A 72,089-nucleotide genomic window follows, 5' to 3' on the forward strand; every position below is an offset into this window, starting at 1 on the left:
TTTTTAATATTTTTCCTAACATTCAATTCCATTTGTTGTTACTAATCATTCTTTATAGTTAATCCTTAACTGAATATCCTTCCACTCTTCAATCAATTTTTTTAATAATTTTCCCTAACGATCAATTTTTTGAATCGTTACCAATCTTTTTATTTAACCTAGTTCCGCACTCTTACTCTCATAAACATATTGTGTCCCTGATGATGGGTGGAGCAGGCACGTGAAACGTTGGTCGTTTCAATCAAGATACACTGTTTCTCCAAAAGAAAAAACGAATTGACGGAAGATAGAACTATTGTAAACTATTTTATGTAATAATGAGCACATCAAACATATTATATGTTGAGAGATCCAAGATTATTGAACAAAGAAATTTCACATTAATATGTCAATAAATTCAAGCTTAGTAAGCAAAGAAATTACTATATCATTAGATGCAAAATACATATTTTCTTTATTTTTTTGGATTTTAATTGAAATTGCTCAAATTTATTCTAAATGATGAGAAAAATTCCCTTCATGTGTCTATGTCATGTGCAATAGTGTTGTTATTTCATATTTAAATATAAAAAATGCAACATTGAAGAAAATTGAAAATAAAATAAAAATGTCAAAAATTGGTTGATGGGAAGGGCAGTGTCCATGCAGTAATTAAAAGTATATCATGTCCTCATTGTCTACACCAATGTGAATGATGAGAATGTTAAGCCACAAAGTCCAACTCAAATGATGATCCAACCCAAACTAGGGTGGAAGAGCTAGGAACATTTAAGAGTTTATGTGTGGGCCTTGATGAGTAACTATTTAACATTATTAATGGACTAATTAGCACAAGGTTGCAATCCTACTAAATCAATCAATTTAAAACTTGTCTTGGGGGATTAAGGTGATGAAGGTTCTTTTTAAGAGTTAGGTTGATTGGTTATGGTATTTTTTAATATCTTCAACTTATTATTTGAGTGGGAAATAGCGGAGTGTTTTGTTTGGGCTTCCTCATATATTTGAAATCATTATAAGTAGACATGAGAATTATTATCATGGATTAAAATTTGGTGTAGTTTGTAATATTTGTTAGGATCAAGGGGAGAAAGGTTCTTCTTACTAAAGAAATTGGATGACTTATTGTTTCTCTTTTTTTGTTTTTCCAAATTTGTATCCTCAGTTTCATATACTTTTTGGGTTTCAAGCTTATATTCGGAACTTGTTTGCAATCCTATATCCAACTAGATTATTGAATTGTTGAGTGATAAAAGAGAGGTTTATGTATCCTAATATAATAACTTCCTTAAGAATACATGCTTATTTAACAAGGTACCTCTCTATGGCATCTTCATATGATATAGGTTTCTAGGTAAGAAGAACAAGGTTTAATCATGACCTAAAGGAGCTCATAAACAATAAAAAAAAATTATATGGATTCCACAAGGGTTCTATATGATTGAATGACTTGGCATTATTTATTATTGTAATCAATTAGGGTTTTTTATTCTCCTTGATAAATGTTAAACAAACTTTGCATGTCATTGTTGATGCCAACATGTTGTACAAATACATCCACAAGTTATTAGAATTCATGAATTGAGAATTATAGTGGGTGGTAAAACCACCTAAAGGTTTCATCTATTGAATTATAAGGAAATTGATTGATTATCGCATGGTTATAAGGCATTGGCTTAGTATAAAATTTGGAAAAGGCATCTACATGTGTTTTAGCATCCTAGCAAGAAACTCTAGTTATTGAGATAAGTTCCATAGAAAAAGGGCCATAAAAAAGCAGAGAGCTACTTAGTTTTAAGGTAATTGAGATATGAAGTGATGTAGGTTTGGTTAGATGATAAGATTAAGCCCTATCCTTATGCCAAGGACCTTAAATTTTGAAAATATATTTATACATTTACACCATAACCAAGCCACATGTGAGGCTCTACTTGTCGATAATGAAATGAATGTTTAGATTGGAGAATAGAAGCATGAAGGCAAAGTGAAAATTATGGTTCCAAGGATATTTCCAAATCATCATCCCTAAATAGTTTTGGAATGGCATAGAGGCCCACCAAAATGGACATGATGGTCTTTTGTATAGCAATAAGGTTGATACATTTTCCCATAGGTTGACACGTAGGGTTTTCAAAACACCCATGATAAGTCATTAAATGAAAACTAGTGGGTGCATAGCTAGGGAGTGAATGTTAGGCTGGATAGGAACTCCAAATGAAACCTAATGTATGGGAGCATAAGACATGCAGGTAAGAATGCCCATGGTCACTTTAGGCATACACAAGATAATTTTAATGGTCATATGAGGCACTAAATTGTAGGATGTGGTTAGGGTTATTCCATGGTTATATGGAGATAAGATATGGTCAACACAATGGAGTCTTAAGACATGGAAATCAAGTCCCCTACTTTGAATTTAGAAATCTCAAATCTAAAAGAAGTGTTAGTTTGAAAATGTTTCTAGTATTTGCATAGGAGAAAGGAACTAATACTTTGGAAGAGTCTATAAGGATGAATTATGTTGGTATAGTAGCTTATAACCAAATATAAGATGTGATGAGAGCAAGGGAATGTCTTGTGTGCAATGATTGTTGAGAGGTATTTCCATTTTTTCATGTGCAAAGCATTGCCACCAAAACTTTTGGGCAAATGCCAAACCTTACATGAGAGAACCTATGGTTATTAGGTAATAGGAAAAGAAAGGGAAATAAGGAATATATAAAGAAATAGATCAAATATCAAAATGATTCCATGGTAATTGGTGGAAATAAGAGAAACTTGAAACATATACAATAGTTCCATCGTCATTTCTTTGGGTGTAATGAGGATATCACTTAGGGTTTGGTACACTAAAGGGTCCAATCTTAGATACTCAAGGGAGGAGGATCTTGAAGGAACTTCTTTACAAGTGTCACTTGACCGTTGAGTATCAAAACTACTATAGTTTTGATCATTAAAAAGTTGCAAGGATTGAAGGAGGAAGGGAAGGAAAAGACGTAAGAGCAAGTAAAAGAATATAAAATTGATATAAAATCTACTACTAATAAAATACAAAACAAAGGAAAAACTAATCTAGAGAAAGAACAAGGAAAGAAGGAATTTGGATGTAGATGGAATGTTGCAATCCGCTAATCCTTTATTTAATGATTAATTCCAAATCAATAGTGATGATTGAGGAGTTCTACTAAACTAAAGGGAAAGGAGATTAATAGATAGCTATGGTGCAACTCCATGGGGTGTCATGCAACAAATCTACCAGTATTTTCCTCTATGGAACTAGTTTTAGCATCAAAACTCCACCAATCAAATGCGTTTTGCTCCAAAATATCTCCAAATCATGGTGATAAGGAGAAACTCCAAATGATTAAGCCAAAAACCCACAAATTTATGTTTATATGCTTTGGATGCAAATTCAAGGTCCCTATGTTACATTTCCAAAACATTTGTGTAACCTCTATGCAATCCTTATGACCACTTGAATAAGCAAGGAAGTCATGAGGAGGAGAGTTCTCAACCTTACAAAGGCACATGCACGCTTATATGTAATTTTTATAGCAAAATCTAGCACCTTAGTGCAAGGCCTCACTAGACAACCTAAATCAAGTACAACAATGGGACTGTCACCACTGTCACCTCACCAATGAGTCCCCTCATTTTAGTGATAAAATAACCCTAGTATATATTAGGGATAAAATAACCTAATTACCTTAATTTAAGTGCTCCAAGGGTTCTATAATGATTTCCACCTAAGGATAAGAAGAGGAAATTAAGGTTTAGAGTGAATTAGAGAGAAATTTCCATATTTTAGTTCAAAGGTTCCTATGGCTCAATATAAAGGATTAGGTCAACCAATAGAGGTTCAAATATATTCTCAAGCACACAATCAAGAAATAGTTTATAAAATCTTTCTTGTCGTAAACAAGCTCTTTAAACCAGAATTTGTAGCAATATGGTAGTTTATAACAACAGTAAATTTAGCCCCTAAAACTATGATAATAAAATGTAAAACAAGGATTAAAATTATGTGTAAAGAAGAGAATAAATTAGAACAACTTTATATGCTTAAAAATCTATACAGAAACACTTAAACCCTAAATGTCAACCCTAATTAATGGTTGGAAGTTGTACATAAAATGTAATTTTTACTTATTCAATGCATCCAAAATAATCCTTAACCCTAGGACAACAATTTCTAAGCCAATAAATGTTGAAAATGTGTGATTTTGTTGTAAATAAACCCTAATATACCCTAGAACACACTTTTTAAAATTTTGATTTAGGGTTTTAGGGACTGTCACAAGAGAGAGAGGACTAATGCTTTCTCAATCTAGGACTAATGGAATCTAGGAACATACTAACTTGGGGAAATTTTAGACTTGAAACAAAATTCAAAAGAACTAGGGAAAGCTAACCTACTTACCCTAGGGTTTGAATCATCATCAAATATATATTAATGGAAGGAACTAGCATGCTACTTTCTCAAAGCCTTAGAAGAATGATTAGTCAAGTATCATGAAACAAATACCATGTTAATATGCTTAACACATGCATCATCCATCTAATAAAACACGAAACCAAGGTTTATTTATTTATTATTTTTTTCTTTTTAAATTTGACCTACTTATTTTACGATGCATTCATCCAAGTTTCACCATAAGCATTAAAGAAAAGAGATCAAATTCACATCCATGAAGTCCCCAACTAAGTTGCTCAACTAGTGCTCCATAGTGAACTAGAGAAAAGAGGTATAATCCAAGAGGTGCATTAGAGGAAATTTCATCTTAAAAGTGGCCTCCTAAAGAAAAATAATAAAATAATAGTTAAAATAATAAAATAAGAGTTATGAATTTTGGAGGGAAAAGGAGAAAACTACTTTTTTTAATTGTATTTTTGGCTTATTTCTTTATAGGTTTACTCAAATTTCAAGTGTAGGCACTCGTTGGATGCGGAATTAAATTCCACATCCAACGAGTACCCATTATGCATACTTTTGAGAAGACCCACATTGATTAAAAAAATTGTAGATACATTAAAAATGCGTGTTAAACACACTTTTTTAATGTATCTGCAATTTTTATCAATGTGGGTCTTCTGAAAATAAATAAATAAACTAAGGTTTATTTATTTTTTTTTTCTTTTTCTTTTTAAATTTAACCTACTTTTTTTATGATGCATTCATATAAGCTTCACCATAAGCATTAAAGAAAAGAGATCAAATTCACATTCATGAAGTCCCCAACTAAGTCGCCCAACTAGTGCTCCATAGTGAACTAGAGAAAAGAGGTGTCTTTCAAGTTGTGCAATGATCAAATGAACCAAGTGCTCTCATATTTATATGAGGGAAATCAAGCTCTTTAGTCCACTTAGGTTAAAATCCCATAAAATATGGAAACTCATTATACAAGGTGGATTGGTCATCAACCTCACTGTCAATAATGGTGAAATAACATGAAAAATACCATCAAAATGTCCACTTGTGTGAGTGTAAAGTCCTAAAAATGGTGAGATCATGCTCAAAAGATAGGTCCCTCACATCAAGAGGTGTAAATAATGGTCCAAGGATGTCATGTCTCATCATTAAAAAATGCTCTCTCAAGCCCAACATCATCCTCCTCAAGCCTGCATCATGTAAGGAGATGTTATGTCATCAACAATCATCAATGACCCAGTTCTAATGGGAAGTGTCCTAAGATGCCAAGGATGGAAGAAAGTCTTTAAATATGTTTCAAGTCATCATAAATCTAATGTTCATCACCTAGTGTGTGACGCCAAAGGATAGTGGAAGGCCCTCCAAAGGGTGTGTCATCAATGTCCAAGAGGTATGACTAAAGCATCATCAATGTCCTCCAAAGGACTATGTTAATGAAAGCTCCAAAGAATCAACTAAGGCCTTGTAACATGGACACGAGAGCCATTGAATGTTAAGAAACCAACTCACAAAAAGATATAAAAGATAGACCAACGACTTCAGAATCGGCCTCTTCGAGGGGGAAACCTCCTTTACATTACACAAATGAACAATTCTTGGATGATACAAATGACAAAACCTCCTTTCTATATATAGGATTCTAAGGGGTCACAATATAATCAAATCTGACATAACAATAATAATATAAGGGCACAACAATAACAATAGTGGGCTTCTATGGGGCACATTGACAATAACAATATCGGGACAATAGGGGCACAACAATAACAATAATAGCTACAATGAAAATAGTAATGGAGGAATCACTAGTATTATAGGGACTTAACATGCCCCTCTCCTTCGAAAAAGTGTTGTCCTAAGCGCTTCAGTAGTTTTGGATGCTTCTGTATAAAATTCTCATCCTCCCATGTGGAATCTTCAGCAGGTAAGTTCTTCCACTTGACGAGATACTCCGAAATTGATCGATTTCGTAGCTGTCGAGTTCTTGTTTATGTGACTGCTTAAGGTTCCAATATGATTTTTCCTTCCTCGTCAAGTTCTGGAAATATTGTTACAACTTTGAGCTTGTCACCAATAACCTTCTTTAAGCATGAAACATGGAAAATTGGGTGCACTCGGGAAGCTGCAGGAAGCTCCAATTTGTATGCCATAGTACCAATATTTTGCAACACCTTGTATGGGCCATAATACTTTAGTGATAATTTATTATCCTTCTTATCTTGCTTGAGGGACATTTTTTTATATGGTTGTAGTCGTAGAAATACCCAGTCACCTACATCAAAACTTGTTTCGTTGCGATGTTGATATGCCTGTTGTTTCATTCTATTATGTGCCTAAGTTAGGTTATCCTTTAAGAGTTGGAGAACTTGTCGTTGATGCTCGATCTAATCTTCCACTGCTTGAACCTTAGAATTTTCTCTTAAATATGATGTGATGGATGGTGGGTGATATTCATAAAGTGTCATAAATGGGGTCTTTTTTGCTGCAGTATGGAAGGAAGTGTTATACCACCATTTAGCCAGAGGCAACCATTTAACCCATTGTGTTTGTTTATCAGATACAAAGCAACGAAGATATCCTTCGAAACATTTGTTTACTATCTCATTTTTCCCATCAAATTGAGGATGATAAGATGAGCTATGAGCTAACTGAGTATCAAGACAAGAAAATAATTTTGTCCAGAAATTTCCAGTGAAAATGGGATCTCTGTCGCTTACAATAATCTTTGGGTTTCCATTTAGCTTTTGAATTGTTTCCATAAATGCAGTAAAAATTGTACTGGATTTAAATGGATGAGATAGTGCATAAAAGTGTGCAAACTTGGTAAGTCTTTCAACTACGACCATGATGACACTCTTTCCTTCGGACATGGCTAGACTTGTGATAAAATCCATTGAAACCTCCTCCCAACGTTGATTTGGAATGGATAAAGGTTGTAATAGACCTAGGATCTTAATTGTTTCAACTTTATTTTGTTGGCAAACCAAACATTCCGCCACAAACTTTTGAATATCAAATTTAAGGCCATCCCCAAAAAAATCCTTCTTAACCCTGTGGTAATTTTTTAAAAATCCCGAGTGCCCTCCTAAGGGAAAGGCGTGTAATTCCATAAGAATATTTTGTTTGAGATTGGAATTCTAACATAGGTATAAGCGATATTTGTACCATAACGAATCATGTTTCCAGCTAAATGTATCAGATGTACTGGGATCTTGTTGTATCTTTTGAATGAGTGCCCACAGTTCTTCGTCATTCTTCCATTCATCCCTTGCTTTGTTTATCCAATCTGGTTGGATAATAGAAATGGCACAAAGCAATGCTTCCACATCCTTATCTTTTCTTGAGAGTGCATCTGCCACAACATTTTTCTTCCCTTTTTTGTAAATGATTTCAAAGTCATAGCCCAACATCTTTTTGACCCATTTTTGCTTCTGTTTTGAAGATAATCTTTGTTCTAAAAAGTATTTAAGACTATCATGATCCGTTTTTACCTTGAAGTGTCTTCCCATTAGGTAGAGTCACCATTTCTTAAGTGCATGTAGTATTGCCAACATTTCCTTCTTATAAATAGCTTTGTGTAAATAATGTCCTTTGATTGGACGAATTTCGAAAGCAATGGGTCTTTCTTCTTGCATTAAAACAACACCAATTCCATTTTCTGAGGCATCACATTCCACCATAAAGGTTTTTGTGAAGTCTGACGTAGCTAAGACCGGTGCTTGGCACATTGCCTCTTTAAGATGCTCAAAGGCTTTCGTTGCTTCTGGAGTCCATAAAAATGCATCTTTCTTCAATAATGTTGTTAGAGGTGCTGCTATTCTCCCATAATTCTTAACAAACTTGCGATAATACCCTGTCAACCTGAGAAATCCTCGCAGATGCTTTATGGATGTGTGGATTTTCCATTCCTTAATGGCTTTAATTTTGCTAGGGTCTACCTTAACACCTTCATGACATACAATATGACCCAAATATTCCACCTCTTTTACTCCAAAGAAACATTTGGAGCTTTTTGCATATAATTGTTTCTCCTCCAATAGTTTGAGCACCCTGTCAACATGTTGAACATGATCCTTCCAAGACTTGCTATAGATTAGTATATCATCAAAAAATACTAACACAAATTTTCTAAGGAAAGGTTTGAAAATGGAATTCATCAAACCTTGAAATGTAGAAGGTGCATTGGTAAGGCCAAAAGGCATGACCAAAAATTCATAATGACCCTCATGAGTTCTAAATGTTTTTTTCAAAATGTCTTCAGTCTCCATTCTGATTTGATGATATCCTAAACAAAGACCCAACTTGGTGAAGTAAATTGATCCACGCAATTCATCCAATAGTTCATCAATGACAAGAAAGGGAAATTTATCTTTAATAGTGAGCTTGTTGAGCTCCCTATAATTTGGACACATGCGCCATGATCCATCCTTCTTGTGCACCAACACTACTGGAGCAGGGAAAGAACTTTCACTAGGTTGAATTATACTAGCCTCTAGCATTTCTGCAACCATACGTTCAATTTCACTCTTTTGGGCATAGGGATATATGTAAGGCCTGATGTTTGGAGGAACACTTCCTGGAATCAACTGAATAGCATGATCATGATCACGAATAGGTGTGATACCTTTGGGAGTCTCAAATACATTGGAATGATTGTCCAAGACTTTTTGGAGATCTGGAGAAATAGATGATTTCGATGTGGGAACCTCTAGCGAACATAATTGTGCAATTACACCTCGTTGTTCTCTCTTTAGAAGCTTTGTCATTCCATTAGAGTTGATTATCTTTCCTGGTTTCCCTGCAATACCTCTTAATTCAAATTCCTTTCCTTCCAAAGAAAATTTCATGAAAAGTTCTTGAAAATTAAAAGCTATTGTACCCAAGGATTGTAGCCATTGGACTCCTAGTACAACATCAGCACCACCCATTGGAATGGAAAGCATTGGGCTATTCAATACATATTCTCCCATGGACAGCTTGATATTATGGCACTTTCCAGAGCAATTTATGGCTCCTCCACTTGAAACCATCACTTGACGCTCTGGTGCTAGATATAGGAAGCAATTCAATTCCTTGGCTATCTTACAATGAATAAAATTATGGGTATTGCCTGAATCAATCAACATTATTACCTTTTTCTTTTTGATATGTCCTTCTATATTGATAGTTTAAGGAGTGGTAATTATGTCCAATGCATTACAAGATATGGTCGGATTCATTTCTTCTTTCTCTAGGGTTTTTTCCTGGTGTATATCCTCTTCTTTTGACATTTCTTGTTCCTTTTCTTCCTCCTCTTCACAATCTATGTAAAATAATTTCTTCTCGGCACACTTACGACCTTCATTGTATTTGTTATCACAACTGTAACAAAGCCCTTTTGCTCTTTTTTCTTAGAATTGTTGGGATGTAAACCTTGCACGTTGTGGAAGGCTAGGGGAAACAACACTTCCATCCTTATAGTTGTGAGTGGTAGGCTTCCTTGTTGCCATAATTTTGCTTTCCATTTTTCTTTCCAACTTGAATGCCTTCTCCAATGATTCAGGTTCCTAAAGGTGAACCCCTGTTGGATGTTATCCTTTAAAGTCCCTATGAACACATCAATCCTATGCTCCTCTGGATATGTTTTACCCTTATATTCTATTTTTGGAAGTCTTCAATGTGCTCCATCATTGAACCCTTTTGTTTGAGGTTTATCAATTGGCTAAAGAAGTGTTTCTTTTTGTATCCTCATAATGTGCTATCATTTCTTCCATAAAAATTGTCCAAGTGATAATTTGTTTACGAGAGAAAAGCCATTGATACCATATAAACTGATTTGGTTCCAAATATAAAGTTGCAATGCGTACCTTTTGTGTGTTTTGCACATTATGGAGATCGAAATATTGCTTCATCTGTAGTATCCATGTTATGGGATCCTTTCCATCAAACTTCCTCATATCTATCTTTGGAACATGGTGGGTGTTCAATCCAACATTAGAGTCTATGAAATCATGATTAACATTTCTTTTGTTCTCATCATGAGTTTCCTTTACTACCCTTTCGCCATTGGTAAGCATTTCTTGTAGCAACTTAGTCAAATCTATCTTCAAATCTTCCATGTTGCCTTTCAGTTTTTCTTCTATACCATCCATCTTAGCTTCCACGCCATCCATCTTAACTTCCACGCCATTCATATTAGCTTCCACGCCTTTATTTAAACCATCAATCTTAGCTTCTGTTTCCTTTTCTGAGAGTGAGATTTGTTGCACTTGGTCTCGTAATTTTGATATATCATGTTGCATTTCTTCCTCTTCTTCAGGAGTCATGCTAGAGCTTTCTGGTTGCTTACTAGGTGTTTCCATTTTCTTTCTTTGGGGCATCAATTAATGATAATTATGCTTCACTATGCCCTTTGAAATTCAAACTAATTATTCAACCCAAACTTATGCAAAATTTTAAAAAGACTACACACTTTTTTTCTCTTTGTAGAAGCTTGATATTGAATCTGTTGTATCTTTGTAATTGCGAATCTCCAAGGTTTTAAATTGATTCCTGCGGTAGCCCTCTGAGTCCTCTTTCCAATGCCACCAGTCTTATCAAAATTGGATTCTCCAAGAAAGAGTTATGTCCAATCTCCCAAGATGACCTGATTATATAATTTTTCAGTAGAGCGAACTTGTACGACGTGCCACGTGTCACTGTTTTGACCTTCGGATCTAAAAAAGATACACAGAAAACTACAGTCCGTCCTCTTTCTGTAACTTCTTATGAAATTTCAATCTGATTCTCAGAGAGAAATTTATGATGATTTTCCCAAGGTCACCTGTTTGGAATGTAATTTGGGAGTCTGCAAAAACCCTAACTTTCTCAGATCATATCTCCACAAATATAGCAAGACAAGATCTGAAATTTGGAGCCGAGGTTCAGAATGATTTCAGCTCAAATGGGTTTTTTTTAGCTTCTGAAACTTCGTAGAGAAAAATTTATAGCGAAAATTCCACAATGACCTGTTTGGAGCAGCAAAACCCTAGAATCCAAAGCTCTGATACCAAATGTTAAGAAACCAGCTCACAAAAAGATAGAAAAGATAGATCAACAACTTCAGAATCAACCTCTTCAAGGGGGAAACCTCATTTACATTACACAAATGAACAATTCTTGGATGATACAAATGACAAACCTCCTTTTTATATATAGGAGTCTAAGGGGTCACAATATAATCAAAGCTGACATAACAATAATAATATAAGGGCACAATATTAACAATATGGAGACACTAGGGGCACAACAATAACAATAAGAGCTACAATGACAATAGTAATGGGGGAATCACTAGTATTATAGGGACCTAACATTGAAGCATAAAAAGTGGACCATATATAATGTTAGAGCCATGTGTCAAACAGAGTATATGTTAGATCTATACAAGTTTCCAAATTTAGGTATGGGAGGATCATCACATGCCCCTATCATGTTCTCCCAACCCTAGGGGGAGGAACGATTCCTAGGTTGGCCCTTCAATCAATAGGTGTGAGCGATGAGTGATAGGGTCTAGGGTGTAGTTCATGAGAGGTGGCATAGTCTTATGCATGGGCTATGCAATACCATCACCCATGATCGCCTTCGTGGAAAGAGTGCTTACATTACTTGAGTTACCCTTTCCTCAACACTAATTTTTCCACCCTTAACTTAGCCTTTTTTTATTTGCCTTGATTAGCAAGAATTCATTTCATTTCAATCCCCTTTTAATATGGGAAATTTATTGCTCATAGGGATTGAGATGTTTCTTTAAGTCCCTTTTACTTTGATAGGCTTGATAGCATGGGACTAGGGTGATGGCTTCACATGAGGGGGTATGGCTCAAGTTAACTTGCCTTTTAGTTATTATTCATCCCTTGCCCTTTTTTTTGCATTTAACAATTGGTGCATGTTTTTAGCTTTCTTTCCTTTTACAATTGCATCAACCCATGGAAATTTTCCAAGCCCCTCTTCTCATTGGATGAGGAAATTAGGGAACTAGTACAAGAGACTATTGACAACAAAAAGAACAAAGGGTCACAATGGATCATGTGTAAGTGGAAAGTGTAAATTATGGAAGGATGTGGACACGTTACATCAATAAAGGCATCTTATTTGTGCCCCTCCTCGACAGTGAGAAAATCCTCAAGGATTTTGCACTTTACTAGAAGGAAGAGATGACCACCAATGTGAAATGAGGCGAGAAGCATAACTTCTAAGAATCATGATCCATTATCTAATTTCAACCCATCATCCTTTGTTAAATTTCAAAAGCATTGAATGTAAGCACTTCAAATAACACAATGGCTTATGTACCTCATGGTCATTGGCCTACCTTCATCTAATGAACAATCTAATCAAGTGGATGAGTTGACCAATGAGTGGGTGCTAGGCATTTGAAAAGTTGTTATCAGAGGATCATATGACACTATTGGCTAGAAATTTGCATCTTAGGAGAAAACAATTTCCTAAGGTTACCCATATATATACAAAGGTAACAAGTAACTAACCCTTTGTACTACATAATAGTGGAAAGATTCTACACATAATCCAAGGAGCCAAATGAAAAAATCCAAGGTTGACCATTATCAAAGTTGAGTATGGTTTGACCATGCTCAGAGTCCCTAAAAATAAGGAAAATTTGTCAATTGAGCAAGTGTGAGGATGTAGGAGAGGCATTCAAAGAGTTCAAAAAGGATACATATTGGGTCACATGCTAAAAATTCAGAAATTAAAGGTCAAAATATGGTTAATTGCATCATGTACCTAGTAGTAATTCCTCGAGACACGTGCATGTAGCAAGCATGTCTATGTACACATGTTTGTGCAAACTAAAATGTGCATTGTGTTAGGAATAGATGTTATACTTTATGCACCAACCTTAGTGTAGCATGAATGTGTCATGATAGCTTCAACAAGTGTAAGGGATGGAGTCATAAGTTCACATATGAAAATTAGAATTTGAGAAGTGTTTAATTGATATGGGTTTTAATGTTTCCATATGTTGAGGGTGATTTAAATTGTTATAACAACTAGGTTACAATCACTTTATCTGCCTTCTAGGCTCTTAAATTTTCCTATATATTAAACATGCATACGACAATAACAAAGTTATCAAAAAGGAGTATCCATTATCCCTTTACAATGAGCGCATGTATAAAATATGTATGTTCAACTTCGGCCTATAGGTGAGATGGTTTGTGCAACACCCCCTCCCCCCCCCCCCAGGGGGCTTTCAAGGCTAAAACATGTCAAGCTAGTTATTAGTAAGCCTGCCACTTCATTATTCCCAAGTAGGTCAAAATGGATTCATCCCTACCCCTAGTGGCATGGTGGATACCTTGCTTTTGACGGAAGAAAAAGAAATTTCTAGGTGATGTACCCTTAGGTGACAACGCAATTGAGACCAAGTGCAAGCCCTAGATAATTTTAGCATAAAATATACCCATTGTCTACAATTTCCAATGCAAACCCATTATTTCACATTTTTTTATACGATATAAATAGCAATATATAACATCTTCTGTTATTAGGTCGTTGTGTATGTGCCCCCTTAAGGTCATAGATCAAGTTTTCTTTGGGATAAGCCCCTCTCATTATTAATAAACAAGTGGAGATGTTAATCCTTCCAAGAACACACATTTTCCAACCCTTTGTTAAACCATACATAGGTAACAAGTAATCGGCCCTTCGTACTACATAATAGTGGCAAGATTCTACACATAATCCAAGAGACCAAATGAAAAAAAAAATCCAAGGTTGACCAATGGTCAAAGTTAAGTATGGTTTGACCATGCTCAATGTCCCTAAAAATAAGGAAAATTTGTGAACTGAGAAAGTGTGTGGAGATGTAATAGAGGCATTCAAAGAGTTCAAAAAGGATATAGATTGGCTAACATGCTAAAAATTTAGATTGGGTGAGATAGTTTGCGCAACACCCCCACAACCCCCCCGCCGCCCCCCGCCCCGCTTGTGCCCTAGGGGCTTTCAAGACTAAAACATGTGAAGCTAGTTATTAGTAAGCTTGCCACTTCATTATTCCCAAGTAGATCAAATGGATTCATCCCTGCCCCTAGTGGCATGGTGGATACCTTGCTTTTGACGGAAGAAAAAGAAATTTCTAGGTGATGTACCCTTAGGTGACAACACAACTAAGACCAAGTGCAAGCCCTAGATGATTTTAGCATAAAATATATCCATTGTCTACAATTTCCAATGCAAACCCATTATTTCACATTTTTTTATACGATATAAGCAATATATAACATCTTTTGTTATTAGGTCACTGTGTATGTGCCCTCTTAAGGTCATAGATCAAGTTTTCTTTAGGATAAGCCCCTCTTCCATTAGTAATAAACAAGTTGAGATGTTAATCCTTCCAAGAACACACATATTCTTATTCCCCAAACGAACAGTTAAGCCAGTGTTGAATAATGTAATATAGTTAACAAAGTATCTAATTTGTGTCATATATTTAAATTTATGTATCTTAGACTAATCTTTCATTTCATTTGCTTATAATGATTATGCGACATAGGTTATTTAGCTCGTGTAAGCTTGCAAACACATATCATGTAGACCCACAAAGATTGTGTTATATTGAGATCCTTTATAAAGAATGACTGTGGTAGGTCAAAAGGAATAAGTCAAAATCTCAATTCCTTAATAAATCCCCAACCATTGATGGAAATGAAATGTCTACATAGTGTAACCTTTGGAAACAACATAGTAGATACAATGCAAGCTTTAGATAATTTAAACATAAAAGACATTGTCACCTACAACTAGCAAGGCAAACTTGTTATTCAAGTCTCCTCCACTACAATATGATAAACTTTTTTCCTTTTTCTCCTAACAAAAGGGTGAATGTTTTAGTGTTAATTTGGGTTATGTAATTAACAAAAGAATGCATTATATATCAAGTCATTTTAAGTTTATATGTCCCTACATTTATCTTTGAGTCTTGTTAACCTAAAGTGATTGTACAGTGTGGTTATTTAGGCTTAGCAAACACATAAACACATTATATAGGCTCACATAATCATTATTTTGAGATCATTTATAAATAACGATTATGATAAGATGGAAATTTTATGTTATTGGGCTAATCACATAGTCATTATTACGATAGATGAAAAATTTGTGTCATTAGACTAATCTTTGAGCCTAGTAATGGTTATTCAATGTAAACTCCAAGCTCACTAGAGAATGTGAACTTGTAAATATATAAAGTCATATTAACTTTTAAATATATGAAGCCATGAAGCTTACACCATGCAAACCCACTATCTTAATAAATGTAAATGGTTATGTTCTTTCAAGCTTTCTAAGCATTGTAAACACATATGTAAACCCACAGAAATCATTGTTCCTGAGATTATTAATTGTTTCCATCTTTATAGAGGATGCTTGTCGTAACAAATCATTGTTCTTGAGATTCTTAATCATTTATACTTTTTATATTGTGATAAGAAATCATTTTTCTTGAAATTTTTAATTATTTATACCTTTTATATTGTGGTAAGAAATTATTGTTCTTTGTACCTGAGCGTTATCCTGCATCGCTGGGACAGCGCGCTATTTGCCTCTCCACCCGGGTTCGACCCACGGATACATGATGCACTGTCGTCATAGCTAGTGTAACCAATGTAAATTGTGTTCTAGGGTTAATATAATGCTTCTAAAGAGGGACTTACCCCCTCATTTTGAAAAAAAAAAGGAATTATTGTTCTTGATATTATTTACTTATCCTTTATAAAAAGTCATTATAATAAGATGAAAAAATTATAATAAAATGAAAAAATTGACTTTTTATAAAAAGTAAAGATGAAAAAATTATAATAAAATCATTATAATAAGATGAAAAGATTGTGTATCATTAGTAATTATTTATATCTTTATAACTCTTTATATCTTTATAAAAGATGATTGTGGAAAGAAATCACTGTTTTTATATTATTGACAACAAATTGTGTATCATTAAGCTAATTTTTTGGCCCTGCTCTTGGGAGCCTGAAAGCTTTAAATACCCTTCGGCCAAGAGCCTGAAAGCTTTAAATACCCTTGGCCCAGTGATGTAAGCTCTTTGGAGCGTGCAAGATTTAAAAACCCATAACATGAGGACCCAGGAAGCTCACAACAAGCAAAGCCACCATCTTAATAAATGTAACTGGTCGGGTGGTAAGATTAAGTTAAGCTCACACCATGCAAAACCACTATCATAATAAATGTAACCGGTTCGGGTGGTGAGACCAAGTTTAGTGTGCCTTCGTAATTACCCCATCCGACCGAAAAGTGAAAGAGACAAAATGGACCGTCATCAAAAACCAATGGAGTTTTATATAAGAAAATAATATAAAATTCAGCCAACAAAACTTTGAAATAAAATTTTAGTAACTGAGTTTATTTTTTTCAACAGATTCTCTGCCATGGTTAGGCAGGCGTGCTGATATTCTCCCCACCATGATTTAAACATAATTTAACCTTTGATCCATGATTAAACAAGCAATATTTAATGCTCAGTTTATATTACAAGTCTTTTATATTATTGTTAGAATATGTGAAACTTCATCAAAAAGCTATGCAATATCCAATAATCACTTGTGTCCGTCTCTTATTAACATTGCTCAAATTCAGTATTATAAAATACATATTCAGAAACCCATCATTAAGAAAGGTAAATATGAATCAGCAAATTTTGATTGCGTCTGGGAAGGAAAATGCTAGAAACCAGACATGAAATCCATGATGCTCTATTTCATTGAAAAGAATTGAGGCCGTGGTGGATAATTCCAAAACCAATCATCGCGAGAAAGAGAAATATGAATCAGCGATTCTCTATTGCATGTTCAGGAAAAAGATTCTTATAAAAATGCCAGAAACCAGAAACGAAGGTCAAGGTGCTCTACCTTATTGTAATTTTATTGAATTTTTACTATGTCTCATAAAGTGAACATTGATACAGCTATAATGTATTTACATCTGTATCCGGGTACAACATACAGGAGGAAAATGGAAAACAAAGTGGCATTTTACGCTCTCTAGCTGTCAAGAACATATGAACCTGTTCCTTTGCCTCGGGACCCAACATATATCTGCTGCGAAAGCCACACAATAATTCAGCAATGTATTTTTTTCCAAAAAAATGGCCTTGCTTATAGTTTATGATTTATACAGTTACAAAATTTACACACAGCACAGTTGCTCAGCTTGAATTCTCAGGTCTGAAAATTATTTTCACCCCTGAAATACACTGCTAGCTTTTTATCTATGGAACTTTGAACTGCATGGCATTGCTCTAATAAGGTAGACAAATTATCCATGCCATCGTTGGTCACCCAAGTTGGTTCGCAGATGGTCATCCTGCAGTCAATGTCATTTGATAGTAAACTGTTAGAAACTCTTTCATGTGATCTTTTCATCTCTCCTGGAATTAAAACTCTTCTTTCAGCGTAATGTGTACTGTCTATAACAAACTTTCTTTCAGCGTATGGTGTACTGTCTATAACAAACTTTCTAGCTGTTGGATCCAATACAGCTGGACAACCCATTGTAGTTGCCCCTTCTACTGCCAATGCAGTCTTCCTGATCTGTTCATTTACCTTTTCACAGAATTCAGTGGCTACCTTATCAAGCTGAAGCTCTCCCTCTGTCTGACCAAAATCTATAGTGTGCTGCACCTCATCATGATCTGGAATTTGGAAGTTTACTTCTTCCATGCCACCTTTTTCTACCAAAAAATTGCTCATCAGAGGTGATTGCACAGGCGCATCCTTGAATTCTCTGGTTATTTTATCCAATACCACTGATTCTTGATTGCCTTCCCTTGCATGCTGCAAGAATTGATTTTTCAGAGTCTGTCCATTAGGTGCCAACCTTAAACCCCTTGATATAGCCCTGGAACTTGCTTCAAGCATTTCATTTAATGAAGGTTCCACTTTGGTAGCACTTGCAGAGGATATAAAGACTTGACGAGCAGATGAAAGAAGGTTCTTTACATCATTTCCTGCCGAAACAATGGTGCGTGGTCGTGAAACATATGCAACAGGAGCAGGTTCACTAGCTAATAGCATTAACCGCCAATTGTAAATTTTTCGAAATATAGGAGCCCATTTTGGAATAATAAGACATCTAGAACCAATGCATTCATAAGAAGTGTTGTTTTGTACCATTAAATCAGCCTCCTTCAACATCATCAAATCACCTTTTCTTGCCAAGCTTATCTCACTCAAATATTGACATAAGGATTTCTCAAGATATGTTTTCTGTTCTTGGACGTCATCCAATGCACTAATTTGAGGATGTAAATTCAATGATGAATATTCTTGCAATTTGACCCCACAAGAAACAGGACCCCAGTTTAATGAAGGAAAGTAGGGAAGCTTGCACACTCTGAGTGCATGAACAATTGAATCAATGTTAGAAGCCACGTTCCATCCAGACTTGGGCAAATATGAGTTTAGAAATCCACCTTCCACAATATCATCAAGCACATTAATTTCAGGTGGCGGCCAACCAGGAACACTGTTCTGAGCTGCAGAAACAATGTCACTTTCAGTTCTTTCCAATGCCTGATTGAAAACAGTAATACAATCCCTCGGTGTCACTTCTGATGGCTTCACATTTAAGAGGGCATTCAAATGAGGGTCCAGAGACTCCAAAACCAGATCTCGAACGTCTGAAGGATAAACATTTGGTTGTAAAGGAGCATGATGGGCAAGCCACAATAACCCCTCTCTTAAGCAATCATCACTAAAAAACCCTTTGACATCATTTTCATTCTCTCTAACAAGAATAACAGACCAGCTACTAATCCTCATCCTATCCAATTTATGAAGCTCTAACAGGTTCTCTATTGTGATTCCTTCAACATTTCCAGAGCTCAAGATAAGGAGAGGTAAGTGGGAACCCGGTTGAACACTCCTTACAAGAGACTGCAGTCTTGTTCGTTCAAGATCCCACCGAACATTGTCAGCCAATAGAAACAGAAGGCCGCTTGCTCCTACTAAGCTAGCCTCGTTGCTTTCAAGACTGTCAGCATCAAAAGCCACATCTCTCAAAATGGACAAACTTAACAAATCATGAGTGCCACTACCTTCAGTATCCATGGCAATCCATTTCTTCAAAATAGTCATATCTGACTTGCACTCTTTGCTGTCTATTTCACCATTGCTCATTAATTTAGCACGCAACCATCGCCCCACCATGGTGCTGTGAAAGTTACATGATTCCATAGAATGGCCTAATTTATCCCGCATTCGAGAACATGTCACTAACTTCCAACATAGACACTTGGCATGAGGATTTTTTTCTTTTAGAATAGGCATGATTATCTCAGGCACATCCAGTCTTGACCACATTCTTTCATGTCTCTTACGTCTTTCTCTTATAATCTGATCAATCTTGATCTCTAACGCCGGTGGAGGACACGTGGGTATGCCTGCCACGAATTCTTCAGAGCATGCATTCTGTTACAGACAATGGGCAGTAATTTCCTGAAATGGAAGACAAACACTATACACATAAGAGACTATTGGAACAGAATTTGTTAAATACCACTTTGTTGGATCTAACAGGAGGGCCCAAAAAGAGAGAATTCAGAGCTTTAGCAGCCTTCATTCGACGCATATTGTGTGCCTTTTTTGCTGCCTGACGCTTCCATTTCCTAGTTAAAGATGTCAAAAATTGTCAGGAACAAGCAAATAGAATCCTTACTACCTATAATAAAATCAAGTTGCGGATAAGAAACTACCTCAGGAAAATCTTCAATTTAGCACGATTAGCTTCTGCCATCCACATAGCCAGTCTTGCTTTCTCTTCTTCAAGTTCAGATTCAATTACGACACTCTCATCTTCTTCGACTCTCTCAGTACCATGTGTTTCAGCTTTATCACATAACGGTTTTGATACATCCTTTCTTTCAACTGGATTCACTAAGCATTCTTCCACCAGAATAAGACTCCTGTTAACTTCCAACTCTAGTTCAGAAGCAAACACATTTCTACGTTTTTTCTTTGGCTGATGCTCTTGCAGTGAATTCGACAAAGGTAGTTTAGACTTTCCTGCTACAGATCTGGGTGTCACATGTTCTATGCCCAAATTTGGCATGGGCAATGAGACTGGCAACTTGTCTGCTTCCTCTACCTCTTCCATTTGATGACTTCCAGACTCTTGAAGAATCTGCCAGTGTTGGACCTGATCTTCATCATTGAGTTGCCCATCCTCTTCATAATCAGGCATTTCCTCTTCTGGGGGGACAATGGAAGCAACTGTAGATTCTTTGGACTGAGTATCCCTATTAGACTTATCAACTGGAACATCCAAAGCCTTCATAGCTTGCCAAGTGCCATCCATAATTGGCACCTGACCAGAAGAAAACACATCGAAGACTACTTTTGCAGACCTTTTCTGATGTACAAGTTGGGAACACTTGGTGGGAAAATCCGTATCACTACTCAAGAATGGACCTTCTTTCACCATGTAAGCATCTTCATATTGCTTGAGAGAAAACCCGTGGTATTCTAGAAGACCTTCAATATCTTCTCCCTGTAATATGTTACAACTTCAACTCAGTTACACAACAGATATGAGAAGAAAATATAGTGCATAAAATGAACCAATTGCATCACATAACTAAGAAAAAAGAAATAAGACTTCAAGAAGAAACGTACCTCCATGCCTAACCACTTTACAACCTGAGCAACTGGAATACCCTGATTCTTCTGCAACCCACTGTGCAATGAAGCTAATGCTTGAGTCCGCAACTGACAAGAGAGGTGATGCATAAGTTTTTTGCTTCATAGCAGACACATTAGGCTAAATCTGGTCTGTTTCATGTGTGGTGGCTCTATACTAGACTCTAGTATACTGTTTACTTGAATACAAAAATTCTCCCATATTATTGCATATTAGATTGGTTTAGGTAAAAGTTTATTTAAAAAGGACATGTCATTAACCATTGAAAAGGTGATCAACTGGTTAGCACTCACATCAATATAATTCCTGAATAATATGAAAAACTTCATATTTCAAAAAATAACATGTTTAAGATCAACCATCATATTTAGTATTTACTATTGATGGGAGGAAGAAAATGTTTTTCATGACTCTTGTTCACTTCCAAAATGTTGTTTATGGTCTCATTCACCTTCTTAGAGAGTGAAAATTTCAAAACTAAAACAGTATTAATTTCTCATCACTAGCACTTATTCTCCAGATTTTGTTCCCACTTAAAACGTAGGCAGTTCATCTTCCCTCCCATTCATTGAACCTAATAAGATTGATCAACTGGTCAACTATCACATCATACTAAGAAAGAGAACCCTCCAAACTTTATGCAGAAAAATTAGCAAGTTAAAGATTAGCCATCACACTTTGTGAAAACAAAAGCTTTCTTATCAACCTTCACTTCCGATTTCACCACGTCTTTTATTATTAATATTTTCTCTTACACATTGCACAGTGCTTCTTCACTACCCCTTTCATTAAATTTTCAGGTCGTACATGTTTTTAGTGCACTGCCGTTTGATATGACTTATATCTGGCATACAATGCATTCTGAAACTCCATTTTCAGCTTAGTTCCACTGAATTTTCAAATGATGTGTTTTCGAATAATTTTTAAGTTCCAAGTTCTAATCTGGCATACAATGCATACTGAAACTCCATTTTCAGCCTAGTTCCATATTTAGAAATTGTCCGTGTTCTCCAGAATTGAATTTTCAAATGATGTATTTTCAATTGACTTCCAAGTTCTTGATCCAGCAATAATCCAATTATGATTTTATTGCACTTATTTTGGGTTTTTTCCAGAAGATTTTTGTGTGACAATCAAGCCTCCTTAGATTCTACTAGCATAACATCCAAAAGGCCATTAAAATTCTATAATATGTGCATGTTCAATCACCAAGATCCAGTTCATATTCAAATTCAGCAAATAAAAACTAAAAGTCAGCAACAAACTGTCCTTGTCCAATAAATCGCAAAACAAATCATCCTCAAATTTCTCGTTATGAATATTTGAAACCCCTTTTAAGTTTTTTATTATAGATGAAGTTATCCAGGTACTGATGTGGGTACAGGTATGACACTTTCCAAAACAGGGGGGCAGGGAAACATGACGGATGGTAGGATACATATATCAAATTTTATAGATACAATATATAGAAAAAATAGAACTGAAATTAATTAGATCAACAATGACTCAAACATTTTTAGATTCAAATCATTCTAGTGCACCATTCATCAACTGACATTCATCATTACACATTCTTTCCCTTTCAAGATATGGTGTGGAAATAACAAACAAAATAATCTGAAAGTTGAAACTTGACGAAATCTAAATTTCAGAATTTCAGGAGAGAAGAATGTCAATAATGATTAAGAATTCTTAATGGTGAATCACCAGCCTTGACAACAAATTCCTGCAACAAAAACAGTGAACGATGCCCTATTTCCTCTATCTATGCTGGTGTCTTTCAATTTTACATCACCAAACTGAAAATGCAAAAGCTAGCATGAATTTGGGGTTTAACGATACAAAAGGGGGTCAGCACTTAGTTGTTTTAGGGTTTCATGCTGGGCCCACACTCTAAACAGTACAAAAGGGGTCAGCATTTTGTTGTTTTAGGGTTTCCTTCTGGGTTCACCCTAAAAAACCTTACTGGAGCTTTTTAATTACTAAAAAACTTTGTTTTCATGATAGAATCAGCTTTGCAATTCCCAAAATCAGGGTATATCTCCAAATCCGCCCAAGTACAATGGGGTACATGAAGGCATTGCAGGGTACAAGTCAGGTGCAACAGGGTATGAGTACATTTCAGGTACGTGGTAGATGTAAAAAGAATCCAACCTTCATGTGCACAAACCCATGCCACTTATAGGTATTAGGTATCTTTTTTTTTAATTATTTACTTTAGAGGAATGAAAAACAAGATTAAAATTGTTGTTCTGGTGTACTAAACAACTCCTCACGAGAGCTTCTTTAGAAGAGGTGCAGAAGCATGCAGAAGTTGCTCAAGGCCCAACGCTCATCTCTGGAGGGGCAACGTTGGGGCCACAAATTCATGCCTGTTCTTAGAACGAGGCAAAGCACCCCCTGGGAGGTGCTGAGGAAAGTCAAGCCATCCCTCAAGGGATCTATGTTGCATGTGTGATACCACCAAAACAAAACCTCTCAGGATTAAGTGAGATCACCTTCATTAGGGACACAAAACAATTAAAGCATCATAATGATGCAACCATATTTAATGTTAGGGGCACAGAAATACTTTGCACAAAACTCACCTTCAAATGTCTAATAGGATCAAGACCTGTAAACATGCTACCTCACTTATGTTAGAGATGATTAGGTAGGCAACTTTATTAGGTGTTTCCAACCCCCAAAGGGAGTTACATGTTCCGAGTTGACCCATCAATCCATAGGTGTCTGTGATATGGTGGTCATGGAGTAGGAGAGACTTCCAGGCAGATGCCACACACATGAGACCAGCCAATGGGGTCCAACATCCAATATCCAGAGTGTAATGACATGAGGGGGGAGCAATCGTGGTGGCATGAGCTACCCCTTTCCTCGACCTACTTTTTCCACCCCTCTAGTGCACCTTTTACTTGAATGATTCATCTTTGTTTGGTGCATTGCTTAGGAGCTCAAGCTTGTTTTATGTTTTTCCAACACCCCTATAAGATGTATCAATTTCTTGTTCATCGAGGTTGGGACACTCAAGAGTTCCTTTATTTTAGATGAAGCATTGAATGCTTGAGGAACTAAGTAATGGTTAATGAGGGGGGTAGAGCTCATGCTAGGCTTTTCCCCAGCCATTTTTTTCATTTTACATTTTCTTTCCATTGTGGCTTCATATGCTTTTATCATTCTTTCATTTGCCTCAACCTTTGGGGCCAAGTTTCCATGCCCTACTTCAAGGATGTGGATATAGCATGCCAATCCCAATGACAAATGACTATCAACCCAAAGAATGGAGATGGACAATTGAGAGAGATGGAAAGTGGTAAGTATGGATTATTCTAGACACGCTATATCAATTAGTGCCTCCTCAGTATTGCGCTTCCTAAACCATTATGCCTCAGAGGAGGTCCCACTAGATAGAGTCAAAGACAAACCTCCCAGGTTAAGTGTGGGAACATGGATACAATCCAAATTGATCAAACATCCAATTTTCCCCATGATCCATATTAATATGCCCGTAACATTAAATGAAAGCACATGATTGCTAGAATAGCTAAGAGTATCTGTCAATAGATGACCCACCTTCTTTCAAGAAGAATGTCAGATGGGTGAGAGTAGTGACCAATGTAATAGGCAAAGAACTCTGGCATAATGCTATTTGTTGACCATCATAGGGTTGTTGGCTAGTTGGCTATCAAATAAGGACTAAATTTTTCTCCTATGGGTTACCCACTTTTGGTGAGTAACAAGTCCCGCATTCCATTCAAATTCAACCCTTCATGATTGGAAATAACAATTTTAACAAGCTTGTCTCCATTTCATCGTTTTCTTCTTTGCACCTTCACAATTATCCCTAATAGATTTGGGAATGGAAATTAAAGAGTTTTATTTTAGACATCAAATCTTGGGTAAAGCACAACATCCATGACTCAACTTCCCACAAGAAGTTTCGAGAATCAAGTCTTGATGAAATGCATAGAAGAATAGAAGATTTGTTTTCACAAGAACTTCCAAAAAATGAAGGGTATGTCAATGTCCAATTATGTAGAGCCCAAAAGGAAAAATCATCATTCTAGAGATTATAATCAAATCTATGGTTAACAACAACGGGTAAAAATATTAAGCGCTTCCACATGTAAGCAAATGTTAGAAAGTTGAGAAAACAATGTTTACGAAATACCTTTGTCAGATTGCATCAAAACCAAGGACATTTGAGACATAACTATGTTGCTTATGATCATTTAAGGTTCACTTCACAAGCGACAAAACCTTCAATTGAGAAAATATAAAGCAAGTTGAAATTCAAGATTATATACCCTCCTAATTCGAGAAGAAGACAATGCTATCCTACTTAATCTTGTTACTGAAGATCAACATTATGTGTGACTCTTTCTAAGGTCCTTGATGCAAAGTCTCAATTGCACTCCAAAAATAAAACGTTGAAGGTACCACAAAATGACAAGTAATGTTGATTTCATGACATATAACACATCACCAACCATGCAATCATCTACCTACTCTTCAATCAAATAAAATTCAACATTGGCTAAATAATTCAACCCATCTATTGTCGATGCAAAACCTGATTTTTCCTCCAAATACATCTCGACAATACAACATATGGATGCCAACAAGAAGTTTTTGACCCAACCATAACCTACAAACAGCCTGTTACCCACCATTTTGTGGGTAATATCCCTAGGAGAAAAAATTTCTCCAAGATAGTCCTCAGTCGGCAACCAGCAGCCCCTTGTAGCCATCAGCTAGCTCACTGTGCCATTTCTCCACCACCTGAGTCGGCCATGTCGTCCCTCGCCTATCTGCCATGATCGTATGTTTGAAGGTGGGCCTCCCGAAGCTAAAGGTATGCCTTGTCATTTTGAAATTGAGTCTTGTAGGTTGCTTATCATCGACACTTCTAGGTATGGATTAATGGGGGGATTCGGCGGAAAGAGTGGGCTAGGTCTGTGCTTATGTCCCCTAGACCCCTTTTAGGACTTCACCTTGGATTCTAGTCTTGTGGGATCTCTTTTATTGACCATTTGGTTTCAGGGATGGTATTTCATGGGAAATCTCGATTTTGGTTGCATGGTCCCGCTCCCTTATCCGCTTATATTACCCCCTTTCCATTCATTATTACCCCATCCATCACTTCTCCCACCTGGGTCCACATTCCTCCATCGGGTCCACATAGGGTCAGCTCACCCCTTCCCCTTGCCCACAACTTGGGGCATGGGCTGGAATGAAGCCCAGAGGTTGATGCATCTAAAAAAGAAGTTAAAAGCATATATGGCCACATTCAACAGGAAAAGTACCACAAAATGCAAAAGATGGTCGGGACAAAAACATTTAGCATGTGGTCAAAAGCCATTACATGAAGCTCTACCCCATCATCATGGCCATCACCCTGGTTCCAAAAGGTTCTATGAACCTTCCTCATCATATAGGAACCCATGATTGTCCCAACCCCTGGAGGGCGATGAACCGCCCTACCTTAAAGGGGGGAATTCACTATTATATCTTATACATCGTACTCTAACCCCTTGAGCCCCGAGTAGTTAATCAAAGAAAATCATAAAAAGGCAAAAGGCATATAAGGAAAGGTGGAAAAATCAAGGTCGGGGCAACTCATGTACCACGATTGCTCCCTCCTTCGCCTTATAAACCCAAGTGTGGGCTTCCCTCTTATTGGCTACCCCTATGCTCTAGCATGTGACCCAGGGTTGCCCCCTCTCATTCCCTACCTCATTCACCTATCTGCCACATGCCACCACCTTTTGATGGATGTACCTTGACTATATTATCCCCTTTAGAAGCAGAAACCACCTAATAGGATTCTTGGTTAACCCCATTAGGAGATTAGGAGACATTAGCACATCCCGAATGCCATTATGGAAGGGTGTGCCATTATGAAGTCCCCACCTATGGTCCATGATTAGGTAAGCTCGTTTGCTTGATTTCTCTAATGACTTCTTGTACTGGCAGCCTAGGGGATGCATTAGATCTTATGCAGGATTGCAGATGGTTTCCATTTGGGGTTTGGTCTCCCTATACGGGCTCCTAATCCTCTATAGGGCTACATTGGCACATATAGGGTGAGCGTTGAGAGCCATGGGCCTCCACAGTAGCAGATAGACATTTAGAGATTGTTCGTGGTTCAAGCATTGGACAAGGAGTATGCACCTGATCCATCATGCCCAGCTGGCCCCAAATCTACACCATACACTTAGCAGATGATCCAGGACTTCTACAATGATGTGGCATCTCCTACATTATCATTTTGGCCCTTGAGGGCGACCTACAGACATCTTCAATTTGTTTGGAGACCCTTGAGGACACTTGTGTGCCCCCACAGCCATTTGGAGTACCACAAGTTATTACAAGGGGCCAACCCCTTGTCCACTGCTTTTGAGGGTCCTATTCATTGTGGCACCCATGGACGTCATTAGGCCTCTTAGAGGGTGCTACGACATGCATAGATTATTATTTGTCCTCTTGAGAGGCTTATCTTTTCATTTGTGAGCTAGTTTAGTGGGCTTGTCACCAAAGTTAGGTCATTTGCACATTATTTTATTTTTAGGGGCTAATGTAGGCTCATTAGCTAAATTGAACTCATAATTATTGTATAAATAGGAGTTAGTTGGATTCATTTGTATCATCACTTGACTGGGGATCTCTCTATTTTTAGAGAATTTCGCACTTTTTCCTTGGAGGATTATTTTGGATGATGGATGAATTTTGATGTATGGATCTGGGCTATTTCTATCTTGGAGCTTCTTATTTGCAAATGTGATGCTGGTTGGATATACTCTCTAACATTGTAAGTGCAAATTTAATGTTGTTTTTCTTGTTGCTGCATACATTTGAATTTCGTTATAATTAGGTCTAATTGTTGCATGTATGAAATGTGGAATTGTGTCTATTTAGCTTATTCTTTGTATGGGCCATTGTTAGATGAATGAAATGTCTTAGAGATCATGTTATCTTGATAAGCTTGCACCACTTGTATGAAGTATAAATGCTTGAAAGTCACTTTTCTTCTCTTTCCTCTAAGATCGGACGAAGTTGATTTTTGGAGCCTCCTTGAACAAGAAACTAAATCCTTCTTCATTATTATCCCTGGCTCCATATCCCCAAGTGAATTAGGGACTAGGCCCTCAAAAAGGGTGATCATTTTAACCCTCTTTTTACCCTTTTCCCGTTTTTTTCCAGGTCTAGACCCATTAGGTCACCTAGAGCATCAATTTCCCGGGAGACTAGCCACAAGAAAACTTCGATCTCCTAGATACAGTTGCATTGTTGGGTCCCCTTGCTCTCCTCCAAATTTGAAGCAATTCTGACGATGGAATCTCTGAATACCCTAAGCCCAAGATCTATGATCAAGTTTTCCCTAGGTGTTCCCAAGGCTAGAACCTAGTAGGATCAATTTGACATCTTTGGGAGAAAATTCTTGTTTGATCCTTTCCCCTCACCTTGGCTAGGTTAAGAACATCATTGGTTGCCAAAATCCATCCCCTAACCTGGGTTGGGTCCACTTGGCCTCGTGTGGTCCCATTCTTCACCAAAGCCTATTTAGCAAGGACTACTAGAGAATCCAAGTTCTCAAAAGGATTTTAGGGATTGAGAACATCTTTTATAAGCTTTATACTTCTACCTCAACCCTCCAATCCTCATCCCCTTTCCCTAGAAGACCAAGTCCCTTGCTTAAAGAGCAAGCAAGCACTATCCTTCAAACTCTTCTGGAAAGGGAATCATTTGGGTCACTCTGCCCCTTCATTGATCTATACTTTATAAGTGACCTCCCAACTACCGGGTCTCCTCCCATCAGTGAAAGTCCATAAAGGGTAGGGAGTCTTAGCTGTGGTGACAGTGGGCTAAGTCTCCATCGTTTCCCTTGACCTAGCAGTGGTCCTCATAGGAACCCCTTTTAGGTCCCCTGCTAGTTTGAGCGGTAACACAACCCAACCTACCCACTAGACCTCCGACTGAATTTCACCACTCTTTACATTCATTTTGCATGTCACACTGAAATCGCAAGGTTGGCAATATTCTACCTTGCTTTGTTGTATAAGAATTTTCTCCCTCACCCTCCCTAGGTTCTTCTCCACTCATCTTTTTTAGCATCAAACTATTATGGTGAATTTACTACAACTGCACATAAACAAAAATATACCTGCTTCCACTACTTACCATCCTGTTTTGCTTTGCCATGTAGCCATGTCTCTCCTAGTTGAGGAAACTCCAACAACAATGCATCTTTGAATGGTTTTCATTTTTCAATTCTATCCTCTCCAAATGAGCATCACATACAATCTCATTTGGTGTCACTTCAGTCTCTAAATCAAAATGTGCATCTTGCACAACATATACCCTGAATGGCTCCACTTCTCCCTACAACTGAATACATTCCATCATAGTTGACTTTTCAGAATCAAAGCAACAAAAATAGTCAATTTTTAGGTTGGATTAGACTTTAAAAACCTTAAATTTCAACTAAAAAGAACTTTGTTGAATACTACCTTGTAGCAATGTACAACAATCAATATGCCTTGCATTGTTCATTGTAACCAACAAGTATCAAATTTCTACATTTGGCATTTTCTCAATTGGAATCAACACAGGTTAGTTAGGGATAGCTAATTACATGGTGTATAAAGAAAGTCCCATGCTGATAAATAATACTTTTCCCTATCTCCTTCTCTCTCATGGTCTGAATTTCTAAATACGATTATGCCATATGGTATTAGAATGATACCAACCTAAAGCTTGGATACATGTGAACACATTAAAGGCACTCGATTGGATGCATGGACAGAGATAGAACATGCTATAGAAAACAAGGTAAGTTGGTCCATTCAATTGAAAAAGAGAGGGTCACATTTATTTAAAAGTGTATATGTCAAAAATTGTGGATAGTTTAAGATTAATATTTATATAGGTCACTAAGAGGAAAGGAAATGTTGAAGTTGAAGGAGAAGGTTGACAGCTCATACATGCACACCCGACAACATAGAAACCAAGCTAGAGCTTGTGAAAAGAATAAGATCTTGAAATTCAACTTTTGTGCGTTTTTTCAGGTGACCAACACATACAGTCATTTTTACTATGTTTTTCATTTGATTGTTTTCAATGAAAAAAGAAGAATGGTAAAAATCTTACATATTGTATAGCTTATAGAACCTCCAACGCTTATGTTTCTATCTAGATTGTCCTCCATGTCATTGTTGAACTTTTATTGAAAATTTGACTATGACAAAATCTGTATTGGTTTCTCTTTGCAAGTTCTTTTTTCCCAATGTTACCTGCTAAGTTGCACCTGGCAGAATTAAAGACCCCATCACCCAATGGACTAGGCACCTGTCAAAACTTTTGAAGACCAGAAGTCCAGCAGGGCAAATCTTGCCCATTCTTCGCTCTCCTCTTCTACATTCTTCTATGCAAATTTTGCACCCCCGTAGGGGAATTGTAATAAATGACACTAGCATGATGAACTTATGTAACAGACTTATAGACAACTTAGGACCTGGTTACTAAGGGAGTCCACTCTAAAGTGTTTTTTCACTTAATTAATTATTCATTTTCTAACAATGAATAACTAATTGATTATTTTCACACATAACCTCCAAAGTTGGGGCGTGTCTTAATAACTGGGCCTTGAGTGTTTTTCTGAGTCTAGAGTTCATGTATATTACCATGCTAAGTCATATCCAAAGTCTTACGGAATGGAATTAGGTATTTTTAGGAATTTTTAAATAATTAAATTTCCCGCAAGACAAGATTTTTAATTAATTTTGTACGTTAGTCAAAAAGTGGTAATACGAGATGTTGAATCAACATGTGAGAAGTCAAAAATCATACTCAAAGTACCAACATTTTCCTAGTACCCACTTTGGGATCCAAAAAATAAATATTTCCTCATGAAAATCCACTTTTACTCACAAACGAGGGAAAAAGACGAGAAATTACAAATTAATAAACTAAGAACATAGTAAAAACATGCTCCTAGTCAAATAAATGTAATAGCAAACAAGCAAACTGATTTGGCATTCAAAATTGAGTTCAAAGGTTGATTTGTAAGGCCAAGTAAGCCCACAAGCTAAGAGATTTGATGGCTGCTATCTAGGCCAAGTCAACTGCCAGCATTGAGACTGAGTTCCTCAAATAAAGGGAGCCAAGTTCACTTGCATTGATCAATGTTTTGCTGTCAGTTGGAAGGTGGATTTGAAGATCGATTTGAAGTAGAGTGGAGTGGGGCATCTGGCATAGCCACTTCCACTCCCCACGTGAGCTATCTCCTAGCTGCTATACGCAGCCTCCATGTGCCCATATGCAACAGCCAGTCAAGGAGGTACGCAGCCCACTTTGAAGCCCCACACAGCAGCACATTTGGCAGTTGGTTCAGGGTTAAATACACTTGTTATTTGGCCACGAGTTGGGAGTTAGAGAGAGGCCCCTTCACTCACAGTTGATGCCACACTTGGCAGCCAGTTTACCCGTACACAATAGTTGTTTACTCTTCGAAAATCCACGAGAATAGTAAGGAAGATCCACACTACCACCTACAGCCAATCTAGCAGACACTTGGAGGATTCAACCAGCTTTGGGATCGCCACCAAATTGGACACTTGTTGATCATTTCTCATTGGGATTCACTCCCATTTTTGTATAAATGTAACCCCCTACTCATTGCTCAAGGTAGTGTTGGAAAGACTTGAGCTTGGGGAAACTCTACTACTTTGTATTGTCATATTGTTCATGAATAAAAAGACTTTGGAGGTCTCATGGTGATGGTCTTGTGTGTTGAAAAATTGGGAGGCTTATCAATTGTGGACAGATTTCTCTTTACATGATAATTACTTGTGAATTTGTTGATATTTTTATTATTATGTTTTCCTTCTTTCATCAAGCAATTACCATAATAAAAACATGTAATAAGAAGACATGTAATAGGCTCCAAGCCAGGGAAAAACCCCTCCAAGGGGAAAACCCAAAGAAAACACTTCTTATAGACCCAGGTCAAAGTGAGATATCCAAGACCCATGACCCTTCTAGATGCCAAGTCAAACCCTCCTTCTTCATAGCGAATTCATCAACAAACAAGAGACCAGCAGCATATTTATCATCAAATCAGCGCCTCGACAAGAGATACTTCAAGGCAGAACTTCCACAAACTCAAGCTTATGAAGAAACCCTTATTTTAGATTTTGGCCCTCCTTCCTTCTGCGAAATTTCAGATCAGATCATGTGAACTGTGTGTCCAAATGAGCTCAACTCTCCTTCAAGTTATTTTTCTTTTTTCTTTACAATAGGTCCAAATAGGACTTTTGACTCTTTGACTCAACATATCCTAGAAGCATGAAAAACATGTTTATCTAATAATAATAATAAAATATTTTTCGTTTAAATAAAATATACAATGATATAAGTACAAAGGTCATTATGAAGACCGAAACTAATTACATTTTCTAACACTCCCTCTTAACTAGGGAGGTATTCATAATTCCACAACCGGTACAAGGATACTTCTCAAATTGAAATATTCTCATAAGAAGAATCAGATTGATAAGCCATCTTTAAGCATCAACGTCATAATAAGCATTGTCAAATAGCAACATAGTAAGGCATTTTGACTAACAAGCCCTAACTCTCCACAAGATTAGAGCACAACATTGGGAAGAATACATATGGACACCTCAGCCTCTCAAGGCACATACCCCATCCGGATGTTTGCTAGTTATGTCCTAGGACTATTCTTATCTTGGATTTCCAATCCTCAAAGAATATTGATCCTCTTCAACCACTCTTATCTTGGATACCCTATTAGATCCTCAAAGAGTGTCAGTCCACAGGACTACTTCCTATCTTGGATTCCCAATCCTCAAGGAGTATCAGTCCCAGATGCTTATCAATCCTCCATTCTCCCTCCCAGTGTGATACACTAAATGTACGGCACTTAGTCCTGGTCTAGTGCATGACACATATGGAGAATATGGTGTCCACCATCACTCCCTCTCAACCAAGGAGGAGGTCCTTACTCCTCAAACATGGAGGAGATTTCTTACTCCCTCTCAATCAGGGAGACATCATCACAATCCTTAGTTGGTCTCATACTTCATTAATGCATCAACTTATCACAATCCTTAGTTGGTCTCATACTTCATTAATGCATCAACTACTTGTTCTTTTGTGGAGATCTTAGTGGTCGCTGCAAGGGCTCCTATCTTGCAATAGAGCTTCAACCTTCTTTCACATTTCATCTTCATGACAGGGTTTCTCGGCTCCTAGCAACATCATGTCATATCAAACTTCAAGCTTCCTGGATCTTGTCAATCATCAAACAATATTGTAATCAACTGGTTCATATGTCTTCTACAAAGCGTCGAGCCTTCTCACAGTTGCTAACACATGTCTTCTTCCTTCATAGCATAGTTCTACCTCATAATTCATATCAGCTTTCAATATTAGTTATGCTCCCATGCTTATCCAACCATCAATAGTGCTATTCACACAATTCATGTGTTCCATGATTAAATCACGCAATTGTAGGTACAATAATATCATCTAACAAAATATGTCAATTGTTATCCTTCCAGCGTTTGCATATATTTCTGCAATATGTCTTTCCAGGGAGCCAAATTGTATCTCAAACAAATCATCAGTATTGGACTTGTCAAGTAATAATGGTCTCAAATCAAGTTGTCAAAATCTACTCCTAGCTCCCTCTGAAGTCAATCATTCCTCTACATGTTTTATCTTCATATTGCAACAAGGTTTTGCTTCATCTTTCAATCATTAATGTGTACTTATCAGTTGGAAGCTTCAGGGTTCCTACAGCTCCATCATGCATATCGTTATCAAGGGGTCGTCATCAAGCCAAGTCTTGCTTGACTTTGTTCGACCATCTTTCTCACCTTACCTTCACAATTTTGATAGTCGTCATTATGTACCTACAATTCTCACCAACAAGTACAACCAAGAAAAATATGCAAAGACATGAGCATGATGTCAATCCTATCAATCTAGATTATTCAAAAGTGTACTTCTAGGGTTCTAGTTACAAACCCTAGATATTTCTTGACCTAACCCTTATTAGGGTTTTTATTTTAGCGGAAAACATCCTAGGGTTTTGACTACAAGCCCTAGATTTTATCCAATTCAATCCTTGCTAGGGTTTTAACACATACCCTAGATTATCTTTTCAAAATTTAGTCCTGCAAATTCTAGATGTTATTTCCCAAGAGCTAGGGTTTCCTTAGTTAGGGTTAATCCAATCTAGGGTTCAAGAACCCTAAATACCAAGGGTCTTCAAAACTTCACAGATTTACAAGTCCTACAAACCCTAGCAACTTTATAGACATCAAGACCTACCATAAAGGAATTGCAAAAACCCTACAAGTATACTAATCACTGCAAAACCCTAACCATACCATAAACACACCTCATATGCAAAGACTATTTACCTCAGTCTTTTGTGATTACAGGGAGTTGCCTCAAAGAGACATTCAAACTTCATTCGGTCCTTCACTTCGTGTTATATAGTATGTCGCCTTCAAAAAAACATGCTTTCTAATTGGTGCACAGATGACAAATGGTTGTAGTGTTGATATCCTCGGTTATATTTTCATGTCATCATAGTCACTTTTTCTTCAATTGTCGAGTGTCAACTTTAAAAAGATGCTTCAACTTTTCCGAATATAGAGCCTTTGTTGAGCTACAAGCTTCAACGTCAGAGATGAGTTATATCAAACTGAAATTTTTGGTCCATTTGAGCCTCAAGAAAGTACTCCATATTTAGTGATGATTTTGGCTTCTTTCTTCGAGTTCTAGTTTCTTCTAAACGGGTCGATTTCATTGTGAAATCCACCGTTATATATATATATATATATATATATATATATGAGTTTGTTGTCATAGAGCAATGTTGTTAAACCATAATAAGAGTGATTCTATGGATCCACCAAAGCATGCAAAGACAAAAGCTTCCATAGGGCAAGTCACTAGGTTATTTCAGATCCAATAAAAAGCAAGGCCACTGTATTTATACGTGAGCTATTATAAAGGCATGCCAACATGAGCCACTATAGAATAAATGTGAGTTTCTCAAAGAATTGTCAGTTTCTTTATTCAAACCATACAAACCAATTGAGCTAATCGAGCAAAAATGTGAGCCTTTATGTTATCACATAAGGGTTATATAATCCACAAAGCTATTAGCACAGGTCATGCCACAGAGCAAGATGCAAACCACCAAAAATGTTTAGAACCATTAGTATTATGATATTATGGAGTATGATAGTGATGCCACTATGTGTCATTTGTATCCCATATGCGAGATGACACTACCATATAATACGATAAGATGCCACATTAAGATGACATAAAACGAGATTCACAAAGTTTTAACATGTTACCATATGAGCAAAGTATCATAGTGCGAGCCTATCCCGAAGATAGAACAAAACCATGCTACAGCAAACGTATGATACAAGAATTTGAGTGATGTCTCCATAGGATATAAATACAAGCCCACATAATGCGAGTTTTCTATCATATTGTATGAGAGATCAATTATGCCATCGAATCGCAGGAATACTATGTGACCCTTTATCAATGTGTGAGAGATCCAAATGTGAGATCTCGTAGGACATATAGGTGTGAGATCAACAAAGTATGTGAGCTTTGAATATGAGTCATAAAAATACGATCCACTATAATTGTTATCAAGCCATGGTGAACTTCCACAAGCTTCAATTAAGAATAGCGAACCATGTATAGACGAGCTTCAACAAAACTCTGAGATCATAGTGTCTCAATCCTAATGTGTATAGCGAGCAAAGACAACTACAATGCCACAGGTGATTGCTGTGTCACGGAGAAGAACGATGACATAGAATATCACAGTAATATGTGTGAGCCTTCATATTCTGAGGTATACAAGTTATTGACATAAGAAATGTGAGCTTCACATTATAAACAATCCATTGTATTTTATGCAATCCAACAACAACGAGCCACAGATCCGACCCATCACAAAATTTTATGTGGGCTATTTCAGATTCGATTTGTCACAAATGCGAGATATTTCTGAACCACGACATTCGGTCTCTTGTCAATGTGAGTTGCAAGCCATAAAACAAGCCACTGATGTATATATCTGAACCATATATGCGAGCTACAGTTGAATTGTAGATGTCATAGATTAGTAATGCAACGAGCCACAAAAGGGTGTGATCCTTCAATTCACCAAAGACTATAAACGAGTCATAGATCTAAGAGAACGAATCATATAAGCCACAGTGATTTAATATATGCGATATCACGAACAAAGAATACAAATTTCGATCCCCTTCGATGTTGCAGACTTGACGATTGTTATCAAAAATAAAAACAAAAGGTGGTCTTCAAGCCTCCGTAAACAAACCTTAGCTCTAGTCCCATGTTGACATTTTTATTGTTATGTTTTCCTCCTTTCATCAAGCAATTACCATAATAAAACATGAAGATCAAAGAAGACGAAAGAACACAAGATATAAGCACCAAGCCAAGGCAAAACCCCTCCAAGGTGAAAACCCATAAAAAAATTTCTTCTTATAGAATCATGTCAAAAACAAACCTTAGCTCTAATCCCATGTTGACAAATCGGGAGGCTTATCAATTGTGGACAGATTTCTCTTTACATGAAAATTACTTGTGAATTTGTTGATATTTTTATTATTATGTTTTCCTCCTTGCATCAAGCAATTACCATAATAAAACATGAAGATCAAAGAAGACGAGAGAACACAAGATATAGGCTCCAAGCCAAGGGAAAACCCCTCCAAGGTGAAAACCCAAAAAAATTCTCTTCTTATAGAATCATATCAAAAACAAACCTTAGCTCTAATCCCATGTTGGCAAATCGTGAGGCTTATCAATTGTGGACAAATTTCTCTTTACATGAAAATTACTTGTGAATTTGTTGATATTTTTATTATTATGTTTTCCTCCTTTCATCAAGCAATTACCATAATAAAACATGAAGATCAAAGAAGACGAAATAACACGAGATATAGGCTCCAAACCAAGGGAAAACCAGTCCAAGGTGAAAACCCAGAAAAATTCTCTTCTTATAGAATCATATCAAAGTGAGATATCCAAGACCCATGACCCTTCTAGATGCCAAGTCAAACCCTCCTTCTTCATAGCAAATTCATCAACAGCAAGAGACCAGCAGCATATTTATCATCAAAACAGATCTTCAACAAGAGATACATCAAGGCAGAACTTCCACAAACTCAAGCTCATGAAGAAACCCTTTTTAAATTTCAGCCCTCCTTCCTTCTACGAAATTTCAAATCAGATCATGTGAATTGTGTGTCCAAATGAGCTCAACTCTCCTCCTATTTATACTGTCCAGAGGGGTTCGAATCGACATGTCCACTGGGGTAGGGTCGACTTGGCATCTAGAGGGGTTTTTGACCCAAATTACATATTTAAAATTCATTTTTTTTTACAATAGGTCCAAATAGGACTTTGGTTCGAATAGACATGTCCACTGGGTAGGGTCGACTTGGCATCTAGAGGGGTTTTTGACCCAAATTACATATTTAAAATTCATTTTTCTTTACAATAGGTCCAAATAGGACTTTTGACTCTTTGACTCAACAATTCCTAGAAGCATGAAGAACATGCTTATCTGATAATAATAATAATAATATTTTTCTTCTTTTTCTTTTACATAAAATATACAATGATCTAAGTACAAAGATCATTATGAAGACGAAACTAGTTACATTTTGTATCAGTGTGGGCATTATTGTAGATTTGAGGTAACTTGTGTTTGGTTCATATATTTTATTGCTTTCAAATTTTGTATCTTAGGCCCTATAGGGGAAGTTTTGCCTCAGGAGAAGGCTACAAGTATTTGTGGTCTTCTTGACTTGCTTACATCTTAGGCTTGAATAAGACATGCGTGTTCTCAATTGAATAACATGTCTTCTCTTGCCATTACGTAAGCAGTCACCTATGATACTAATTTTGTATTGCAGGGTCTTCTTATAGTGTGACACAGGTTATTTCATGCTTGGATTTGACCATATTTTTTATTAAATCAACCATCTTCAAGGCATCAAGGAGCACACAACTCCACCGCACCAAAGGGTTGTCCATAAGTACTTCAAAAGGGATCTAAAAGGGTTTCAAGAACCCCCAAAAAGCTCTTCTTTCTTCCCTCATCCAAAAATCAAATATTTCTTGGTTACTTTCATTGCGCATTTCATTGTCATATCAAGCTCATAAGGTTGCCTTACCTACTGCTGTCCTAACAATAGTAGAATAACTACGGGAAGACTAAGTTTTCTTGGTTGGTTAGGGTAGAAATTTTATTCTAATCATATGGATTTTTACTTAACATTGTGGCTAACATATACAAGAAATTTCAATTTGTTTTAAATCTCTCTTTGGGCATATTCTAACTTCTTTACTTGTTCGTTTTTGACAAACCTTGACATTTACAAGGGGAAATGCTGGTGGATTTTTCCCAACTTTGAGGAATTGGAGCACCTAAAGACTATCTAGAACCAATCCTTTGTAAAAATCAGTAAGATTTAACTTTGTAACTTCCTTAAGAGTTCTTTCTACCCTTGATCCTTCAAGGGATTCATTGTAACTCCTTTAACCTTCTTCATCCCTTTAAGGGATATTCGTCTTTCTCTTGATTTCGATCCTATCACTCGTGAAAGGGGTCTAATAAAGAATCGCAATCTTTTCTTGGGAGTTGGGGGAAATCCCCCTAAGCATCCCTCTTCCCCAATTGGGGATCTTCTTGTGGGTGTGCATTTTGTGGTTTGCATTTTGTGGATTGTATTCTAAATTAACCTAAAGAAGGTAATCACACTTTGCAATTTAGCTTAGTTTCTCTTTCATTTCAACAATCTAATTGCAATCTAGTTTAGTTGCTTTTCCATTTCATTGAGCAATATAATCAGACTTTATTTCACTAAGTGTAAATCTTTGCTTTAGATTAAATTTATTTTACTTCATTAGTTAGATTTCTTTTACAAAGAGTAATTAACCTCCAGCAAGTTTCAACGACTTGTTGGTTGAATAGATTAATTAGGGACCCTTTCCCTTCTAAGACTTCTTATTCTAGGATTGGGGGAAAGCAATAAACGCTTGACCTCTTATTCTAGGATTGGGGGAAAACGATAAACACTTGACTTGCTAAATCAGATTGGGTTACCAACTGTTGGATCTACTTGCAAGTGGGCTGACTTGTGAAATCTAGGGAGCGTGCAGAGCGTTAGCTTCCTCCTTTGGATCTCCTTGCAGCATTCCTTAACCCAGCAAGGATAAGGTCTGAAGGGAAAGTATAACCTTAGATTAGTTACAATTAACTCCTAGAATTAATTTTCCCTTTTGCTAAAGCTTACTAAGCCTTAGTTATTTTCATAGGATCCACCCCCCTTGGCTTTGCTAGGAGTTAGCCTAGACGAAGGAGTTAAGATTTGAGTGACAACTGCTCAACTTGAAATGTGCCCCCAAGGCCACACCAAGTGGAGTTCAAGATTTTATCCATGTTAACCCAAGTGTGGATTTAGGCGGCAACACCCAACAGTACACAAGGACTGACCAAGTGGAGACACACCCCCAACACCTCCCACACTTTTAATATAAAGAAAATTTGTTTGGGATGCTTCTTAACATCCCACTTTTGGGGAAACTTGAGAAAGCGCAAGTGGGAGTTTCCCTTTTATATGGGGATGCTAGAGCACCCCCCCCCCTTCACATTCCCCCTATATAGGGGGTGGGTTTGCAACAAGAATGCCCCCCACAATTTTTTTTCCCAACGACCTTGGACAATGTCTAAAATAAAATACAACACAAACAATGAAGTCCCTAAAGCTAATCTAAATATGTATCTCATGCTTTCATTGTTTATGTTTGTGACTCATCAATGTTTTTCATATATTTAAATCTTTATTTCATTTAGGCTTTTAAACAAGGTCCCTTATGTGAAGGAGCCCGACAGTTCCTTAAATTTAAGGGTGTCTTCATCCTTCCCCCAAATGCATTTCCCCTTTCTCATGTCCCCTTGTCCCAAAAACTTGGTAAAACGTTGCTTTTTCCATCAAAAAAAAAATTGGCTTCTAAGAAGCTTTCTAGCCCATGCACATGGAACAATAACGAGAACCCAACATCATAGAGAGCATACCACAACTTGAGGAAAGAAGAGGTAAGACCCCTAACGTAGCAAATAAAACTCATGTACAAAAGAAAACCCACACATAGCAAACGATTGGAAGACACAAAGGACAATGTGCCCACAAACCAAAACACAAATCCAAACAAAACCCTATGCTCACATACAGACCTATTAACACATGTTAGGGCAATCTAGCCTAAAACGCACATCCATAAAAGAACACAAGCATGCGTGTAGAAAGAAAATATGCAAGTAAAATATAGAAACACAAGTGCATAAAGAGCATAAGCAAAGGCAGCAACCCTACCCAAACAAACACAAGAAAATACACGGACAAAGCTACCATACCACCACAAAGGAAGACACTAATTGTAGACATAGAAGAAAAGTTCGGGTGGAGAAGATACAACATCTTAGACATACTATAACTATATGGTGTGAAGCAAAATTATGTGCTCCTTTTTAGCAAGGAAGAAATGGCATATTAGTCTCGAAAAGTACAGCGTCAAATACAAAGATTAAGGAAAGCATACAACTCATTTAGGTCACAAAGCTTATAAATGTTTGATATGTCTTATAGATGTTGTGGGGCTCTTTTATGCCTGTTAAAACTTAAGGCACAAGTCTCGTAGATGTTTGAGATGTCTTATAGAAGTTTGAGGCCAGTACTTAGTAGAAGGTGTGCAAACCAAAAAACACCCAAAGATTTGGTGATCTAAAAAGCTAGAAAACATTTTAGATTTTTAAGTTTATTTTTCGAGCAATTGCAGTCGTAGGCTTTTTAAAAAATATTGGTTTAAAACTTTTGGATGAAATGCTCATTTTGACATTCTAGAAAAGAATCATATCGTCTTTGCCACTTGTCAATATCTAAAATTGTGGTCGTGTCAAAGAACATAGTGGCCAATTGGATCTAGCCCAAGCAGTTGAGAAGAGTGATATCCTCCCCACCCAAGATCAACTCCCACATGTGACATGTTGAGATCTTAATGATTATATTGTTATATCTATCTTGAGACCTAAATAACTCGATTTACCTTGGGTACCATCCTCAAAATGAGGGGCAGTGCCAATTGGTTTTCCTCAAGATATGTATTTCACAAACAAACAAACAAAAATTATTAGAGATCATAGATGCAATATATGTTGAGATATTTTGATTAGTTTATACGAGCCTACAAAGATAATTTTAGCATTGAATACATTAGAACAAATGTTTACCCCAACAAAAGAAGATGGGGATAAGTCTCATGGAACAAAACTTAAAATGGTTTCTTATTTTGAACAGTTGAGTCTCTATGACAAAGGGGATTAAGAAAAGCTTTCTCAAAAGGGACTGTGGCCACAAAATCTAGCAAGGCAGTGCAAAGCCTCACCGAGAGAGGGGCCAGACCTTGTGGCAACAAAAAGGAAGGGTTTCCACTGTCACCTCAACAACCTTCCTCCTACTCTTTAGTGGGATTTAAACCACATGGGAGGCTTCCGTAAATCACCTATAAGGATATTCTAATACAATGGCTCAAGGTGATAAGTTTTTGAAGGTCTAAAGATGGATAAAGTACTTGGTAGGGGCCAAAGATGACCTACGTTTTCTATGTTAAGGTTCAAGTACTCTAGGCCTAGATCACAAGATGAGCTGCTATAAGTTAGGGTTTGGATGATCTTCAAAAATATAGCATTTAATGTCATATAGCAAGCTTAGAAAAGGCCTTAAAATGATATTCAACAAGAATGGGACAAGGCCTTCAATTAGAGGTTAGGGTTAGGATAAGGTAAATTGTTTTACGACTATTAAATATGCATAAACAACAAAACAAAAGGATGATGTCAACTACATTAGGGTATGTTAGGCTACCCCCATGCTAGATTTTGCTTGTAGATAATTTGTAGGTGCTAATCCTAAATTATGGACCCTATTGACAGGTTTACTTTAAGTGTTCCACAAGAAAGAGGTTACAAGCCAACCTCATTGCTCAAAAACATAACAAAAGTGAAATAAAAGCCCACATGTGTGGCAAAAAAATGCTCTGAAAGCGGGGCAATCACCTCAAGAAGCCATTTATTGCTATGATGAGAACCACCTGACAAAACTCTCTCAAGATCAAGTGAAAGTCAATAATCATCAAGTAACAAAAACCATGGATGCATCATAGTGGACCATACTTAATGGTAGGGGCACAATAACACTTCACACAAAAATCAACTTCAAATATCTAACTAGACCAAGTCTCGCATAAGTGTTCCCTCCTTATGTTAGGGATGGTTAGATGGATAATCATATTCGGTGTTTCCAACCCTCACGGGGTAGTGACAGGTCCCAAGTTATCCCGTCAATCCATAGGTGCATGTGAAGTTGGTGACAATTGAGTGGGCATGACTTCGGGGTAGGGTGCCTTAGCTAATTGACCAGCTAATGGAGGTCCAACATCTAAGTGTAAAGATGTAATGCAGGGAGGAATCATGGAGGCATGAGCTCCCACTTTCCTCAACTTGCTTTTTTCACCCCTCTAGTGCGTCTTTTACTTATTAGCGATAATGCTTTGATTTGGGTGCATAGCTCTAGAGCCCAAGCTTGCTTTTGAGATTTAGCATTTACTGCTTAATGATGAGGCAAACTATCACTCATCAGGGTTAGGACAATACAAGGGTTCCTTTTTATGGATGGAGTATCATGTGCTCGAGGAATTGGATGATGGCTAATGAGGGGGATAGAGCTCATGCTAAACTTCTGCCCATGTGCTACTTTTTGCCCCAGCCACATCTTTTGCAATTTATCCTTTTCTTTCATTGTGGTTTTCTTTTGCTTTTAACTTTCTTTTAGTTGCATCAACCTCCAGGGCAAAGTTTTCCAACCCAGACTCAAGGATGAGGATGAGAGGGTGTCAATCCCCATGACCAATGACCACCAACCCAATGAATGGAGATGGAATAATGGGAAAGATGGAAAGTGGTAAGTGTGGAATACCATGGACACACTACTTCACTCAAAGCCTTCCTAGTAGTGTCCTTAAAACCCTAAGTGTTCAAAAGAGGTCCCACTAGTCAAAGACTAACCTCTCGGGTGAAGCGAGGGAACAAGAATAGAGTCAAGATCGATCGATCATCTGTATCACCCCTTGACTCATATTAGTGTGCCCGAAAACATTAAGTAAAAGCACATGATTACAAAATGGTTAAAGTACCTATTGGTAGATGACCCACCTTCTTTTAAGACAGAAGAGAAATCTAACCAAAGCCATAGGTGGAGGATCTATGCAATCATGTTATGTGTTGATCACTAGCGCTGTTGGCGGGCTAGCTGTCCAATTCTCCTATGGGTTACCCACTTTTTGTGGGAATTCAAAAAATTTTACCTTTGCATGGATAACATCCAAAATGAGCACCTTTAAGAGATCAAGGTTTGTTAGAGGAAAGGAGCAACTAGCAATTAAAATTTCAAGATTCATGACCAAGTTTTTGTAAACATCAATTTATATCCAAATACAAATATGCTCTTTTATTAAATAGAGTCACTTTCCCTATTCTAATTTCATGCTTTCTAACAAAGTAACAAAGAGAGTTCATTCCCAAAAGAGATGCTAATAAAGACCCAAGTTCCTTACAATTGAAATAAAGGATACTTTATCTAAATCTCGATGAATAGTGATGCAAGTCCTAGCCTCCACACCTTTAACTTCTAGCATTATTTCTTGAGAGAGAGTTCTTATTGCATCCAATGTTAGATTTGTTGCCTTTTTTCTTTTCCAACAAAGATACAATTCTTCCTTTAGGCTTGCATTCCCCAAGTATCAACACAAATTGAGAGAAGCAAGGGGCCAAGGAATCATAAGGCTATGAAGTGAGCTAAATTCCATCTGGTATTACAATCACTATATGCATCTCAAATTGCTTGACTTAAATTACTTGACTGGCCATGTTGTCTTTGTTAAATTTTTGTAGCTATGGTTGGTCTTCATATTGATTTATTGATGTATTTGTTCATGTAAAGCATGTTCTTCACGCTCATAAGAAAATCAAATTTTGTAATTACTAAAAGAACGAAAATTTAAATTTTAAATTTTGGTTTTGGCTCCCAAGTGTTCAAGTTGGCCCTCCATCTCCTTCAAGTCGGCTTAGCCAACATTGACACCTATTCGACCTCATGAAGTGATTATAAATATGACCTCTCCGTCCTCCTCAAAGGCACAACTGACACAAGCACAAAACATATATAGTAATTATCAGTCTAAGGACTCTATATATAATCACAAGTAATTATCAGTGTTCAGAAATCAGTATATTTCCCTTGAATTTTTAACATGGTATCAGAGCTTTGGTGAAGGAAGAAAGTTGAAGATCACATCTTGTTGGATCAATCTCTCTCTTGCTAGGATATCTTATCTCTATGTCCAAGATTTCTGAGCAAATGGCTCCTATATGTAAGGAGGGAAACAAACTTAATGGAGCCTCTAACTTCAAAGCATGGAAGAAGAGGATTGACCTTGTCCTAGAAAAACATGAGGTATTGCAATATGTCCAAGGCAATGCACCTAAAACAAGCGATGATGATGATGACAATGTGAAAGTGAGGTTTAGAAAGGGTGAAGTCAAGGTTCAAAGAATCTTATTTGAATCTCTTAAGGATCATTTGATTCCATTTGATTCAGAATTAGCTACATCAAAGGAAGTGCATGATACTCTTGTTAACTTGTTTTCAATTAACAACATTGGTCAAAAGATGTCATTGAGAAATCAACTTCGTGATGCAAAAATGTCAATAGATGAACATGTGGCCTCCTACTTAATGAGAATTTCTCACATGAGAAATCAATTGCAAATTATGGGTGAAGTCATTTCTGAATATGAGTTAATCACTAATGCTCTCAATGGCCTACCAAATTTATGGGATTCATTTGCAGTTTGCATTTGTGCTAGAAAGGATACTCCAAGCTTTGAATAATTATGGACCAGTTGCACTCAAGAGGAGCCTAGACTTATTGCTAAAGGGAAGATCCAAAGACATGATGAAGGAGAATCTCAAGCCTTTGCTGCAAATTCTAGAAGGAGTAATGGTAAGAAGAAATTTGGTTTTCAAAATAAGAATGCAGGTAGAAGATCCAAGCCACAAAGAAAAAGAACCCTGTCCAAAGTCCATTGTTATGGATGTCACAAGTTTGGACATTATAGAAGTAGTTGTCCTAAAGCATCAAAGGATAAGAAGTGAAAGGGCAAAGATCATGCATCTACAACAGAAGATGAAGATCATCCCAAGAAAATCAAGGAGGAAAGTCACAAGGATTTCTATTACTTTTCTACTCTTACAGGTTCTGTTGAAGATGATGATATGTGGGTAATTGACAATGGTGCATCAAGGCACATGATAGGAGAACGTGACCATTTCTCAAGTCTATCAAGAGGAAGGTTCACATCACAAGATAGAACTTGGAGACAAGAACAGTTACCCCGTTGAAGGCACTGGATCTACATCTATCAAGTTGCAGATAGGAGAAAATGTTCATCTCAACGATATAATCTATGTGTCAGGTTTGAGAAAGAATTTGGTTTCCATATCATGTTGAGAAGATAAAGGTAATAGAGTAGCTTTTATTAATGGAAAAGTAATTGTGTGGCCTAAAGGCTCTAGTATAGAAAATGCTAGAACTATTGGTGTTCGAGAAGGAAGGTTGTATAGACTCCTAAGTCAACGTCCTCAAGCCTTGACACACATTGAAATCAATCCATGTGAACTATGGCATAGAATGTATGCCCATTTTCATTACAAAGCTTTGCCTTCATTAAGTCAAATGGTTTTAGGCATGCCCAAAGTGCAAGTAGATCATGAAGGAGCATGTAGAGGGTGTGCTCTTGGAAAGAATTTCAACAAATCACTTCCCAATAATGATAGTAGATCCAAATAAATTTTGGATCTAATCCATTCTAACGTGTGTGGTCCCATGTCTGTGAAATATCTTTATGGCTCTCTATATTATGTGATTTTTATTGATGACTAATCATGAAAGGCATGGATCTATTTCATGAAGTCTAAAGATGAAGTATTTAGCGGATTCCAGGAATTCAAGGCTGAGGTCGAGAATATGTCAGATAAAAGGATCAAAATTCTAAGATCTGATAATGGAGGGGAATATACTTCAATGGAGCTTGTTGCATTCTATAAAGGAGTTGGGATTAAGAGGGAGCTATTTGTTCCTTATAATCCACAACAAAATGGTGTAGCAGAAAGGAAGAACAGGTCTATTGAAGAATTTGTCAGAGCTATGCTATATGATCAAGACCTTCACAAGTTCCTATGGGAAGAAACCTCCAAGATAGTTGTATATATTCAACATAGAAGTCCTCACAAAATTCTAGAAGACATGAAACCTGAAGAAGCATTCATAGGTCACAAGCCAAGGGTTGATCATCTAAGAATCTGTGTTTGCCCTTTATACATTCACATTCCTAAGGACAAAAGGAAGAAGCTTGACCCTACAGGAAAGAAGGGAATCTTTGTTGGATATAGTGAATCATCAAAAGCCTTCAAAATCTACGTCCAAAGACAAAGTCAAATTGAAGTAAGTCAAGATGTCACTTTTGATAAGAATGTTGCCTTGAAGAAATCCAAAGAAGTCCCCATGGACTCCGATGACAATGAAGACCCTGAGTCTCCTAAGGAAGAAAGTCCAAGGAATTCCCATCCTTCAAAACCACCTGTTGATCAACAAGAAGAAGAACTTGAAGGGCCAAGTGAACCTATGGATCCCATTATTATTCCTAAGAACAAGAAAAGACTAGCATGGCTTAGAACTACTCTTCAAGAAGCAGAAGGACATGCAACTCCCCGTGGCACATTTAGAAAAAGCAAGAGGCCAAAGAAGTATTCCAAGTATGCAGCACTAATGACCAGGCTCATCAATTCTAAACCTTCCATTTATGAAGAAGCAGCAAGACAACAAGTTTGGAAGGACGCAATGATGGAAGAGTATCAATCAATTATAAAGAATGATGTATGAGAAATTGTACCAAGGCCCGAAGGAAAGTCAGTGGTAACCTCTAAATGGATTTCAAAGATTAGGCATGCAACATTGACAAGTACAAGGCTAGATTTGTGGCTAGAGGATTCTCCCAGAAAGAGGGAGAAGATTATGACGAAATCTTTGCTCTGATTGTCAGGTACACAACTATTAAATCTCTTGTTTCTATTGTAGATTCTCGGGAATGGAATATACATCAAATGGACGTGAAGACAACTTTCCTTAATGGTGCAATTGGTGAAGAAGTATACATAAAGCAACCTCAAGGGTTTGAGGTTCATGGGAAAGACTCTCATGTATGCAAATTGAAGAAAGCCTTGCATGGATTGAAGCAAGCTCCTAGAGCTTGGTATTCACGAATTGACGCTTATTTGACAAGGCTTGGTTTTGTTAAGAATGAGGTTGATTCAAACCTATACATCAAGATCATGAAGAATGAGGTTGTGATTCTATTGCTATATGTGGATGACTTATTGTTGATAGGTGTGGAGCATCTCATTCTTCAGTGTAAGAGGGAGTTAGTTGTTGAATTTGATATGATCTTGGGCTAATGCATTATTACTTGGGGCTAGAAGTATGGCAGAAACCTAGTGAAATATTCCTTGGCCAAGGGAAGTATGTTATCAAGATCCTTTAGAAGTTTGGCATGATGGATAGTAAACCTATGGCAACTCCTATGATAACTAATTTAAGGAAGTTGAGGGGTTCTGATTCTAATCTTGTTGATCAATCTATATATCGGCAATTAGTTGGTTGATTGATGTATTTGGTTAATACGAGGTCAGATATTTGATTTGTTGCAAACACATTGAGCCAATTTCACATGGGGCCTAATCATGATCATTGGATTGCAGCAAAGCATGTTTTGAGATATCTTCATGGTATTGTCAACTATTGCTTAGGACTATGTCACAAGGTTCGTCAAACTTTAACCTTGAGGTTCAAATTTTGGCGAACCTTAAAAAAATGTTGAGAATGTTGAGGTTCGGCAAACCTGATGGAACATCAAGACCATTGACCAAGTCCATACCATAGATGAAAACTCATAACTTCATGTCACAACAAGCTTGTAATTTATCCTTTCAATTTCTAAGTCCGTGATAGCATTTTTTATGTTTATTGATGTTGATTTCTTACTATTATATCCTATAATTCATTATATATATATATATATAGAGAGAGAGAGAGAGAGAGAGAGAGAGAGAGAGACGAACCTAATAGCAAACTTCATCTGAACCTCATCAAAAAATTCGAACTCAAATCGAACCTAATCATAATTCATTATATATATATATATATAGAGAGAGAGAGAGAGAGATGAACCTATTGGCAAACTTCATCTGAACCTCATCAAAAAATTCGAACTCAAACCGAACCTAATCATTGTCGAACCCGAACCATGGGATATTGGCTTAAGATGTGTTGCAAGCAATGAGGTTTGTCTGCAGGGGTACTCTGACTCTGATTGGGTTGGAAGTATTGAAGACGAGAAAAGTACAACTAGTGGTTGTTTTAGTATGGGCTCTGTGACAATTTCTTGGATGAGTAGAAAGCAGAGCTTTGTTGCTCTTACCACTACGAAAGCAGAATATATGGCAGCCTGTGCAGTTAGTTGTGAAGCAATTTGGCTTCATAAATTGCTTGCAGTTTTATTTGATGAGGTGTTGAAATCGAACATGATCTTTTGTGATAATCAAAGTTGTATAAAGCTTCCAGAGAATCCTATCTTCCATGGAAGGTTGAAGCACATTGGAATCAAGTATCACTTCATTCGAGACATGGTGCAAAAGGGAGTTGTCAAACTCTAGTACATTTCCATTGATGAGCAAATTGTTGATATACTTACGAAGCCTCTTTCCAAAGTGAAGTTCGTGTACTTTTGCGTGAAGCTTGCTCTTGTGGAGAATGTGTTGATTGCATCATGGATGTGTTTTCTCCATGTGTCATGTACTTTGACCAGAATTAGGGATGTTATCCCTGTGACAAGTACATTGGTCGGAATTAGGGAGAATGGTTTGATAGATTAGATAGCATCATGGGCAGACATTCTTCCTGTGTCATACTCTGATCAGAATTAGGGAAATTATCCCTGTATCAAGTATATTGACCGAAATTAAGAAGAATGGTCTAATGGACAGGCATTCTCTCAAAAACTGTGACCAAGATTAGGGAGTATGGTCCTAGAGGCTATAACCTCCTAGCATCTTGCTCTGGTCTCTTTCTAGAGAGAGTGTGATTTTGATGAGTCTTATGGTATTTCACCTAAGCTATTTTTGTGGTTGTTTGATGGTGAAATGTGATAATGATAATATTGATGATGCTTATCTTAATCTTGATCTTTCCTTAGAGAACTTGTAAACTTGAGATTATCTTGATAGTCATTATGAATACCTCCCTAGCTAAGAGGGAGTGTTGAATTTTTGTAGCTATGGTCAGTCTTCTTATTGGTTTATTGATGTATTTGTTCATGTAAAGCATGTTCTTCATGCTCATAAAAAAATCAAATTTTGTATTTTATTAAAAGAACAAAAGTTTAAATTTAAATTTTGGTTTTGGCTCCCAAGTGTTCAAGTCGACCCTCCATCTCCTTCATGTCGACTTAGCCAACATTGACACCTATTTGACCTCATGAAGTGACTATAAATATGACCTCTTCGTCCTCTTTAAAGGCACAACTAGCACAAGCACAAAACATATATAGATCTGGGCATACGAATCAAGTAGAAGCAGATCAAAGAAATCTCTTGGAATACAAAGTATCTTTGTGGTCTCTATATCTATTTCTAGAAGGTCGAAGCTAGTATCTTGTCTCCTGTGCATAAGCCGAACTCTGTGTCAAATAATTATGTGGTTCAATTCCTTTAAGGAAGGCTTGAATTTTGTGCTAGAAGGCCGAGCTTGTGGTGACACTTGTGAATTGAAGTCTGAGCCTGTGGTGACACTTATGAACCGAAGTCTGAGCCTATGGTGACACTTATGAACTAAAGTCTAAGCCTGTGGTGACACTTGTGAACTGAACTTTGAGCCTATGGTGACACTTGTGAACAGAGGTTTGGCCTTGTGGTAACTTTTGTGACAGAGATCTGAACCTATGGTTAATAGTTATGGCAGAGGATAGTATTCTTCTGAGGTACATTTTCAATGTTCAGTTTGATGAGCGCTGACTTGGACACTTGGTGGATGCTGGTTAGTTTGACCATAATCTTTGACTTTGATATCTCTTGTTAGATTGGTTCTCTAAGGAAAGAAGTTATTGGGTTTTTACCCCAAGTGGGTTTTCATAGGGCAATTATTATGTTGATATTGTGCACAACGATCTTTGCCTTCTTACTCTTACATGTTTGATTTTCTGAAGTATAGTTACTTGATGAAAAATCTAGTAATTGTTGAAAGGACTCTATATAATCACAAGTAATTATCATTGTTTAGAAATCAGTATATTGCCCTTGAATTTTTAACAGTGTTCCTTTGAACTATCCCCCCTTACATTTCTTTCAATTTCGATATTGGAAGCTCAAGAGAGGTTAGTGTGATGAGAGATTATAAAATGAGAACACATCAACACTACAATGTTGTCCAAAGTGATCTCTCAATAGTTACACTCTTTCAAGACAACCAATGACTTTGGTGTGTTATTTGTTTCACCTACCTTATGAGATTAAGAGCATAATTCATTATGCTTATCCTTGCAGAATTTAATATTGTTTCCTAGCAAGCCAAATTTTCTAGGACAAAAGGAGTAATTGGTAACTCGATAGTCATCCACAAGAAGAAATCCACCTTGGAAATTAAATAGCTCAATCAAATTTTCTCACAGACACTGTCTTGGAATAAGAGATAAATTTCTTCCAAAAAGCATATGACACCATTATTTAACAAATTATTTCCCAACATGTGGACCCCATATCAATTTGTCTTTATGGTTTTAGAGATTTGGTCTATGCCCTCCAACTTTTGAATTAATTTTGTACAAAAGGAGAACGAGTGGATCTAGGAGATGTTGCAGAATATCTAAAAAGAGATGCAAATCTTTTGATATTCATCAAGCCACTATGAGATATCTAAAAAGAGATGCAAATTATTTTGTTGACGCCACTTACCAAGAAGCAATTATTGATTGAACTTGAGGGAGGCTTTCCACAACAATAGGTCATTCCATACTTTTAGCAAAGAACCATCCATCAAAAAATAGAATACCGGATTTTGGAGTGATGGAAGAGCCTTAACAACAGATTTTCCATAACTGAAGATCTAGGAGGGGGGCATATTTCTTTGAAAATGAAATTTCTAGATCCTCCAAAGTACATCTTTAAGATTGTTTCTTTCCACCACATAACTAATGATATGCTACCAAATGAGCTCAGGAGCCTTGACAACAAAAGCTTTGAGAATTCAAATTTCCGCAAGTGTTCATAATGAGGATACAAATTTCTATATAACATTATTAATTTTTTAGATTTCCCCAACGTTTTGAGCAGGCACTCCACTCGTCATCAAGGGAGAAGAATAACAAATTATTCTTTAGGAGTGGAGCACCCACTCCAATCGTTGGGAAATATTAAAACAAAAGCTTTAGCTAAAATTCTTCATATATTTCAACTTTTGGAGGGTTTCTTCTCAAACATAAGACTTTTTCCACATTACCTAAAGGCTCTTTGATTATGATCATCTTGACGTTCCTTTTCCACATTTCTACAAATCCAATTCATCAAACTTGCCTTTTTTCAAAGGGGCTTGTTAACACTTTAATGACTTCTCACTCTCCAAGGCTTCACCCCTTCCTTCACCTAAGCAATTCAGTTTAACCCCATAACCGACCAACAATTCTTATATTTAGAGCATTTCCTATTGCACTCATTTAGATTTTGGCGCATTAGACACTTGAATATTGTTTAGCATCAACAAAGATGATGATACAAGATTTTCTTGATATGTTTCAACAAATATTAATACAACAACAATTCATGAAAGACATGATGGTCATGCTCCAACAAACGACAACTCCCAATGGATAACACCTAAAACTCATTTTCAATCAACCCTTCAACACAAATCCAAGCCTTCCGCATATGCGTCCCACGATTAGATTCCTCAAATAAATACTTTTGCGGGTTCTCTACGATGGTTCAAATGGGTTCTCTAAACATGATTCCAGAGTGGTTGCAACTTGTTGCAAGTGTTATTGGATTGCTTTTGTACATTCATCAGGGGATGGCCATGGATTGGTGATGTATCATTTGTCGGCTCGCTAGAAAGGTTGGGGATGACCTTATTCACCATCGGAAGGATTGTGGGCTACCTTTGTTTATCGTTGATGCCGAAGGGGTTAGTTGCCACTAATTATAACAACTTAATATTAATAATTTCATTTCTATATTGATACAATAATATAATATATCTTTAATTAACAAATAAAATAAAATAAAATAAAAAATTGCTAGTCATGTTTATTATAAACTAATATAATATATTTTTAATTACAAAGCTGATTTGTTATTCATGTTTATGATAGATCGAGATTCAAGATCAGCTCTTGCAGAACACTCTCACAACACTGCTCATCAGATCTGAGTGGAAAATACAAAACTGTCAACGAGAGTACAGCACTACACAAAGAGAACGAAAAAAGAATCAGAAATCAGAAATAGGGACAACACTCTAAACAAAGATCACGAGTTGAAACTCTGCAACACTTGGAGGCCAATCATAAACCAATGCGAGAACAACTTAAAAGAAGGTTATGTCAAATTAGTTTAAGTTCAATAGTGAGCCAAACTCACTCCCCCCTTCTCCAAAGAACATAACCAAGATAATATCGGCTCACCTCTCCCTCATTTCAATTCACTCCAATGACCAATATTGAGATCCCCTGTAGATGGGCTCGTATCTTTGAAGTATGAAACATTCAGTTTAAAAAGCTCCAGACAGGTTTCCTCTTTTCTTAAAAGCATTATAATTTAATTAACCAAGATAATTTAATTATGAAAGTTCTCAAAATTATACAAATAAAAATGTACTTAAAATTTTATGGGTTTGCCACATCTCGAACTTTGATATCAGATGTATTAAAAATTCAGAATTTTTTAATAAAATCCAATTCTTTGTGCCAAGAAAGGACACAGAATTAAGACCATCCAAACCTTCAAAACGAACCGTGTAAGCATCAACATGAACAAGCCTCAAATCAGCAAAACGGATGATTTTAATGAAGACCTTCTCTTACAGTAAAGTGAATTTTTCTCTTAGTTTTCCTACAAGCTATGATGCATAATAGTTATAGCTTCATGTTATTGAAAACCATGTAGTTATGTCTGTGCTAAACCACAAATCCCAAGATAACTGTACTTCCTAAGAGACTGCAAAGCACGTTATCCTAACATACGATAAAGAAAGTACCCCATAACTAACATAAAGAAAAAATTATAACGATTAAACTGACAAATATATATCCAAACATACAAGGTTTTTTAGGGCACCCATTGTCTATGTGTTTTCTCTTGAGCCCATGTCAATAAATAAATGATGGACATGCAACATAGACAAAATAAACAAAGCATGGACAAGCAACACACATAAACTAAACAAGTTGTGGAAATGGAACAGACATAAAAAGAACAGAAATCTGGATTATAAGCTTTAAACCTTAGCAAAATGAGCATGCATCAAGCATGCTTGTAGGTAGGTTGCTCTTCTTGCAAGCCGGAAAAAAGCAATATAGTTTCCTGATCTAGAAGCTCTGCAATCCAGAGAATAAGCAGTCAAATCTGTGCCATATTGTTAACTTTATAAATATTTTGGAGCAAAAAATATTAACCATGCTGTAGAGAAATGAATCTAACCAGAAATAGGGGAAAATAAGCACTAATCAGTTACTGGAGAACTAACATAATCCTTTGAAACAGGATAGACACCAAACCTTGCTACCTCCCGAGCAAATAGAACTTCATTTGTGTTTCTTATCTCGGGAGTCATCTTTGCCAGGTCAAGGGACAACTCTGCAGTTTCCACCTAAGTAAATAAGCAAAGTGTGAATAAACATTTCAACTAGCAACCGGAAATTCTCTAAAAATTTCATGACAATGGAACCAGCATCACCTTATATCCGGGATGTTTGTCTAGCTTTAGCAATGCATAGTAGCCTCTGAATTCTGGCTCAGTGGGAACAGGGGAACCACGCTTTCTATGGTCATCATACATTTGAAACAATTCAACAGATGTCTTGTTCATCTGTTCTATATTAAGGTGTGCGTCAAAGCCTTCTGAGAAGCCCTCCCCCCTTGTATATTCACATAACTCATGCATAGCTATGATGTGGAATCGGATCTAGCAGAGAACATCAGTTTCAATGTAAGCATGCCACCTTAAAAAGATGATGATATAAATTATGGTTTCATAAGTCAAAATACCATCAGCACTAAGTCACACACCATTTGTTCATGCATTGTTATGGCTTGCCGGTTAAAGATATGCTGCATTCGAAGGTCCATACGAATGGCCCTCATTCGATCCCACAGAAAATTATGCATGCTCAAAAAATCCTCATCATAGGGGTGCTTTAAGAGATCAAGAAGATGGTCTACAGTCTTTTGTAACACGGGTAGGGACCTTATCAGTGCTGCATCTCTCTCCGCTGTTCTGTTGTACTGTTTGGGGGGCAGATTGCAGCGAGCAATTCAGCAGCCACAAATACCAAACTTAAAATAGTAAATAAATTGCTACCCATTTCTGTAAAACTGCTTACTAAATTAACTGAAGGCCTTTTCACAACTGAAAATTTGTAATTATTTTTTACCTTTTTCACAGCAAGGGATTTGTTTGTTAGGTTTCTATCTCCGTCCAAACGCTCGAACTTGTCAAGGTCCCCTTTTCGCTCACGCTCTTCCCGTTCAGAGTCTGTAAAATGTGCCAGCAGGAATTGAAAATGGACATAGTCATAGCCCAATCAAAAGAACAAATAAATAACTTATTTTCCGTCCATGTAGACCACTGGGTATATCGAACCTGTTACAAGTCTGCTATGACTTACAGAACACCTTAAAGAGATTTTCTATTCCAGTATATCTTCAAGGTGAAAGACTGAAAACATATTGATATTTCGAGCGTATTAACACTGGTAATTCAACTCTTTTGAAAATGTCAAAACCCCACCTAGCCTTTGGGACCTTGGTTCTGTGGTGAGACTAACAGACCTTTAAGCCCTCCACGAGGTTCCATTTTCGATGAGGTTCCATCCTCACCATGAATTTCACAGGATGAGACTGGATGCAAATTCTGGGCCATTTTGGCAGAATCGGTTGCCCTCGGACCTGAAATCTAAGCTGAAGGAAGTCGAGCACCTATGGTGCAGCCCTTGGAATGTATTGCTTGGATGCCGGGACTTAAGAAAAAGAAGAAACTCACCTGGGCACATCTCAGAGCAGGCACCGATAATAGGCTCGGCATCTTCAGTATCCATGATCTCGTCAGCTTCCTTCTTGACCAGGGTCTGTTGCGTATTTGACTGTTGATCCAGTGGAGAGGGAAGGGACTGGTTGACATATGTTTTGAAACGAGCTAATCTCCTGGCCTTCGCTTCGATGTCTCTGCAGAATTAACCATTTCCCTAGATTGACATATACAATTAAATATACACGTACATAACTGAGTTAGATGAAACAGCAGAAAGATACCTTTGGCGTTCATCCTGTTGTTGTTGCGGAAATGGAAGTTGCGGAGGAGGCGTGGGGGACCTGGACCTGTTGGGCTTTGATTTGTCTGTTCCATTGAGCTGAGTGTGAGTTTGAATGTGAGGTCGAGGTCGAGGTGGGGATGGAGTTCTGGGGTTAGGAGATCGAGATCGAGGTCGAAGCGGAGACAGAGAAGAAGGAGAAGCATGATGAGGAGGAGGAGGAGAAGACCTGCGTGGATTTTTTTGAGGAGCAGACGACTGTTCAGACCCGAAGGAAACAGGGGCCTCTGGGGGAGCCACTGGGCCTTTGTTGCCCGTGAAACCTTTGAACGCCATTCTCTTTTCGCAGCCACTGCCAGCGCTCAGACCTATTTGCATATGTGTCTCTTCATAATTTCGAATTGCCCTTCAAAACTACACGAAAAATTTGCAAATGCTCTTGATTTTATAGTTAGATGTAGATGTAATGTCTGGCATTAAACATTCATATGAGCACACGTGTTGAATGTGCCCAAACGTTCATTAAATCATTTTAAATTAAAATAAATTCCAAGGAAGGTTAAAAGGGGCACCATTTTAAATATTCTATTTTTTTAATTTTTTATTATTTTAAATTATTAAATATCCATGGTCAGGCCAGTATAATATGAGTTTTTAAGCGTGGAAATTTATTTATGTATTTAAAAATATAATTTAAATATTAAAATTTTGCAATTTCATTAATAATTGAATTGAGATGTGAGGCTTGTTTGTTCGAGGACAAGTTTTCAACTCTTTTCTTTTTGATTCCATAGAGTATTGGCTTTCAGCTTCTGAGATATCTCTCCATAATGATGTATCTCCATAATGGGACTGCTTTGTTACTAATTTGTTATTTAATGGTGTAACTTTGTTCAATGAAAGGGATAAGCTTGTTTGGTCTTGGGACAAATCTTCTGGCAAGGTGACAGCAAATTCAACTTATATGGCAATTGTTACTTCTTCTTGTCAGGTGAAGACTCTTGGTGGCATTCTTTAATCTGGAAGTGGAAATTACCAACAAAGCTTAAAACCTTCGTATGGCTAGTATTGAAGAACAAATTTTTTACTTCGGACAACTCGCAGAAAAGGGGGTTTCATGGACCCAACATTTACATCCTTTACAACATGGAAGGAGAAAACATAGACCATCTATTTTTCAGATGTGGAGTAGCTAAATCCTTATGGTTTGATGTTCTTCATGTCATTGGAATTAAAAATTTAGAGCTCCATAACTCTTTTAATGAATGTATCTTGTTCTGGCACAACAATAGGAGATTTTCTTCTCTCTCCCCATTTTTATCATCTGGAAAATATGGGGCCTAAGGAATAAACTGGTCTTTGAAAACAAGCAGCCCAATATGATTCAGGTCTCCTCCAAAGTGTTAGCATTCTGGCAAGAGTATCTTGTTGAGGTAAAGGCAGATCATAAGAGAAAAGTGGAATTCCCATGGTCCAATTCTCAGTACCTAGTCGCCTTCTTCGATGGAGCAACCCAAAATGAGAAATGTGTAGGTGGACACATTATCAAGCTAGACAGAAAGCATACAATAAAAGCATGCCTGAAGTTCGGTTAGGGTACTAATACTAAGGCCGAGTTGTTGGCAGCATGGGGTCTCATGCACTTAGCAACCTTAATAAACCTTCTTGTTCTATATGTTGGTGGTGATTCAAAAATCATCATAGATTGGGTCTCTGGAAAGACCGACTTGCAGGTGTTGAATTTGGCTTACTGGAAGTCTAGAATAAAAAACTTGATCAATGGATTTCTCAACATTTTTTTCCTTCACATTAACAGGTAATTTAACCTTCAGGCAGACTAGTTGTCCAAAAAAGGTCTTTTGCTTCAACCAGGGACCTTTCATTTATAAGAGATTGATGGAGTAAGGGTTCATGTTGTTCTATACCAGCTTTTCTAGCTTTCTTTTTGTTGTTTCTAAGATTCCTTCTTGTTTTTTTATGGCTTCATAGACTTTGTCTCATTGTGAAACTTTTTTATGTATCACTGAAGTTTTTTAACAGTGTTGATGTATTTAAGCAAAGGCAAAGACTGATTTTGATATGATATTAAATCAAATGTTTGGTTGGCTATTGTATTCTCTTGCTTAGGGGTTGCTATTGTTTCTTTCATGTCATAAGGATAGAATATAACTATGAATCATTCTTAGATTGTTAGGATATTCCAACACATAGGAAATAGTTAAGTATAACTTGGTCTAGTGTATAGTTAGGTAAAGTGTGTTTATTTACTATGTACTTTTTGTAACTTACAATCTGACGGTTACGATATGTTCTAGACATGAAGTGATCTGACGGTTCATTCTCTCATCGATATTACCGACACTTGATTTGTGGCTTAACACCTGATTGGTCCATGATCTCTATTGAAAGAGCATGGAGGGTCATTTGTAAGGTGACTGTTCATAAGAGAAGCTTATGTAAATTTTCTTTCTTTTACATTAATAACTTGCCTGAAGTGGCCACATTGGCTCAGGTCATGGACTGTTTCCCTCTTTGAGGGTTTTAAACACATCAAGAATATTGGTGTATTGATCTGTGATCTATTTGTGAGCGTTTTCCTTTGGTTTTCTATCTGAGGAACTTACCCTGTAAATTCCTACATGGTATCAGAGCTATTTGAGGGTTGCATCCGTTGGTGATCCAAATCTGAAGCCAGTACAACTGCATCCAATTGTTGTTTCCTAGATCTACTGTTTCTGACCTCTTTCGAGTCGAGAGGATTGCTCTATTGTGTTAGGAGCATTTGTTCTAGTGAGGAACCCCTTTCATTTCACGCGAAAAGGTTTCTGGTAGCCCTAGCTACGTCACTTTTAAGATCTTGAGGTATACAACTTTTATTTGCAGTTTTAGTTATTTATCTCTCTATTTATTTCAATTTATTTATCTCTCTGTTTTTATTACCGGATCTATACCTTTCATTTTTGTGTATACCCTTTGCCCCACAATTCTGTGCGATATGGGCAAATCAGAAACAGAGAGGAAGGATTTTTCTCATGCGTATGTTTTTTTCCATCGCGCCTTAGTGTGATCTCGAAAAATCAGAAACATTGAGGAAAATATTTAGTTTCTGGTGAAATCTAACTTTAAGTCATAAGTTTTGTTTTTTTGCATGTTCGTTTTGGGGTATGTGGTTTTCTTTGTTTTGTAGACAAAAAGGGGTTTTTCAAGTAAGCACACACCCCAAAGCTTCAGTGAGTAAAAAAAAAAAAAACTCGCCTTTTAAACTGGCTCACTTGGTCCAAAGTTACTTTATGAGAATAGAGATCTTGGGTTCAAGTCTTTTTTTTGTTGAGTTACTTTTTCAAAAAGCACATGTAACTTATGTTTTACAGTTACTTTATGTAAAAGCATTCTCAAAAGAGAAGAAAAGATAGATCAATGACTTGAAAATTAGCCTCCTCAAGGGGGAAACCCCATTTACATCACATAAATGGACAATTCTTGGATGATACAAATGAAAATACCTCCTTGGTATATATAGGAGTCTAAAGGGTCAGAATATAATTAGAGCCTACATAATGTAAAGGTACAACAATAAAAATAGTGGGCTTCAATGGAGCACAAAAATAACAATATGGGGGCTACATGGGCACAAAAATAATAATAGGGGGTTACACTAAAAATAACAATAAGGGGATTACACTAGTCTTACAGGGACCTAACACAAAGACACAATAGATTTTAGTTTATGGTAAATGAGGACTAATGGAGTGAAGCTCCAAGGATTCATAGATGTAGATTGGGTAGGGATTCCATCAGACATGAAGAGAACATTGAGAGTTATCTTCAGTGTTGGTTCAGCAACAATTTCTTAGTATAGAAGGAAACAAAGATCTGTAACACTCAACTCAGCAAAGGCCGAGTATATAGCTACTAGTCAAGCAACATGTGAGGCTATTGAGATGAGGAAAATCCTGGTTGGTCTCTTCAATCAGGGGATGGATCCTACGTTGATCCACTGTGACAATGAGAGTTGTATCAAACTCTCTCAAAATCCAGTGTTTTATGATAGATCTAAGCATATAGACATCAAGTACCATCATCTTAGATATTATGTGCAATGGAGGATTATTATGTTGCAGTACATTCCCATAGAGGAGCAAGATGCATACATTTTGACAAAGGCTTTGTCAAGAGGCAAGTTCAAGTTCAATAGGAGCAAGATAGGGGTGGTAAATAACCCTTTTATTGCTAAGAGGGAGTGTTAAATTCTTGCAAGAAAAGGCTTCATTTGAATTGTACCTTAGTTAAATGGAGAAATTTGAATTTCCACATCACTAGGATGGTTTGGGTTGTAGTTGGCAAGAGTGACATGGCCAAGTCACTTAGTTAAGTCAGTCAATTCAAGTTTGTGGGCAAGAAGTAGAATTGTGCATGAGTTGATTGCTAAAATCTAGCAATCTAGTGGAGTTATAGTTAGTGAAACTCGATTATCTGAGCTCTAGTCATGAATAGAGTCAGTAGGAGTTTAGTTGAGTAGTTGTAATTGTTGTTAACTCATTGATCTCTCAGTTAACTAGTCAATTTACTAAAATGTCCCTAGCCATGCATGGAATTCAATTCGCCTAGTTGAGGTGGAGGAAAAGGCACATTGTAATTGTCATTTGTATAATAGTGAGTGTACAAGTTTTGCATTTGAGTATATGATCAATTCCTCTAGTATTTACGCAAGGAAATAGGGAATTATCCTATCTTTTAGGAGCTAATTTCCTCAGGTATTTTGCAAGGAAATAGGAAGAAGGTTGAGGCCTATTTTGGCTAAGTGTTGGTTAGAGCAGGGAGAGTAGGTGTAGATCAATATTGTAGTGTAGGTTGAGTTTAAAGGATTGAAGTTGCCATTGTAATTGATCCATATTCTCATATGATTTAATACAAAACAGAGGAGGGGTTTTTCCTAGTCGTGTTCCCTAGTAAAAATACTGTGTTCATTGTGATTGAATGGTTGCATGTTATTGCATGTGTTTCTATTGTATGTTTTCCTTTCCACAAATTGAGTAAAAGAAATTTGTGTCTATAGTTTTTAGTTTGAATTCATTAGTAGCTATAAATTTCTTGATATTTCTACATGGTATCAGAGCTATTAAAGACTATATAGAAACCAAGTTCCAGATCTTCTCTCATAAAAATTTTGAATTGCAGAGTTTTTTTTTGGGTGTAGATTCTCTTTAGTGCACAAACAATGTCTTTCAATGGATTAAGGCTTGAGTAGGCATTGGAGGGCACCTCAAATTTGTGTGCTTGGAAAGACAAGGTGGAAGTTGTCGTGGATGACAATGGAGTATTAGAGTACACAAAAAATGATATTCCAAAACCACCATATTCTGATGCACAAGCACTTGCTCAGTGGAAGAAAGACATAACAAAAGTTAGGAGGATTTTTTTGGAGGGTGTCAATGATCATGTGGTTTTGAACTTGCATGGAAAGGAGACTCCTTTTGCAATGTGGAAAAATCTCACAAAAAGTTGTGGTTGAGTAGTAGATATGATGGTGATATTCTCCTTACCACGCAAAGCCAATTGAGAAGGAGCTAACATAACTACCACCTCTAGCACCACCAACAAAATTATTGGAAAATTATGTGCTTCTAGATTGGGAGAAAACACAAAATATTTAGTTAATATCTTAAGGAATTCTAGAGATTATTTCCCGTCACACCTAGTTATCAAATCGACCAATTCTAGGTCAACAACTTTTGAATAGGATCTATTTGATCCTTTAGCCCTCAACTAGTCTCTCGTGGCTAAAATTTATAGAATGGATCTAACTTTTTGCACCATCATTGTCATAAAAAAGGCCGAGAGTAGTTAAAAAAACATGACCATGGATATGATACTTGACACAGTGAAAGGAACAATTGAGTAATCTAGTAATTGAGTATATGATTAAATATTGACCTTTAACTCTAAGATGTCCAAGAGACCTTCTCCGTTTTTTATCTATATAAGTATTTTCATAACTAATTAACCGATATTGGTCATTAAAAAGGTGTGAATCTTTAATTTCCTTCTAATCATAGCCCCCCAAATCTACTGGGAATTGCTTGGTTTAGAGTTTTAACAAGAGGCCTAATAGTTATTCCCGGATGTGTATTTTGGTGGCCATTTTAGTCAAGGATCAAATACTATGTACCATGGATTAAGAGAAAAAAGGTTGAATCCCCAAAACCAATTACCACTAGGAATCTTCTTCTCTTTATGCTTAGTTCAAAAATTGAAGTGATTCTAGCCTTTGGTTAGACTTTCGTAAATATAACCATAGCCTATTAAAGGGCACTAATGTCTTTGTATTCAATTATTCAAGGTTTCAAAAGCAATTTTCTAACCAAATATTTTCTTGTTCAAAGTGTTTCCCATCAACCAAGTTATATAGTCCACCCTAATGTCCTCTCATATGACCCATTTTACATTGGAATCTTTCCTTTGAATAACATTTCAAGATTTTATTCATCAAGTGTCTCCACCTATATGCAAAGTGTTGGTTGAAATACAACACCTACTAGCTAAAACCCATAGATCTAACTAGTTGCAAATAAATCCTAGTCCTTTTCTTGTGTCTTTCTCACTTAATTGTTCACATTGGTCATCTTTTTTATAATGTTACCAATGAAGTGATCCTCCGTCAAATCAAGGATGATCCACTTTGCCTTGGCCTCCTTTTTGACATTAGTGGCTAATAGTTTCAGATATGTAGTAGTAACTATCACTTTCTCCACATGCTCCTAAATCTTAGATTCCTCCAAAAGAATTATAGCTTAAGCTAATTGAAGCATGATGTAGCTTATCACTCTCTCTAAGATAAAGAGTAGTCATTGTGAAAAATTGAAGCATTTCTCAGAGTGAAAATAAATGACAAATAAGTAGAAAAATTGTTTAAGGGTTTAAGCTCTTCTCTCAAGTGGCTCAAGGTGTTACACCAAATAACTTGTAAATAGGTTAAGCACCACTCTAACTTACTATCCAATTGAGATAACTTCTCCTCAATAAGAGAGCAAGTTTAGCCAAAATAACGTTGAAATCATGTTGAAAATTTGTTTAGAATGCCTTTGAATGCAAATTCAAATTTTTTATCTTACATGAAATTATCTGTAATGCAAACTTGAAGAAAAATTACAAGTAAAATTTTATGTATTTTAGGCAATGGATCACTTTTCAAAACACATAAAATAATGGTTTTAAAACTTAGTTAACAACATAAAGCAAAGACAAATATACCATATCAGAAACACGTGACAACAAAAATGATAAAAGAGTTCAGCCCCCTCCTAGGCTACATCTCCTAGTTTAGCTTCCAATGTTAGGCCTCTTTCATTAAGTGCTCAAATTTGTGTTTACATGGATTTAAAGTGCTCACAATGTAAAAATTATGTCTCTAAACAGTAAAAAACCCCTAGCTGGGCTCTTGTCGGGCTCAATTTGGCAAAAAACTAAAGAAGTTATGCTCTCTAGAAGTTTTTCTGCTAACTGATCTACAAATTGGAATGAACTGCTAACCATTCTACAAATTCCACCTTTCCAGGGTGCATTGATCGCCAATTTCGACTGGTGTTGGTGACATTCCCTTTGGTTCGGGTGCATTTTATTGCTCCGTTTAATGCCCAATAAGGCCTATAGCGGAAAATTTGGGCCACATGGGGCCATGCACCCTGGGGCTGGGGCTAATCACCCACCCCCATTGGCATAGCCCCCAGACTCTCTGCATATGGTTCTGTGGAGCGCCATAAAACCCAGGGCTTATCCTATATTATCTGCACCCGTCCTTCTTGGATCTTCGTTGCAGTCCCATGCTATGTGCCACGACTGTGGGTTGGGTTTAACTATTAGCCCCCATGACTATTGGCACTTCATGTTGCGGTCCGGTGGTAACATAATCTAGGTTTTGGAACCTTGGGCCGAGGCTAAGCTCGAGCCCTCAGCTCCCACCTACCTGTAGTCCCGTGGGCGGTGAGGTGACCGGGGGCTAGGGCTTAGCCCCAACCTTGTTCCCCAACTAAACAATTCTGAAACTTTATATATATGTTTGTGACTATGAATATTAAGTCACACTCATGGCGATGCGATAGAGCACTGTGCTGCTAGTTCTGTGGTCTCGAGTTTGAATCTCCCCGATTGTAGTTAGTCGTTAACCAAATTTTGTTGTCCCCTGGGGTGCCACATGGCAGCCCATGACTGGGCCACGTGGCATCCCACCATTGGTCCACATAAAAAAAAAATCTAACCACCAATCAAATGTTTACCAAAATCAAATCAATCACAATAGGACACTTGGCAGCATGCCATTGGCCCACGAGGTATAGTCAGCCTACCCAGGCAGCAGTCCCGCAACCAACCTGTAAATTTTTTACCTGTTTCGGAAAACGATTAGAACGCGATATCGGGAGCATACAATATCAGTTTTGAGCGATTCAAGTTGCGTTGGATTTAGGTCATCGAGATATACACTTTGGTGTAGGTTTCAAACACTTTTGAACACTGGATCATTAAAGGTTTTTCCAAATCTAATCCTATTAAATTTCAACCTTCGAGCTGCACTAAAATATTAAGTCAAACTGACAAACAATGGATAATATTTCACTTTATTTCAACCCAAAAAACTAAGTAGCTCAAGAGAAATGATACCGAACAAATGCCAACAAGTTTTAGCCCTTAAGGCACAATTATCCAAGCACATACCATAACTAAAAATCACTTAAATTTCATTCTCTTACCTTTAACATATAGTCAATCACTTAACAATTTCAACACTATGCTATTTCAAGTCAACATAAACAACTAGTGTTGGAAATTACCCAATCAAAAGACAACATAAGCTAAAAAAATCAAATTTGCAATTACACAATTTTATATAGCTAAAAACATTATATATATATATGAAGTACATGCACACATTGCAATTAGTACAATATCTAAGACCCCATCTCTAAAGATGATATGAACACCCTTAATCCTTCAAATCACAACATTTGCAGAAATCCAAGAGACAAAGACAAATCATGATCTTGGTGCAATAGGAATGCTAACACTTAAATATGATGGGATAACATGAACAAAAAGAACACGTGTCAGAAAGTTTTGATTATGATCCCGATAAAGAACAAGCCCTTTGGTGAATGTGATAGAGTTGGCCGTAATACTTGTAGATATATCATGAGGGGGTTGTCAATCATACTTGTAGATACATCATCAAGGGGCAAAGTAAAAAGGGAAAGGAGAAGTTAAGTGAAATTTTTAACACTTAATTTCTCAATTGTTGTATTTTATTTTTTGGGCCTAAAGGTAGTTTATTTTTCTTACAAAACTATGATCTTGCTATTTTCAAATGCTTTAAACATTAAAAAAAAATGCAATTTTGTTCCTAGTGCAATAAAATTATGTTTTTTTCCATGGAAAATAGCCACCAAATCTTACTTAGAAAAAATCATGAAAATATAAGCCACCACCAAAAATCTATAACAACGTAACATCGATATTAAAAAAAGTTCACAATATTTCATTTCATTAGAGAAAATTTAGGATCTAAAATAAACCTTAAAATAATAATAATAATTATTATTATTAACCAATTTTCAAAAAAAATCAGTGTCTATACAAATAAAGTGATGGTAGGTCTTATTTTTATTTGAAAATAATTACCACATATAAACCTAAACCTCATATTCGTTAAAGTCTTGATGGGTCTTCTAAAAATATGCTAAACATTCATGGAATAATAAATATGAAGTATTTTGTATCATCACTACTGTTACTCTTTAAAGAAAAATGGCATATTTTATGATTATAAAATAAGTCATATTGAAATGAAATCACTATGGTACATATTTTATACTTTTTAAGGGGAAAAAGAATATTTTAAATTTTGTTGAGTATTATGGAGAGAAAACAAATAGACTTTCATTTTCTTCTCGTGAATTTTAGTGTAAAGAGATCTTACATCTAATGAGTATGGACACATGATTTTTTTAGTTAACCTACAGTGATATAAATACATATTCATATTATTTTTAGTAAATTTACAAGGATATAAATAGAAAATAGGTAAAAAAAATAAAAATAAAAATTAGTGTTTTACTTTTAATATTAATTTATTGAAAATATGTTAAAATAAACACAAAAAATAATATGTAAAAATGAAAATAAAATAAGTTTTTAGTATTTTAGTTTTTAAATCTACTAATTTACACTTTATTTGATAAGATACATCTCTTAGTATTTATCTCAAATTTATATATATAGAAATAATAATAAATTTTTTAAACACTATTATATTATTTAATTTTAATTTGTTTAGTTTTAAATTTAATATTATATATACAAAATATTAATGGTAAATATAATATATTATAAATGATATTGAATAAAATATTATATAACTTAAAATGTTTGAGCATTGTGTATCATCTAGTGCATCCACGAGATTGTAAATATTTTATTTTATGGTTATTTTTAATTCTTTTCTCATAACTTTATACAAAATTACTTTACATTGAAAATTTCATAAATAAGAAATATAGATTTATTTTTGCTAGGTAACACTTATAATATATTAGGATATTCAGACACTTAAGAGCTAGTTAAGATCAATTTGGTTTATTATGTCTTTCGATAAAGTGTATTGCTTAGTATGTATCTGTACTTATGTAATCTAACTATCATGATATGTTATATATTTAAAGTGATCCAACAATTCATATTCTTCTCGACACTAATGACTATATTGCTCTGTGGCTTAACATTTTATTGGTCCATGACCTATATTCGAAGAGCATGGGGGCTATTTGCTAAGAAACTCTTATGTAAGTTTTATTTTTTTGAATTAATATATTACCTCAAGTTGTTGCATTGACTAGGGTTATGGATTATTTCCCTCTTAGAGGGTTTTAATTATGTAATACATCGGTGAACTAATATTTGATCTGTTTGTGTGGGCAATTTCTCAAAGTGTTTTGGCCTATGTGGAAATACCATGTTTTGTTGAACATGGTATCAGAACCTATATGAAGATGTGCTCCCAATGTTGATTGAGATCTTGAACCTCTGTCATCACATGCGTCAAAATATTTATGGGTTGTTATTTCTATGTATTTCTAGGCTAAGTGGATTTCTCAATTGTTTAGAGTACTACTTTTAGTTAGAAAATCTTTTTGTTTCACTTGAAAATGTTCTTGTTTCCCTATTATAAGATGATTTTTGTCACATTCAAATGCATAAAGTTTCGCTACACTTTTTAATTTATTCCTTCACTATGTTAATATTTCATTTTTTCTATTTATATTTCTAGTTCACTACACTTTTATGTTGGCTTATGCTTTGCGGAAAGTATTTTCATTTGTGTATGTACTTTATTATATGCTTAGTATGCAATCTCAAAAATTTAGAAATAGAGATAAAACTTGCATTTCTAGGAAGGATAATTGTGATCTAACCTCAATTTTGTAAAGTTTCATTTTATTTTTTGAAAATTTGCTTATTTTTGTGTGTGACTATGTTGAAGTTTTTTGTGGGGATAAAATAATTTTTGGGGTAACCATACATTTCAAGGCAAAGAGAAAAAAAATTCATCCTCCTTCACAACATTTAGGATATATTTTGCATTAGCTCATTTAGTTGATGGTCACTTAATTAAATAAAAAGCCTTGACTTCAAGTCTTTCCCTCTATTAAGTTGCCTTTTGAAAACATGTCATACAACCTTAAGTTATGAAATAACTTTATTGTAAAGTGCATTTCATTTAAATTATAAAAGTAATAACTATAAAGTAACTTTGTTGTTGTTTTTATTTATTTTTTTATTTTTATATGCAACTTTTATAAAGTAACTACATTTTAAAAATGAATTTCACTTATTTTATAAAAGTGAGTCACTTCATGTAAAAATAACTTATTTGTAAAAGTGGCTTTATAGGCAAAAGTGAAAAAAGAAATTAATATTTTCTTACTCAAAAACTTCATTATGCATCATCCACCACCATCACCATCACCATGTGGGCCAACTTCTAGATGCGAGATGGCACTTTGGTTACATTTTATGTTTTTTTAGAGCATAACTTTTACATCGAAGTTATTTTTTAGTGTTATTTTTTTTAAACTACTTATTTTTCTGATTTTTAGTGTTATATATATATCAAATATGAATGATGCACAAAGTAAATAACTTTACATGATTACCATAGGAAAATAAATTGTCCATATTCATGCCCCAAAGAAAGCCAATTGAGATTTAAAAATGATGAAGCATGTGGTTTAATTGAAACATCCAATTTTAATGATTTACTCTTTCACCTTCAAGGAATTACTGACACAAATGAAACTTGAGAAAAACTAGAAACTATATTTGGTAGACAAAGTGAGATTTAATTCCACCAAGTTGAAAATAGGTTAATTTCTTTAAATCTCAATGATTTCTCTTGCATTGAAGATTATCTATCTAAGTTCAAAACACTTGGAATTTTACTTGAAGACTGTAAAATAGAAATGAAGGATTATATATGCATGCTATTTTTACTAAGCTTGGTAGTGCATATTCTGTCTTTATATCTACTTTTGACTCCACTAGAGAAGTTATATAGGCTGCTTACAAACCACTCTCTTTCGAATTGTTTTGTGATTCTTTGATTAAAGAGCAAGATAAACACTTATGTCTTTGGATTGATTAGCATTACATGTACATATAACAAAGCCTTAATGGCCTAACAAAAGGATAAATACAAGCATTCAAAGAAACAATATCTTTAGAATAACAAGAAAAATAAGGGTCCCAACCCCACTTGGATAGCTTCAAATCCTAATGGTGATGAAGGAACAAATTAAAAAGTAAAAGGATTAGGCGACATTGCAATATTTGTGGATGACATGGTCATCTAGAGTTTAAATGTTTTAAGAAGATGGAGGCCTTAAAAGTAGCAACGAGGAAACACAACATCTATCTTTATTCTTCTTCACCCAAGTTTTCTTCTCATGGACATGGCATATCGTGCTTCTAGTTTTTCCTTCCATTCAATGTCTATTTCTTCTTTTAATGAGTTGAATGATTGATTTTGGAGTGTATTATCATATCACTAAGGATAAAGCCATTTTTTCTATTCCCAGTTAATGTAAAACAAAAAAATTATTTGTTGATGATGATAGATCTCTTAATGTTGTAGGGCTTGGAACAACTTAGCTAGATCATTATGTTAAATCACTCAATTAGGTAGAGGTAAAATAGTAGAGTTTTCAATTCACCAAGCTGCAATTGAGAAGCAATTGTAAATGTTCATGATATTACCTAGTTCTATAGTTTTGACGACTTTGGGCCATCATCTTTTCCATTAATTCTTATTTCTCACAGGGATGATTTGAACAAACTTTGGCTTGAGTGTAGGTAACCTAAGTTACCATTCATTGTAGCAACTACGTAACCAAAATATGTTGAGTATTACTCCTCTTGTTTTTGGTAGAGATGGTGTTTGTGTTCTTAGCAAACACCAATGAGACAATTTCAACAAATGTGCCTCTTAGTACACCTTGCCTCCCTTGTAGCCTGTTCATAGTGATTTTAGTGGTCTAATTCTTCTTCTTTCTCTAGGTTCAAGTACTTCTTAACTTTCATTTATGACTTCTCGAGATGCACTTAGGTTTATTTCTTGAAACTTAAGGGTGAAATTTTGACATATTTTTGGTCTGTAAGGCCCTTGTGAAAAAGCAATGTGGACATTAACTATATAAGCTAAAAATAGATAATAGAGGAGAATATGTTAGCATCAAATTTAAAACTTATTGCACTACACATGTCATTCAAATGCATTATACTATTTCATATACATCACAACAAAATGGTGTTGTTGAGAGAAAGGATCCCACATTAAAGGAAATGGCAAATTGTATGATCCAATCTAAGGGATTAAGTCGTCATTTTTGGGCATATGTCGTTAATTGTGCTAAATAGTTAATCACTTTCCAATAAAGGATTTTAAAAATATAACATTGGAAGAAACATGGAGTAAAATTAAAGAATATGTAAGCCATTTCCATGTGTTTAGTAGTGAAACATGGGCTCACTTTCTTAATTAGAAATGAAAGCATTCTAGCCTAAGGTGAGAAGTGCATAATTGTTGGAAATTTGAAGATTTAATAGGTTATAAACTTCTTCAACCTAATTTCTTTTGAATTATTATTAGGAGATATGTTAATTTGGATGAAAGTGTCTCAACCTGTGAACCTAATTCTATGTTTGGTCCATATTCACCCTATAATCTATCTTCGATGTTTGTGCCATCTCCATTGTAAGTCCATCTTCGAAGTTTTTGCCATATTGATGTTTGCATCATCTTCGATGTGCCATATTCTCTTCCCAACTTTTCTATTAGTGATATTATTTTGGTTTATTCTTTATATGATGACAATGGGGTTGAAAATCCACCTCGGCCTACTCACCTTTCACTAGTTGGTTCCATTCAAAATGAACTTTCACCAACGCTACCACTTCCTAGATGAGTTTGCACAAAATCACAAAAATTGGTGATCGTGTTGATGGTCCTACAAATCAACATCATACACATTCATAGTTCTAGTAAGCCTCTTCTCCTTTGGATCATGTTTGAGCGATTCATGATCCAAAAACATTTGCAGAAGCTTCTAGAGATCCAGATTGGGATACATCAAGTAATGAAATACCATTCCTGGATATTGATTTACATAAGATCTTGTACCTCTTTTGAAAGGAAGAAAAGTTGTTAGCTAAAAATTGTGCATAGAACTAAGTATGTATTAGATAGAAGCGTTGAAAGACATAAGGCCTAATTAATTGTCAAAGGATTTTTTGAAGTTGAAGGAATTGACTATAATTAAACCTTTGGCCCCATAGCCAAAATTAATTCCATCCACCTTGCGTTAGGCCTTGCCTCATGTAAATGGGAGGTCCATAAGATGGATGTTAAACCCAACTTATTAAATGGGGTTTGCAAGAAAAAAATTCCATGGAATAACCTCCTGCCTATGTTTAGAATGATTCTAGCCTTGTTTGTTGCCTTGATAAATCTATCTATGGTTTTAAGCAAGATCCTTGACGTGGTGTTATAAAATGGATAACTTTCTTCTTGACAATGACTTTTTTAGATGTCATTCTATCCTTAATGTATATAGCAAGAAAGTAGGTGACCATGTCATAATACTCACTCTTTATGTTGATGACTTTATTCTCACTAGGAACCCCAAACTTTTAAACCATGTGAAATTTGGCGTCAAGAAGAATTTTGAAATGACAGACTTAAGTTATTTGCATTTTTTACTTGGCCTCCACATATTGAAAACCAAGGATGGAATTTCCCTTTCTTGTTCTAAGTATGTATATGACCTTATTCACTACTTTCACATGTAATATTGTAAATTGTTCCCTTCTCCCTTTCACTTTGGAGTCAAACTTGTTTCCACCTATAATACACCCAAAGTATATGCCACTTTTTACCATCAATTAGTTGGTATACTTTTGTATTTGACTCATACCCATCCTGATATTTCCTTTTCTATGGGTCTTGTCGTCTCGTATATTTAAACACTCTATGAGAACCATTAAAAAGCAACAAAAAAGATTCTCGAGTATATCTGGGGAATAATTTAGTTTGGGATACAATACAGAATGGGGGGGCTCCTTTATTGGTTGGTTTCATTGATTTTGATTGGGCCTTTGAACTTGATGATTAGAAGCCTATTATAGGTTATGATTTTAGTCTTGGTTCCAAAATTGCCTCTTAGGTTTGTAAGAAACAACATGCTCTCACTCTCTCTTAAGTAAAATTAGAGCATCAAGTAGTAGTTAATTCAAGTCAAGAAGTTTCGTGGCTTTGATAGCTCCTTTCAAAATTTGAATTCCAACAGCAATAGTTGACCACAATGCGGTGACAATCGGAGTACCATCAATCTTACCGAAGATCCAATTAATTTGAAACAACCTATTTTTTCAAGATATTTCCATCCATATTGTTACTTTTAACTTTTGAAACCATATTACCTACATATTTTAATATGGCTACTCCAAGGGAATTTTTTCTTACTAGTACCATCTACTTTTCATGGAAATCCCAAACAGAGGATATACTAAGAAGTAAAGGAT

The 72,089-nt window shown here is 36.2% G+C and overlaps 1 protein-coding gene across 2 annotated transcripts; it reads right to left on the reverse strand.

Moving 5' to 3' along the window:
* Positions 1 to 17,309: 17,309 nt before the first annotated feature.
* On the reverse strand, positions 17,310 to 56,390 carry LOC149169697 (SAC3 family protein B-like). 2 transcript variants are annotated; one of them, XM_089428771.1, is made up of 12 exons: positions 55,969 to 56,390; positions 55,700 to 55,881; positions 55,092 to 55,192; positions 54,727 to 54,942; positions 54,395 to 54,622; positions 54,216 to 54,307; positions 53,942 to 54,035; positions 21,094 to 21,186; positions 20,175 to 20,968; positions 19,979 to 20,087; positions 17,900 to 19,890; positions 17,310 to 17,863 (listed from the first exon to the last, which is right to left on the reverse strand). In XM_089428771.1, exons 1-12 carry the CDS (start codon positions 56,343 to 56,345, stop codon positions 17,641 to 17,643), a joined length of 4,500 nt encoding a protein of 1,499 aa, XP_089284897.1. In that variant the 5' UTR covers positions 56,346 to 56,390; the 3' UTR covers positions 17,310 to 17,640. The 2 variants fall into 2 exon arrangements, with proteins under 2 accessions (XP_089284897.1, XP_089284895.1); XM_089428769.1 differs by having other exon boundaries at positions 17,310 to 19,890.
* Positions 56,391 to 72,089: the final 15,699 nt, after the last annotated feature.

This window comes from Pinus tabuliformis, chromosome 4_2 (genome assembly GCF_031772625.1).
Source record: "Pinus tabuliformis cultivar Carrire ecotype Pingquan chromosome 4_2, CPIR1, whole genome shotgun sequence".
NCBI classification, from domain to species: Eukaryota; Viridiplantae; Streptophyta; class Pinopsida; order Pinales; family Pinaceae; genus Pinus; species Pinus tabuliformis.

Bases quoted from the DNA above. Each gene is read 5' to 3' on its own strand.
- LOC149169697 (XM_089428769.1), bottom strand. From the start codon at position 56,345: ATGCAAATAGGTCTGAGCGCTGGCAGTGGCTGCGAAAAGAGAATGGCG. The intron at 55,882-55,968 runs GTATCTTTCTGC...TTAATTCTGCAG, and splicing joins CAACAGGATGAACGCCAAAG to AGACATCGAAGCGAAGGCCA. The intron at 20,088-20,174 runs GTAGTTTCTTAT...ATCTTTAACTAG, and splicing joins AAATTGAAGATTTTCCTGAG to GAAATGGAAGCGTCAGGCAG.